The sequence below is a fragment of the Musa acuminata genome, chromosome BXJ1-5, assembly GCF_036884655.1.
Source record: "Musa acuminata AAA Group cultivar baxijiao chromosome BXJ1-5, Cavendish_Baxijiao_AAA, whole genome shotgun sequence".
In the NCBI taxonomy this organism is placed as follows: Eukaryota; Viridiplantae; Streptophyta; class Magnoliopsida; order Zingiberales; family Musaceae; genus Musa; species Musa acuminata.
Genome location: NC_088331.1, coordinates 41,371,631 through 41,436,919, shown reverse-complemented (window position 1 = coordinate 41,436,919; position 65,289 = coordinate 41,371,631). Strand labels below are relative to the sequence as shown.

Sequence of the window (65,289 nt, the reverse complement as noted above, 5' to 3'; positions counted from 1 at the left end):
TTTGTTTATTCATAATTATCGAAAGATGTTGACGATGACTATCCTACTTATCTCTGTTGAGACAATCGGTTGAGACAATAGTGTATTATTACAAAAAGTAATATATCTTAGATTCGAATTCATATATGAGCGTTGTGTATGTATTTAATACAATAAAAAATATATTTTAATTTTTTAATAAAAAATAATGGTCATCCTTAAGATCACCTCCGTGCCTTTCTTACTAATGTTGTCCTTCCGATCATGTAATCATATTATCAATTTTCAAAGTTATAAATTCTAGATAAAAATAATATTTGATTATCTCCCATAACAAAGTATCATATTAATGTATAACTTTGATGATGTAATCTTAATATGTTCCACAACTATTTTTATAAAAATATTTTAATGTTAGAATGCACACTTGATTGTCATAGCACCTTCTAATTTAACTAAGTATCATTGTTACGAAAAATCTCCCTCTCTCAGCAAGTGGTATGCATTTTTTACTGAGATCATACCACTTGGAGTGAGAGACTCTATCCAGCGAGTATCGTTAGGACTATTAGAGATACAAATACTGAGAATGATATCCACTAAGAGAGGATAAAAATAATTATATAGTAGACCAAGGTTACAACAATCATTTATGATAAAATCTGACATCGTTCAAAAAATTGGGAATAATATCTATGTCTACAAAAGTAGGCCACTAGTGACGTAATCAACTCCCCTAATTATGCCCTGATTTTTTTTTTTTATTTTTCTTTCTTACTAATAAACTTTAGGAAGAGAATATTTGATATTCCAAATTTGGTGATGTCATTTTTGTTAATAAATTTAAAATATTAAAAAATATATAAATAATATAAATAAATATTACCTTTTGGTAGGTCTCATGTTCTCCTATTTAAGGAGATGGATTCCTTTCATTTATTCATCATCAACCTTATTTTGAGAGGAATGAAAAATTAAAAGGATAGGTTTCCTTATATTTCTTAAAAATAAAAGTTTTTGTTCTTTTAATTATTTGAAGTTTTTCATATTTAGATTTAGATGTAAAACATGTAGATATTTCATATTATTCATGTTATTTTTTAGTTTTCTAAAAAATTTATATATCATGAAGTTGTTAAAATATTACTTAATTTCTCTTAGGTTTTATATAAAAGTTAATTAGTAAAAAAAATATTTTCTTCATTAAAAGGAAATTTTATTTGGCTAATTTAATACTATTAGTTTGGTTACAATGATTTGATCCGCATAAATTTGATTAATTATTTAATTTTAAATTAGTGTAGGGTTGGTTGGATTTGGGGTTGATTCAATATGCGTTTGACTCATAGGCTTAGTCCAACTATTAGGTTAGACCTGGCTTGTAGATTAGGCCTTCAGTCTATCCTAGTGCCTTTTATATATTTGTTTTGATAGATATCTGTGATGCACATGACTAATATATGACTTATGTAGGTTGGTTTAACTTATGCAGCTTAGCTCAACACTCTTTTCTTTTCTTGATTTTAGCTTAAATATTGATTGAATCAGCTTAGGTTAACCAGTTTAGATTGATTCAGAATAAATTTGAATCGATTTAACTGGTTCATGCCTGTTTAACCTAAACTAAATCTAATCAAATTTAAATTATTCAAGTCGTGCTAAATAGGTTAAATAAGGATTATAAGTCAATTTCATTATATTCTAACTAAATCAAGTCTAGTTTAAATCAATTGAACCGATTGAGCTAGGTTTTATATTTTATATTGAATGAGCTAGAGTTTAAGTGAATTGAGACATTAACTTATGTTCTTTGACATCAGTAATGTTTGAAAAGTAATTTGAGATATTTTAATATGATTATTTCATCATGAATTAGACATGACGTAGATGATTATGTTTCCTTATATAAGATCATTAGTGGGTCATCAAATGTAATGACTAGATGGTTCCTTCAATTACTATTCAGAGAAATATATTATTACTTTAGTGGGTGAGCGACACTATCTCATCTATGGGAAAATATATACCTATCATATAGGATAAAGTTTCTCCGACCGAAAGTGTTATATTGGGTATTTAACATATATTAGTGGATTATTATTGTTGACTTTATGGATGTGCATTTATTTATATATATTTGAGGTTTGATTTATAAGCATGTTGCTAAAATTACTTTATTTTATTTTATTTTCAAAGTAACATCCTAGTAGCACTACATTATATTCTAGTAAAGAGTAGATCTTTCTCTACCAGTAGCTAGATTTGACATCACTTATGCAAAATAATAAAACTTATGACTATTTGTTTGACTTTTATTTTGATAAATAAATAAATTATAATAGATATTTATAATTTATATTTCTCAATAAAATGATATTGATATTTGGCTGTTGATGTAACATGTGAAAAGATATTATAATCTTGTTTAAAGAAATTTATGATGTGATTTTTTTATGATATTAAAATATAATTTAGGACTTGAAAGTGTTAGGGTCCTAGGATTGATTTGATTGATGATTGTTTTTTGACCTATTATATGAGTAATGGAGCCAAGAGAACAATAGTCTTATTTTTTAGGGTGCTTATGGGTATAATTATACTATCCTACAAACTTGGAGAGATATTTGAACAAGCCCTAACTTAAAAATATTATGTATTTTAAAGCAAACTTAGTTTTCATAAACATTTGTGACTAGTTGTGTCAGCTTTCCCAATACCATAATGCACTTCATGCTTTAGTTCCATAAACGATGTATATGGAGTCATTAATGCTATTAAGGGCTACTTTGAGCATAAGAAGAAGTCGAATGAACCTTTTCGGGGTGAGAATAATATTTTGGATCACTTTAAGTAAGAGTTTAAGACCTCTTATTTTTTATAACAAGCTGGATTTAGTCTATATTGAACATTTGATCCATCAAATTAATAAGACATTTGAAGCTATTGAATGTTGAGAAAATTAAAAGGTACCTTTTACCTCTTTCATTTTTGTAGAGAATACAAACACTTGATAGACTCTAAAAAGAGAATGTTGGAGGCTAGTGGTAATGTGATAATTTAGGAATAATTTAAAAATACATTATATGAGTAGATCTTTCTAGATTTATTTTGCTTCAAAAAATAATAAGAGTTCCTTAGTATTCATTGTGCTATCCAAGTACTCTCCTCATTTTGCCTTTAATAAATAATAAAAAGCTTATCACTTTGAAAGGAGACTTCTTCTATCTTTTTGAAAGTATGTTGCTATCTTGGTTTTGCTGACATATGCTGAAGTACTCAATCGAACTTCAGTGGTAAAAATATTAGATAATAATTTAGATGTTAAGACAGAGTCAATACCAAGATCATGTTGGGGGTTCGAGAGTTCGTCGGAACTCTAGACGGTCATCAGAGGTTCTACGAGAACAATCCGAGAAGTCCAAGAGCTTGCCAAAGAAGCTCGTCGGAACTTGCTAAGAGGATCATCGCAAGCCCAGGAGTTTGCCGGGAGTCCCCTAGAGCATCGCCGAGGGTTTGTCACATGTTCGCTGGAAGTTCGCCGGAAGAAGCGATTGACGTACCGGAACACGATCTACAGTATTGATGTTTTAATTATCGTAGTTAGCATGTAAATTAAGTTAGGATTAAGAGGTAATCCCATTAACTTAATTTGGGGCCAATTGGGCCTTTGGCAGACCCAAATTAAGCTGAATGGATCAACCCATTCGGACCCAGAATTCCTGGCTGACGGTGGCACCGCCTAGGAGACTCGATCTCCCAGGAGTTCTGGGTGGTAGTACTGCCCCTGTCAGGCGGTGGTGCGACTGACAGTTATTACTGCCAGTGGTGGTACTGCCCCTGTTAAGTGGTAGTACCGCCTAAGCTCGGTCTCCAAGCAATGTCAAGCGGTAGTATCGCCTAGACTAAGCGGTAGTACCGCTTAGTGACAGATGACAGGCGATAGTACCGCCTAGTTATGGCGATGGTATCGCCAAGACCCCGAAAATCCGGGAATTGATACTTTTGAGCTCCGAATTCAAACTGATTGGAGCCTATATAAACCCCACCCTTTCCTACATGAAAGAAAACCGAAAGCTTGCTTTTATTCTGAGTATTTGAGAGCTTAAAAGTGTTGTAAAAGGCTAGAGTTCCTCTCCCTCCTTTCTTTCTAAGTCTTGATCATTCAAGAGAGGAGTGAAAACTTATAAGGGTTGTCTCCTAAGCCTGTCAAAAGGAAAAAAGCTGTAAAAGGGTGGTTGGCCTTCGCCTATTGAAGGAAGGCCTCTAGTGGATGTCGGTGACCTCGTCGGAGGAAGAAGCCAAAAGTGGATATAGGTCAAGATTGACCGAACCACTCTAAATCTCGGTTTGCATTTACATTATGCTCTTTATTTTAACTGCAAATTGCCTCCATTGCTTTATATTAACTATAATTTTGTTTGCTCTCAAGTTAAAAGATCTTTCTATAATGGTTTTCGTACGAAGTCTTTTTGAATTGACGAAAGTTTTTCGCTACACTAATTCACCCCACCCCCCCCTCTTAGTGCTCTTGATCCTAACACCTTGTTCTACTAGAGTTTTGTGACTTTGATACTCTCTTGGGTATGGACTGACTTTCAACATACTATGCAATTATTGATTGTTTTTTATAGACTATTACTCTCTCACCCTTAGATCAATCACCCTTTCAATTTATTGGGATTCAAGAAGAGATCCCTTATATTATTTTAATCTTGAGTGGTACTAAACTATTAATTAATAAAAGGATGTTAGGAGTTTTTGGTCTTCATTTCTAGAGAAAAATCTAAGAAGTTAGATTTTTTATAAGATTTTTGAATATTTTCCTAAAGACTGATTTGGATTGTCACTTGATAAACACATTAAATTTAAAATTGATCCTTTATCTGATTTGCATTTGTTTTGAAACCTTCTTATAAAATGATACCAATTGAGTTGGATAAGTTAAAGAAACAGATTCAGGAGATTTTGGATAAGGATTTCATTCAACCCAATATATTATCCCCCTATCTAGTTTATAGAACAAAAATATGGATCCATCTGGGTATGCATTAATTAGAGGTAACTAAATCAATTGACCATAAATAAAAAAAATTTCTCTTCCCTGAATAAATGATTTGTTTGATCGACTTCGAGGTACTAAAGTATACGTGAAGATTGATTTAAGATTTAAGTAATACTCAATTAAAGATAAGGGAAAAAGAATATATACAAAACTATCTTAAAAATAAGACATGGATTATGATTTCTTAATAATACATTTGGACTCATAAATATACTAATTGTCTTTACGAATCTTATAAATAAAGTGTTTTACCTTTATCTTAAAAAATTTATAATTATGCTCATTGATAATATTCTAATATACTCTTATATTGATAAAAGGTTGAAGTTGTGATAAACTATAAGTGACATTATATATTTTAGAGATCAAAAGTTTTTTGGATTTAGTTAGATATTATAGAAGATTTATAAAAGACTTTTCAAAAATAACAGCACCCTCGACGAAATTGATACAAAAGAAAGTGAATTTCATTTGGAATGATAAGTGCTAATAAAATTTTTAAAAACTAAAGAAAAATTAATTAGTACTCCTATTTTGATGACTCTTTCTGAAGGATAATATTTTGTGATATATAATGATGTCTCGGACTTGATTGTATAGTAATATAAAATGAGAGGGTAGTTATTTATGCATATAGAGAGTTGAAGCCTTATGAGAAAAACTATCCTACTTATGATTTAAAAATAGTAGCTATTATTTATACATTAAAAATTTGGAGGTATTATATTTATAGACAAATTTTTAAAATGTTTACTATCATAAGATTCTCAAGTGTATTTTTATGAAGGAGTTAAATATGAAACAAAAAAGATGATTGAATTTTATAAAAGATTATAATTTTAATATTAATTACCATCCTAGGAAGGCTAATGTAGATGTTAATATCATAAGCAAAATATCTTGAAGTCTTATAGTCTATATAAATGTTCAATAAAACTTAATTTATTATTTGAGACAAATAAAGATATTCTAACTTGTCTAATGGTATAATCATTTTTATTGAAAAGAATTAAAGAAAGCTAGAAGAAAGTTGTGTATATTTATATGGTAGCTGAGGAGATAGCTTAAGGATCAAGACCATAATTTTTTCAAGTCGAGAATAGTTATATTAGATTTTATAATCGACTTTATGTTCTTGAAAGTCATATAGTAAAGATAGGAGACTCATTAGTTAAGATTACTTCATCCCAAGACTATAAATATGTATTAAGATTTATATCAAAACTATTGATAGTGTGGTATGAAGAGAGACATAGTAGAGTTTATCTCTAGATATCTGGTTTGCTAACAAGTGAAAACGGAATATTAAGTGCCTTTGGGGAGATCGTAGAAGATCTCAATTCTTGAATGAAAGTGGGAGCAGGTCATCATATACTTTATGACATGACTACCTAGGACTACAAAAGTATTTAATGAAATTTGGATAATAATAGATAAACTCACTAAATCTATCAACTTTTTTCTTGTTTACAAGTAGTATTTATTGGATAAATTGATAAGTTTATATATTAAAAAAATCATTCGGTATCCTAGGGTGTCATTTAATATTATTTATGATAGAGGCCCAATGTTCATCTCTATATCTCAGGAAAGCTCGCAAATATGAGAAGACAATACAAACTCTTGAAGATCTCTTCAAGAGCTTGTGTACTAAATTTTGGTAGTAGTTATGATATATATTTACACCTTATTGAATTTACTTTGAATAATAGCTACCACTTTAATACATAGTGGGCCTACCTGTGTATCGAAATGATGTGAGAGAATAAAATCTTTTAGGACCTTAATTAATTTAAATCATCGAAAAAAATCATTGATTTTGTAACGATGATTTTTCGTTACAACGAAAAGTTATCGATTTTGTAAATTTTTTAAAACCAATCTCAGAAAGTGCTTGACTTTAGAGTAAATAAACTGGCAATTAACTTAGAAAGTAATGAAAGTAATGAAAAGCAGAATGGAAATAAGCATATTGAAATTTATAGTGGTTCGGTCGTTTTGACCTACATCCACTTCTAATTCCTTCTCTATCGAGGTCACTAGCGTCCACTAACGATCTTTCTTCAATAGGCAAAGATCAAGCACCTCTTTACAGCGTTTTTTTCTTTTTACGGGTTTATGAGATGACCCTTACATGTCACTCTTTTATAAGTATTCCCTCATACACCTCTCTTAGGACTAACTTTAAGCACTAGAAGGAGGAGAATTCAAAGTTTTGGTAGAGTTTACTCAGTTTTTTTCTCAAGAATTCTTGCTCCTTTCTTGCCCAAGTGGGGTATTTATAGGCCCTAAATTGTTTAAAAAATGAAACCAAATTTTTAAAATTTTAAATCTTCCAAGTACGGGCGGTACCATCGCTTGTAGCCTGACACTGAGTGGTACCACTTCCCAATATAGGTAGTACCATAACTCAATCTGGTAGTACCACTACTTGACAACCTTAGAGACCAAGATTTTTAAGTTTTCCAACTCATAAGCGGTGCCACCACCTGACCCAACATTTGGGTCACTGAATGAGCCTCCCAATAAACCTAAATTTCTCTCAATTTAGGGCCAATTGGCCCCTAATTGAGTTAGCATTATTTCACCCCAATACTAACTCAACTAGATCAAAACTTACTCGATCTAGGTAAATTATTACAAAATACTTAATCATATGTTCTCCGACATTTCATTAGTTCTTCCGACGCTTCGTTCGATCATTCGACGCATCGTCCTCTCCTTTGGTTTATTGCTCAATCAGTATGTTGACTCCCATAACTTCCGATCTTCTTGGCATAATATCTGATTCTTCGACTTGATGCCCGAATTCATGACACGAAGCCTTCTATCGATACATCGACTGATCCTCCGGCCCAACGTCCAATCTTCTAACATGTTCCACTCTAGCCCAATATGATTCTTTCTGCTTTAATCAATTTGCCTCTCCTTGATTGAAGCTAGTTCTATATCACTCAAAATATAGATTAGATCACAAACTCATCAATTAATTTCATCATTAAAATATGAGATTCAATATAACACACTAGATATTATTAACAATCAAGAACCAATTAAAAATTTATGCAAATCATAAGTGAAAGGATTTGAAGTTTGGGGTTTGGGATCACATTTTTATGAAAGTGTCACAAATTAGTGGAATCATGAAGTTTGGACAAAGGGGAAGTTAGTTTCTAGATTTATTGGCTCATTTGAGATCTTATAGAAGGTTGGACTTGTGATATATAAATTAACATTGTCCCAACTTTTGTTGGCATTCATGATGTATTTTATATCTTTATGCTCAGGATGTACATCAAAGATTTAAAATATATTATATCTTATCAATCTTTATAGTTTAGAAATAATACTACATTTATAGAGTAATCAATCTAGATCTTAGAAAGGAAGGAATATGTTTTGAGGAACAAGATTATAACCTTAGTAAAGATCCATTAGTAGCACTATTCGGTTCAAGAAGCAATATAAGATAGACTAAATTTAGGGACCAAACTTCCTTTAGAAGAGGAGAAATATATTCAGCTCCCCTAATTGTATCTTGATTTTCTAATTTCCTTTCTTACTAATAAATTTTAGGATGGGAATAGTTGATATTTATAGTTTGATGATATATTTTGGGGAAGGCTCACATTTTCCTATTTTAAGAGAAGGATTCCTCTTTTTCATTGATCTGAAACAAGAGAAACAAGAGGAATCAAGAGTTATTCTATCGAGAAGAGAGATTCTCTTACTTTTTCTAAAAATAAAAGTTTTATTTTTTTAATTATTTAAAGTTTTAATATCTAGATTTAGATTTAAAATATATTATAGTTATTTCATATCATTTATGTTGTGTTTAGTTTTTCTAGAAAATTTACGTGTCTTGTACGATGCTAGTTGTTGAAGTATTACTTTATTTCTTTTAGGTTTTATATAAAAATTGATTAATTAAAATAATTTTTCCTTTAAAATATAATTTTATCTTTTAGTCTAATACTATTAGTTTAATTACAATGATTTGATCTACATAAATCTAATTAATTATTTGATATTGAATTAATGGAGGGTTAGTTGGATTTAGGCTTGATTCATCTTATAGACTTGGTCTAGTTCGAAAGCCAGACCTCTAGCCTATAGGGCCTCTAGCCTATAGGGCCTAACAAGCAAGCTTGGTCTAATCTATCGTCTATACCCAGTTCTCATAGTAGGCTTTCAATCCAATCCACTATCCTTTACCTATTTGTTTCGATTTGTTTCGACATGCTTGTATGGTGTATGTGACTAGTCCATGGCCCAACCTAATCCAATGCTATATAGTCTAATATAACACTTTTTTCTTTACTTAATTTGGACCCAAATGTTGATTAAATTAGATCAGACTAGTTTAAATTAATTGATTATGAATTGATTTAATTAGTTTGAACATGTTTAACCTAAATTAAACCCAATCAAAATCAAATTATACTCGTGTAGGATGATTCCAAACTGTTTAAATGAGACTTAGAAGCTAGTCCAATTAGGTCCTTGTTAAATCGAGTCTAATTTAAGTTAATTTGATCGGTTGAATTAGGATTCATGTTAATTGAGGACTAATTAATATTTTTAAATATTAATGAAGAAATGGATAATTTAGGATGTTATAATATGATTATTTTATCTCAAAATAGATATATAAAATGATTATGTTTTCTTACAAACGATAAGCAAAGTGATTCCCTTCGATGATTAGCAGGCCGTTAGACATAACTGTTGGACGATTCCTTCAATCATTATTTGGGGGAATATATCCCCAATTTGATGGATGAGTAATATTACTCCATCTACTATTAGGAGAGTATAGACTCATTCCGTAGGATAAAGCCTTTATATCTATTGTTGGGCAAGTACTTCATCAAGTATTTAATATATGTCAATGAGATGAGTATTGTTGACTTTATAAATATATGTTTATTGGTTAAGGTTTATTTTCACTCCATGGACATCTTAAGCCTTTCTGATTTGCTCGTGTATAAAATAACTCATACATTTTAAAAAACGTAGCATATAAGCCCATTACGTCAAGTTTTAGTTAATAAACGTTAAAGTCTACTTATATTATATACTAACTTATAATAAATTATTAATATAATAACACATGTAATTTAATATTAAGGTTTATTTTAACCCATATGATTTTGGTCATAGACCTCTTAAGCCCTTATGGTTTACTTGTGTCTAAAATATCTCTTATATTATAAAAAATATAGCATATAAGCCTCTCCCGTCAAGTCTAAGTTAACATACGTTATTAAAGTATACTTACATAGTATACTAGCTCGTAATAAACTATTAATATAATAATATATGTAATTGAAGTTTAAGAAAAAGTAAGACCTCCATCAATGGTGAGAGGAGGCGTCATTATGAAAGTGACTACTGGCAGCAGCATCGAGCCGCTATTGCCTAGTAGGGTGTCATACACACATAGCCTCTTTAGCATTGACAATGAGCTCAGGAGCTTTCGGTCCTGAATTAAGTGGATGTGCATCGACCAGTCTAAAACTAGGTACGTAGTGATCTCCCAGTCCCTCTTCCTCCTCTTGGGCATCTTCGTCCCCATCGCCTTCTAGTTTGTCCTCTCCCATGCCCTCACCCATCGCACCTATGATGGGGTGGTCTAACTCTCCCCACCGCCTCTAGCCTCTCATACCTCTGCCTCTATGCCTTCGTCCGTCGCTTCCTTTTCCTTGACAAGTTGGTCGGGGAGAGTGAGTGGGTGCGAAGGGCTATATGGACTAACTTAACTGCTTTTTTTGCCAATTCTCTTTCTTTGTGATGTCATACTTCACGGGGGAGGTGGCTTACAAGGTATAGTGGTATCGTCGAGATTTGAGTGGGTGTTGTTCGTGGTGTTATGTACCATAGAGCTAGTGAGTGACATCCGATAGATTCAGCTCGCTAACTCCAAGGCGCATGCCACTATGGCACTTACTGCCACCACGAATGACACCTACTCCGATCCTGATGAATACCACCATACCTTGTAAGCCATCTCCCCCACAAAACATGACATCATAAAGATGGAGAGTAGGTGGAAGGAGCGGTTGAATTGGTCCATGTAGCCCTCTCGCACCTGCTCGCTCTCCCCGACCAACTTGTTGAGGAAGAGGAAGCGACGGAGGTCATAATAGTGGATGAAGGCAGAGAGGCAGAGGTAGGAGTGGCTAGAGGTGGAGGTGAGAGAGAGCTGGACTACTATGTCGTATGCTCGATAAGTGGGGGCATATGAGAAGATAAAGTGAGAGGTGATGGGGACAAATATGCATAAGAGGAGGAAGAGAGACCATGAGACCATTACATGCCTAGTATTGGACTGGTCAATGCACGTCCACTTGAGGCAAAACCGAAAGCTCCTAAGCTTATCGTCAACGTGGGAGAGACTACGTACATACAATGGCCTACTAAGTAATAGTGGCTCGGTGTTGCTATTTGTGGTCACTTCCATGATGATGCCTCCTCTCGTCATTGATGGGGGTTTTTATTTTTTTTATCTTAAATTACATGTGTCATTATATTAATGGTTTATTATGAGTTAGCATGCTACTTATAGACTCTAACGTTTGTTAACTCAAATTTAATGACAGGAGCTTATATGTTATATTTTTAAAAATATAAGAGATTTATTTTAGACATAAGTAAACCATAAGAGCTTAAGAAGTCTATGAGCAAAACCACATGAGCTAAAATGAACCTTAACCTTAAATTATACATGTCATTATATTAATGATTTATTGTGAGTTAGTAAGCCACGCAAGCAGACTCTATTTTAACTCATACTTGATAGAAGAGGCTTATATGTTACGTTTTTTAAAATATAGAAGTTATTTTAGACATAAATAAATCATATGAGCTTAAGAGGTTCATGACCAAAATCATAGGGGTTAAAATAGACCTTAACCCTATATTTATTTATTTATATTTTGATGTTGATTTATAGGGGTTCTTACTTAATATGTTACCAAAATTATTTTATATTATATTATTTTTAATTTTTGGAGCAACCTTCTAATAACACTAGATCATATTCAAGTAGAGAGTAAACCTTTATCTATCTCTAGTTCGAACTAGGTAGATTTAACATCATTTATGCTAGATAATAAAGTCTATAGGTACTTATTTGACTTTTATTTTTATGAATAAATTTTTTTTAATAAATAATTATAATTTATATTTCTTAATAAAGTGATGTTGATATTTTGTTGTTGATGTTACTTGTGGAAAGATATTGTAACTCTTTTTGTTTTTTAATCTAGGATATAACAAGTTTAAAGAAACATTATCAATCCAATGATAATTAACATTATTTGTGGAAACACTTCAACCTCCAATGTTAGAGGATAGCCTAATAGAAGTAATTAGATTATATATGTTCCATAAATTCTAAGAAAAAAACCTTTTAGTTTGAGGGTATTAGGGGTGAACAATGTCCCTTAAGATTTTCACCCAAAGGATATTACCATTATTAAGGAAAGGGAGAATACATTTAATACTATATTTAACACACAAGGTTCTCTTTATATGTGTCATCTAATTAAGTTATGTTTTTTAAATACCTATTATTATTCTAAAAGAATTCACATAAAGTTTTTTCATTCGATGTATCATTTTAGAAATTTTGATATTTATAAGGATATGATTAAAGAGTTTAGGATTGAGTTAATAAAGATCATATTTATGGAGATTGTTCCTTTTAAATTGACCCTTAATCTTATAGGTTTATCCATAAGAAAATTCTAGAATACGAGCGGCAGATGACCATAGGTAATGTAATAAAGAAGCCAAAGTATTTCATTGGTTAAGAGTCTTTCTTATGACCTAAAGAATTACTCATTGTGTTTATCTTGGAAGGACAATTTTAATAGAAAAAGAGTTTAGATTTATCCTTATTGATTGGCAATCTAGTTAAATTGGTATAAGACCTAAGAGTCTAGTTGAGAGCCCTACAAGTTTTTTGGCTAGCTTTGAATGTCACAAAAACATCATCAACAATTATAAGATGATAAATCCTAATTTCATAAATATTAAAAGAGGAGAATCTATCTATGCTTATTTAGGTTTTAGATAAATTTTATAAATTATGTTAAATAAGAATAATAAGATAGGGCGACAACAATCCCTTACCTGATACCTCAATTGAGTTTTAAATAAAATTTTTATTTTGTTGAAAAAATGGGTGCCCTTATGTTGAACAAGAATAAACAAGAAATATGTATAAACGCTCATTTGAGTTTTAAATAATTTTTTTAAAATATAGAAAGAGTTTCGTGTGAGTATTTAGGAACTCAAAACCTGCATAGGTGATTCTATTTTCAGCATTCATATCATGATTAGGTTAAACAAAGAAAAAAAAATAATGCACCGTGGATGGACCACAATTAGAGTAGTGAGTGATGGAGGTATGATCGAGGAAGCGAACATGGTTTGAGCAATCGATACGGAAAACAAGAGGAAAGGTGAATCGACTCATCATCTTTATCCAAAAAATATTCTTCTAAAGAAGGAAAAAAATTCATGATAAAAATTAAGGCAGAAACTAAAAAAGTTTCTTTTAATTCCCGCTGCTATTAATTCACTGAAAATTTTCTTCTTCAACATCAACGACATTTATTACCCTAAAAAAGATAACAAAGAAAAAGAGAAATTAAGGTGATATTTCCTACATAGAAGCTTCTCATGTGAATTGGCAGTCAAGTCGCCATGTTCTGCTCCATTGTCATCGATGAAAGCAACCATGAGTCTCACTGTTGAAAAGTCTCTCATTGATTTGATCAATGAAATCACCATTTGGTGAACCACTTATGTTCATCGAGAAGCACTGTGAATCTGCAAAACAGGTCAAAACTATGAGAATTAGTAGGTTGTTTATAGAAATTAGTCACTCACACCCCTCTAAATCCATTTTCAACGTGGAGGGCCTACGTTTGAACGGTAGTTTCATGAGCGATTCTGAGAGTTATGTTCTTTCATCAATCTTCCATAATGCTTCAGTGTGATGGACTTAATTATGTTCTTTGCTACTATCACACTGGAGTTTCATATATAGAATGAAATGTATTTAACTTCCTCATTGGATAATACAGTTTTTATGACACATGATTCACATTAAATCAGTGAGATCTAACATCATTTCTGGTCCCTATATCTAGTTATTAATGTCAACTATAGTGCAAAAACATATACTGGTCTGCTGTAATTAGCTCTCTCATTAATATAAATGACTAACTAGATCATATTGATTGATGTGTTTCATTAAAGAAGTAAAGAAACTGATGGACATACGGATATAGGCAGGAGATGCCTACATTGAGGTACTTCAATTTCCCTAATCAAATTAATCTTGGCCAAAAGAGTGCCTCTTAAGCTGCCTGTTCCTTGGACTCTTTTCTACATAAATATTCTATCTTTGGAGAAGAAATAAATCTATGGATGTTGAAGTTAAAGTTGAAGAAACACTTGGCTGATCTATTATACAAAACTAATCATCCTCCACCAAAGACTGGTTTATGCCACTAATCATGGATATTAATTTTCATATTTATTTCAAGAGAAAAGTAACACGATTTGAAAGATATCATCATAACCAAGAAACATGATACATGTTATATAGTCCAGTAATGGTTTTCTTGTCGCCTGCTCAAAAGAACAAGGTACACAATTGAGCGCATACTAAGCCTACACACCACTATTTTGCCAGTGAACCTGATCTGACAATCCAACGCAATCTATGGAGCGTGGATTCTCTTGTCCACAGGTTGAATCCAAGTCAATAAATCTTGATTTTTTGGGGAGTTCTCAAGTTCTGGCCAACAATATTTTCCTATTGTTGCATGTATCAGATTTAGATTGGAAGGTTGGATCTTCCAAAGGTGTATGATGCTGAGAATCTGTGCAGATTCTCATGATACATAAGCGATTCCTTTGACTGGAGCATGATTTGAGCTGGGTTAGGCCAAACTTGCGATTGGATCAAATAATTTGGGTTCGACATGATAGATTTGGTTGGTTTGATGTCGGATGGCCCTCCATATCTGTTCAGGAACACGGGCGACATGGATGTGAACGACTCTCGTTGTTACACACCAGCACTCAAGCCGCTCTCTTTCCTATTTCACGAGGCTTTTCTGTGTCTCTCCGCTGCTTGCCTTCTCTCTCGTAGTTTGACTCCCCTCTCCGCCGTCGTCGACTCCTGAGGATGTCTGCGGTTCACTTTGTTGCTGTTTCTTCTTCGGCCATCTCGAAATGCCCCAAGAACCATCACTCCCTCCCAGGTCTCTCTCTCTCTCTCTCTCTCTCTCTCTCTCTCTCTCTCTCTCTCTCTCTCTGTGAAATATCAGCATTCGTTTTCTGGGCAATTGGTTCCTTTTTGAGCGTCGACAAGGTAGAAAGAAATTTGTTTTCCTTGTTCTTCCTGAATCTGTTCTGTTAGTTCTATGAATGTGTGCTTTAGGATAAATGCTCAGGGAGTGGTGGGTTGTGGTAAATTTTGATGCTACAGATGGAGGTAAGAGAACGATGTGTGTGTACAAACTTTTTTCTTTCATTGTGATTCGATATTGCTACAGTGGGAGTAAGAAAGGAGAAATTTTATGTTGCTTATAAGCTAAATAAACAATTTAGTGGGTGCAGTTTATAGATTTAACAATTTACAGGCTGAAGAAATCATACCAAAGATGTTGTTCCACCCTCCCACTCTTCCTTTTCAATTAGTTCCTTCTACATTTCCTTAATCTGAACTTGTGATGCTCTGAAAGAGAGCTTTTCGAGTTATTATACCAAAAGTTATGAAGCAATTGTTTTTCATACAAGGTGTCAGAAATTTTCAAGTAATTATAACAATAAATATAATGAGATGCCTTGTTTTACAGGTTCTTTTTTTCTTCTAGTTTGTAGGGATAAAAGAAAGAATGATTGCCAAAGTGATATCCTCAAATACCCAGCCCTTCCTCTTGTATTAACTTCAGTATATCAAAGTGTTTGAATGAAAACACAAGCACCTGCAGTTCGATGTATTTTGCAGTAAAGGTACTACTTGGTTTTGCTTAGTGTTAAAATCTCAGGCTTCTTGCTCCGAGTGCCAGATATTACACTCGAATGTCAAACTTTCAAGTGCTTATGAAGAGTACCATAATCTGCACATACATTCATTAGTATAAATGTAACTGAAGTTGCATAGCTATGCATAGTTTTGACTAAGAAATGGATAAATTTAATTTTTTTGCAGTTTTTAAGTTGATAAATCTTAATCTTCATCTGGTGGCGCAGGATTTTCAGATGTCTTTCCTTTTCCCACTTCCCTTATATGATCTTAGATGAATATGATAGCATCATTGCTTTAACCTGAGCATCATCGCCTATACCTTAGATGAATATGAAATACCCTTCTTACTGTACTAAAATCTGGTAGAGTTAAATCCAAATTCTTATGTCCTGTTATTACCAGTAGTCGCACCACAAAATATTGGTCCATAAATTCCAATTTTTGTTGATCAGATTAAAATTGTACAGAATCTCTATAAGTTTTAATCCTTTTCTTGGTATACATTACTAGGAACAAACTTTCTTGGTTAGAAGCAAAATGGCCTTTCTATTTCTTCATGCCTTGCCGATCCAATTTGGCTACCAGTCTTCAAATCCCCAGCTTGTTAAATTTCTTTCTGAGCATGACCTTAGAGTACCAAGAAATTTTGGAAGAATCTTCTCAATAACTCTGGAAAGTAGCCATGGAGGTTCATGTATAGGAGGTCTTTATAATGGAAGCAGGTTGACAGTTACACCTGTATATTAACCGGCTTTTCCGTACTTGTGATGGTTGTTTATTATTCTATTAGTTGTACTGTTTAGTTGATTTTTGAATATAGATAGAATTCTTGGATAGCTTGGATAGATAGTGTGAAATATCTTATTCAAGTTTCCATTTAATCCTCTTTAGTTAATGAACTTTGTGATGTTTTACAGGCATAGCACCTCTCTCTACTGTTGCTCGTCCAATTTCTCATTCTGCTTTCTGTGGCATATCTTTAAGGATTCCTCCTCCAAAGGTGATTCCAAGAGGAGGGAATTCTTATAATTCAAGGGTGACTATGATGATGGTCAAGCCAGTGATTCAGTTCATCCAAGGAACTGATGAGCAGACTGTACCAGATGTGAGACTAACAAAATCGAGAGATGGTACAAACGGTGTCGCAATATTTAGTTTTGACCAACCTTCTGTTTTTGACTCATCAAGTGAACTCGGAGACATCACTGGATTCTTCATGATTGATGAGGAAGGTGTGCTCCAGTCAGTTGATGTGAGTGCCAAGTTTGTGAATGGAAAGCCTTCAAGAATCGAAGCCAAATATGTGATGCGGAGTCCCCGAGAATGGGATAGATTTATGAGGTTCATGGAGAGGTACTCTCAGGCCAATGGCTTGCAATTTGTCAAGAAGTGAGGCTGCATACATCCTCCATTTTTCATAAATCTGACAAGCAGCTATATTTGAATTATACTATCTAATATTTCAAAGTTTTGTTCAATGATTTTTTTAATGTTTTCTCCTCAAAATTAATGTTACTAACATCAATTGCAAGATGTTGCTCAACATATCAGAGTGATTCCATCTCAATTTGAGTTTGTCTAAGAAAGCTAAGTTCTATTGTAGAATAATATAAACAGGTACATAAAATATGGTATGCTCTTTTTGTTGGTCAGAAACTTAATCTTTTCATGTATTGTCTCTCCATCAAAGGTGATCTGTAAATGATAATTGTGGGTACTCTTACTGCTATGCTCTCTCATCAGTCGATAAAAGACTCTATCATCATAATGTTGGGCTACTTATGGACATGAAGCAAAATTGAGTCTACACCTGAGATAAAACATTCAATTTTGTCAAAGGCCATCTGGTCTTTAGGTCTTTTAGAAACCTAATGTTACTTTTCATTGTATCAGAATCACAGTATGTATGGCAATCAACAATCCTACTCTATTTTCTTGCAGTTCAGATATCTATTAATCTACATGATATTTTTGGACTCTCTAGAGCAGAAAATTTACTACAGATGAAGTGTGAATGTTCATCAGAAGATTACTACATCAAATGAATTCAGAGAACCAAATGTGCTGGAGTAGGATCTGGAATTCCTCATATTACGTGTTAAGTCTTAGAATCGATGTCATAGATTTTGTACAGAGGAAAAGACCCTCATCAGCTTCAAAAGAAGAAAGAAAAAACAAACATGAACACAAGCCCTCATATTCCTTCATCTCCTATCTGCAAAATCCAGAGATAAGCCTTCAAACTTTCAACTAGTTTCTCAATTTGAACTTGATGAAATACAATTAAAGAATTGTTATACTTTTTGCATTCATGTTACATCTATGTACTTACCATCTCTATCCCAAATTGAAGTTAAGCGCTGTTCCTGTTGGAATTGTTCTACAGAATTGTTATACACTTATCAGTTTTGTTTTTTCAAAAGAGAAATATATTAATTAAGTAGTAGAAACACAAAAGGAGCTCTGTAGATTAGAATGCAAAAAATGATACGGCCACTCCCCAATCCAAAAAAAATACCGATATAGTTATAGCTTAGTATATCTAGCTAGCCAATTAACAGTCTTATTCTTCAATTACATTTTGTACAACTTAAAAGAGTAGAGACTGTCTTATCTAACATCTTAATCAGTACCTTCGGATTTCACATGGATCATGTTGAACCTATCTTGTGCAGTCACCTGAAGATCATCTCTCATGACAGCAGTCTCACAAAACAATATATTCCAACTTTCGACCCACCCACATCCAGAAAAAAAAAAAAAAAAAAAAAAAAAACCAGCATTATTTCTTCAAAAAATCCAACACCATCAGACTTATTTGTCACGGTAAAACTATGACAGTTCAACTTTATACATCCAGTTTGAGGTATATACCACAGAACAAGTCGTTGGACTAAACCTTGCCTACAACTATCAAACCTTACCTACAGCTATCAAATTGACTTGTCAGTCAAGATAAGATAAGAATGGCAGATGGCAACTGTAGTCAGTTCATGATGCAAAAGACACTCAAATTTTAGGTTTTAGATATCTCAATCAGCATGCAGCCCTCACTTCACACATTCGCCTAACTTGAATTCTAAATGAATAAAGACAAATTGGTTTGTAGATGGAAAGCATTAATGTCTATCTTCTTATCCCAACGAGGACACTTTTAGTTAAGCCTGATGATGATGATTCTAAAATCGATGTTCATCAACAAATCCGACAATTTTTTTTTTCCGGAGTTGCCTTTCTATTAGTCTCCACATCAGGCAAGCAAGTTTCCATCCTGAAGAACTGTACAATAGGTGATGACTGTGGATCAGAGACTCGAAAATTAAAGCATGAGAATTATAAGAAATCAGTCACAAATAATAAATAATTAATTATGTAAAACATTTTCAACTTTTAGCAGGAATTTTTTATAGCGGGAATTGCTCAAAGGTTTCCCAACCAAATTAACAGAAAAAAAGAATAACGGATACCAACAATTAATTTACACAATGAAAAAAGAGGAGGATTTGAAAATAAATCTGTTGGATACTAGAAAGAGCATACTCCATATTATAAGCAATTGGCACACTTAATGACAACCCCAAGGGTAAAGATTATACATCTCTTCAAAAAATACATGGAAAGGGAAGAAAAGTACCTCTCATTTCTCTTCCTCGGAATCAGACTTTGCAAAAACAGGCTCTGGTTGAGTTTCTGCATATGCAGGGGCAATGAATTTAGGATCCTTTGCAGCAGCATCAGCATATTTAAGTATTGCCTCTCTTGGATCTTCATCCATCCAGGTTTCTTTGATTAAACCACCTTGCTGCAATGATAATTATTAAAACTTGATACATGCAACAAGAACAAGGATAACAAGTAAAAGAAATAAAATAACAGAAATGGTGTTTAACCAAATAACGCATGCCTTCAAAAGGTACTGAGTCAACAAACTGCCTTTGGTCACTCCAACTCTTCCACCAAATCCTGGACCAGTGACAGGAAGTTCAGGCTTGTGTGACTTCATGGGATCTTTTAATGCTTTTTCTCTTAGCCGTTTGCGGCTGGGAGCATCTCTAAATAATGGTAACGCATGTGGGTTGTGAATAACTGGCTGCACCTCGAAATCATCAACAGACTTTTTCCTTGGAGCTCGTCCAACACATACAAGTGCTCCTCTCTGACTTACAGATGAATCATACAGAATATGCGTTCCACCCTCTTTCTTGTCCCCCACTGTTGCAAAAACCTTCAGAAACCACAGCCAACAGCATCATACAATAGTATATTCACAAAACCCTCTCTAAAACAATTAATTTAAGAAATATACAGTCAGATATAGATAATTGCATTTAACAACCACAAAGATTAGAACCAAAAACAAACCTGGTTAATCTTCGGATGCCAAGTACAACGTATAACACTGTATGTTGGAGATATCCCCACCTGTGATACAAGCTCTAGTTTCCTTCGGTCAAAAAAGAACAGTAAACCGCCAGATGTGCCTTCTTTTTCAACAGATGTTCCAGTGAAAATTAATTGCTCATCAGGACTAAATGCAGCATTTGTCTGAGCATAATGGTTTGGAAGATCTGCAAATACTTTAATAGGTGTTCGCATTTGGCGCAGATCCCATATCTATTCAAACATCCAATTATTTAGCTAAACTTTTGCAAAATATAAATGAAAAGTAAAAAAAAATCATCAACTATGGATTGATCTGAATAATAATGTAACATCACCTTCAGTGTACTATCCATGCTTCTCGACAGAAGTACCTGCCCGTCCGTGGAAAACTTAAGCCCAGTAATATCATCACTATGCGCATCGCCAACATGAATATCTGGTCTGCTTCCCCATCCTGGCTTTATGCTCCATAGCTGCAAGAGAAAGCAACTCCATTAGAAACACTAACAGTTTAAAAGAGATGCAATTGAGGCCCCACAAAGTTTGAAGGATAAAAAGATGAAGTTCTATAAAAAATGTTGGCTGACCCCAATTGAACTGCCTTTCTACCTGTATTGATCCATCGCCAATGCCACCAACAATACGTTTGCCATCATGATCCCAAGCACATGCAGTAACTGGAATTCTTAATGGTCTGGCAAGTTTGGGTTTTATCACCTGCAAATAAAAGAGCTTCTTAGATTGGTCATAAAACATCTTACAAACCAAACTATACTGTCATGATCAAGCACATGCTCAAGATATAATTATAATATTTCAAACTTCTAAGAATTGATAACAACAATAAAGACAATTCCTGAATTTGAAACTATGACTTGTTTACAAAAAAGCATTTCATCAAAGTATGAGGTACTAATCGTGGAAATTGTTCCATATTACAGTTGTAGCAAACTCTTTGGATGTCTGAGAAAAACACACTGAATATTGTTCTTTGAGATCATAAGGCAAGAACAAAGATCAATTGAATTCTTGTTTTTTGCCTGCTACAAATGTAAATGTAAAAAGAGGAACATAGACCTGCTTTTGACTTTTGAAGTCGGCAACATCCCAAATACGCAAGGATCCATCTTCTGAAGAAGTCAAAATAGTCTCCTTTGATTTTGGGTTCCATTCTCCACCAGTCAATCCTGATATATGCCCCTTGGTGTTCTTCAAGTCACGTATATACATGTCTCCCTTTATAAACTCACCCAAGGTAAGCCCATCTCGGTCATAGATCTGACATACAGGTTATATTTCTTGTCAAAGAAGGGCTGTATATTTTAAATATCCCCAAAAGTGGTCTGATTGCTTTGTAGATTAAGGACAGAATCTACCTTAGCCTGTGCAGAACCTGTTACACACAAAAAACGATCTGAGGTTGGACTCCAACTTAAACTTCGGACTTGATGTCCCTCAAATGGCTCCAGTTGTCTGAAAGATTGCAACTTGGAATTCATTCCTTGGAAGTCATACATGCGGACGGTATAATCATAGCTACCAGTGAGGACTCTTGATCCTGAATGATCAACAGCAAGAGCTGAGACAACCTACAGAAAAAAGAAATAATTAGTCAGGCACTAAAACATGTATGGATTGAAGCCATAACAAAAGCTTAGCTTCACAGGAATAATCTTGCAATTTATTTTGAAATCTAATTGCTAAAAAGACTCTAGCATACAGACACTAACGAAGCCGTCATTTAGAATATTCATATTCTACTAGCACAATATTCTTATTCTTTTAAAAAAGCTTGACTAAGAAAACATGATATATGACTCATTGACTCATCAGTGTTGAACTTATGAAAGGTTTAAATGAGAATCAACATGGGAACTAATTTAGCAATAAAAAAACAATGATTATACAGAGCGGACGATTTGAATGTGTTCTTTAATGAATATTGTCAAACAATGACTTTATTTGACCTTTCTACTCCATGGTAGGCATAAACAAAAGATAACGGGGAAAATCATCAGATTTTTTTTGAATAAGCAACAGATAGCACAGGAAAAGCCAAACAAAGCATATTATATCACAAACACAAGGAGTTGTTTCTTATAAGGACTGCATATTGGTACTCCAAGTGATGCTAATAAAAATCCTTTAAAGTGTGTGTACCGCTTTCTCGTTATTGCAATTTTCTTCCCAGAAGCTGAGAAAATATGTGCATAATGTTCTATTAATTTTCGATTATAACCCAATTCTCTGGTTAAGCTAAAAAACAGTGTATAATTTGCTGTCAATAGGCAGGCAAAGATGTTGAGACTCTTGGCACAGCCAGAAAATATTATTTGATTTGTAGCTAAGACTTTCTTTTGGTTTATGCTTTAGGATCTTCTTGCAAGATATTTCTCAAAAGAAGAAATGCGAACGAAGAAGAAGCTACAAAGAGTAAAACCATACCTTAGTATGCCCTTTGAGGACGATCTCGTTACTGAGGGGAATCCGAGGCAAATCCTCCATATCGCCATCCAATTCGGACGACTCCGACTCATCATCCGAATCATTTTGCTCCGAGGACGACGGTGGGGGCCGCGGTGGCCCGATTATCAACCCGTCATCCCCCTCCTCCGACCCCGCTGCCATCGGCGGCGGCGGCGGCGGAGGCCCGATCATGGTGCCGTCATCCTCGTCCTCCGCCGAAACCCTGGACTCATCCGCGGCGCGGCTTGAACCAGCCCTTCCAGGCTCGAAAACCTCTCTGCGGGGGCCGTGGTCGGGCCGGGAGTCAGGGTTAGGGTTCGGGAAGGAGGCGGCAGGGTTAGCGGAAGAGGTGCTCCGGCGCGTGGCGGAGTGGGCGCCAGAGGTATGGGGTTGGGGCTTGGAGGGCTTCCCGAAGGAGAGCGGGAACTGAGCACGCATCGCCTCGTCCAAGTCCTCCATTTCCTGCTTCTCCCTCGTGTCGCACTCTTTCTGGAGGAGTCGGGGGAACGATGGTCCAATTTAGTTGCCCAGTTAGGATCCGGATCCGATAGCTTATTGCTTTGACGGTATCAATTTTAATTTAATCGTTATTTGAGAGTAATTGGCCACACAGTAGTTAAAAATATAAAAAAAAGAAAAAATAAATGTTTTATCGATGACATCTTACTTCCCTCTCTTTTAATGCCTCGAACGAACAAATGTGGCCTGGACTTTGTCTGTATTATAATCATACCTACCATATTCAGATTGCGCAGAATACATACATTTGATATTTTGTTTTTGATGAAACAAACAGCCTCTCAAAATAATCATACAAGTGGAGAACTCAAAGCTTAAGCGTGTCTTCCGTCTCCATGACTCCGGCGGCAGGCATGGGTTCTTCTCTACTCGCCGGACGTTACGGAACACAAAGATAATCATACAAGTGGAGAACTCAAAGCTCAAACGTGTCTTCCGTCTCCATGACTCCGGCGGTAGGCAGGGGTTCTTCTCTACTCGCCGGAGGTTACGGAACACAAAGATAAACATACAAGTGGAGAACTCAAAGCTTAAACGTGTCTTCCGTGTCCATGACTCCGGCGGCAGGCAGGGGTTCTTCTCTACTCGCCGGAGGTTACGGAACACAAAGATAATCATACAAGTGGAGAACTCAAAGCTCAAACATGTCTTCCGTCTCCATGACTCCGGCGGCAGGCAGGGGTTCTTCTCTACTCGCCCGAGGTTACGGAACACAAAAATAATCATACAAGTGGAGAACTCAAAGCTAAAACGTGTCTTCCGTCTCCATGACTCCGGCGGCAGGCAGGGGTTCTTCTCTACTCGCCGGAGGTTACGGAACACAAAGATGTGGAAGGCCATGCTTGCGCCCGTCATCGCACCACCGACGTCTGCAATCGAGGAGCTTCTCAAATGCAGGAGTACGGTAAGTTTTAGAACACATTTGAAATATAAAAATTAATATTTATGAAATTATTTTAAAATCATTTTTGATCGGAATGTTATATTAAAAACATTTAAATACCAATGATATCTTATAATAACATTACTATTTTTATATTTATGGGATATTAATATTATTTTTAAATTTTTAATGTACCCTATAATATTATCTAAAATTATAAGATTATCAATATATAATAGAGTTTCTAATTCTCATCTCCTAATCCTCTCTCTCTCTCTCTCTCTCTCTCTCTCTCTCTATTTTCTGTGTCGTACATTTTCTCATAAATTTAAAATTTTATTTACTTATTTTTAAAGATTATTTTACATTCATTTATATGATTAATTTTCAATTTATTCTATATCTAGACCATATATTTTTAAAATATTACATATATTCATGTCTTTTATTTTGTTTATTTATATATTAATTTAAATAAAATAATATTTACTTTTAAAGAAATGTTAAAAAAATATTATTAGAATAAAATATTTAATAGACTTTTGAAATATAATTTTATCAAACAACACTTATAGCACATTTAAAACACACTTTTCGTCAATTATGCACTCGATACTCACAATATTTCATAACAATATATTTACTAAACTCTTTTTTGAACTACATATTAAAAATACGTTGCCAAACACAACTTATAATCCTCATGCAATATAGTTAAGTTAGTTCATTACCACGAGACAATTATAACAAATTAAACTTTGACAAATTCTTTCCTGCGTTCTTGATCTTTGAACTGAGTATTACTGATGAGTCAACTAACTAATAACACTCATAAGGTCTAAGACAATTATACTCATTATTCATTTTCGATGTGGGACTAATAAGATCGGGATCATCCTTTCATACTCGAGCCCTCTCACCCTGCCCAAATGCTACGTCGGTTCTGATACCAAATGTCAGAACCCGAGTCTGATGAATCAACCGGCCAATAACTCAATTTTGGTCCTTCAACAACGAACCAAAATGCTAACTAGGAGTTAACATAGTGGGACTAATATAAGTCAATCATACTCATTGTCCACTTCTATGGGACTAATAGGATGTTACAGTAGCAATATGAAATTATATTATTAATCATCTTTCAATTACTTATTTATAATAGTAATATAATTTTCTGTTTCACTCCAATGCAATAAAAAACTAGCTTAAACCAATCGATAAAACATAAGCTACTAATTTAATATGGAGATAATTATTTATAAATCTTTTTCGGTTATTTATAACCCCAAGTTAAGAAGTAGAGGAGAGAATGATCGCATAAAAACTAAGTGTAAAATTGAAAGAAAATAACCTCTTTTACTTATTAAGGTAAAGCCATAACAATGAGATATGAAATAATGAAAATAGAAACATAAAAGAAAGCTTATGTGTATGTAAAAACATAAGTTATTTTTGGACAGTATATCGATGCTCTTGATAGGCTGCGATCACTGTCGGTCTTCAGTCTTCTCCTTCTCTCTTTGTTGCGAGAACATCTTCCTAAGGTTTGGATAGTAGATAGTAGGTGTTGAAGACTTCTCACAATAGCTATACAAACCTTCGGGTAGAGCTTTGGGCCGTTGGAATGTGAAAATAAAGGTTGTGATCGAAAAAAGTTTGCTGTAGTGATGCAGAATTCTTCTTTCTCTTCTCCTTGCTACAAAACTATGATTGGTTGGCTCTTTACTAAAGGCTTTCTTAATTCTCCTTAGATGTGAGCACACCTCTTATTTTATTGGGAGAGAGGTGCTCTAAGTCTTTAAGGTGTAAAGACTTTTTCTCGTGGGGCATAGCGATTGGGATTTCCCTCGTAAAACTTTCCTTGTAGGGTTTACTTGGTGGCTACCCCTATTTGGATGAAGATTGTCCTAATTATATTGCTATAACAACAACTTAGATTGAGATAAGAGGATTATTGTTTCTTAGGCTTGGGCTTTATTTGATCAAATAAGGATGAATAGTATTGAGATTATCCTTGATCATGGCTCCACCAATTGAGTAATTCACATCCTATTGAATCTTATTTTGAAGTTAGGGATACTATGACTTATTGGACTTAGTTAGTGCTAGTGGACTTCTTCTCGATGATAGTGTCCTTCTCAAGGGGCTTCTTTTGGACAGTCCCCAAGTCTTCGACATATAGCAACATCTTAATTGACTCATCATCTGCATGGAAGGCTCAAATGGCTTTAAGTTCTTAATGTTCACAACTGAATATATCTCTATGTAGGGTGATAAATCGAGTTGACATACATTATCTTTAATTTACTTCGAGATTTTGATCGGTCTACATCAGATAGGCTTTAGCTTCTTTCCTTTTCATTTAAGTCATTTTTTCCTAAGGTATTGTCATACAAGGTCTCTTTTATAGAATCATCTTTCAACATGATATTAATCATGTCATTCTTTATATTTTTATTGGCTTGGTTGAAGTTGCTTCTCAACCTCCTAATTCACCTTGATAATGTTCGTCAAAAATTTTTGAGCTTGTTGTGTTGCATTGTTTTTGTTATTAATCGATCATGAAATACAAATCAAAAGAACTTTTAGGTAAATAACCTAAGCATACCTCAACCAGTGATTTATTGATAGAACTATACACTACCTAATTGAAAGCAAATTGAAGGTACGGTAAGCTTTCATCCCATGTCTTTCGGTGTCGAGGGTTGTATTCTCGAAAGAGATAAATTATGGTATGATTTATTATTTTGGTTTGGCCATCAGTTTGCTGATGGAAGGCTATGCTTTTTTTTAGTTTAGTATCTATCATGGTCCAAAATGAACTCTGAAAGCTACTCAAGAAATGCTTATCACGGTCAGACACGACAAAACTCGAAAGGCCAAAGTGTGTCCATATGTGTTTGAAGAATAATTAGGTTGTTCCTTCTCGAGTGATTATCTTCTTACGGGGCATGAGTACCACCATCTTTGAGAATCTATTGACAATATAAATAGATAGTCGTATCCTAATCTTTTCATAGGTAGACCTCTAAAAAAATCCATAGATATGCTCTCCAATGGTTACGATGGAATGAGTAACGGAGTATACAATCCCAATTTTTGATTGACTGACTTTAAAGTATCATAAATGATATATCCTCACACGAATTAAGCTATGTCTTACTGTATCTAGGGCTAGTAATGTAACATCCCCCATTTTTTAAAAATTTAGTAAATGCTTGTTTGTAAATATGAGGATTATTTAATAATTTTTTTATATTAAATAATATTATATTAAAAGTTCATGGCTAGGGACCTAAGAGTAAATATTAGAAATTTGATATGATTTATGAAAGATTCAGATTTAAGTTAAAGAAAAAGAAATGATGGATATGTGTCACTAGCTAACTTAAGGTTGGTGCCACCTCTGTTTATTCTAAGGATGATACATAGGCCTCTTTCATGCATGCTTGCCACCTTGCAAGCTTTGTATTAGCTAAACCTAATGCAATTAGAGAAGAAACTAAAGGAAAGCTTAACTAAAGAAGCTTTGCTTGAGGTTTTGCATCAACTCCCTACATTTGGGACCCAAAATTTTCTAAGGTAAATGTTCTAACCCCATCCTATAGAAATCTTAATCTTTATTTTCATTTTAATCCTTCATAAATCGAAAGATTTTAGCTTAGCACCAAACCTTTCTTTCGTTTTAATACAAAGCCATAAATCTGTAATTTTTCGATAATCTGACATCTATACATTGTTTTGGATCTAACTTTTAGCATTAAACTCTTATTTAGGCAAAGCCTAATCCATTTGAAAGTAGACTTAAAGATATTTATTTTGATATTGAGATTAAATGATTTGGAGTTTAAATGCATAGAATATTTCTATTTTAATTAACCCTACAGATTTTACAAAGGACTGTAATTTTTGACATCTTATTGCTTAACTGCTTATAACTTTCTGCTTAGAACTCAGATTCATACAAAGTATAATTTATTCGAAATTAAATCAAAATCTGTACTTACCTGATTTGAAAATTTTAAAGTACAATTACAAACTGAAACATCTGTTTTCATCAACCTTGTGGACTCAGTAAAACAGAGTTGATGTTTTCAAACCTTTAGCTACGAAATTATTTGTAACTCCCTACAATAAACTCCAATTTATGCAAACTTGATTTCCTAAAATATAGATTAATATATCTTCCGAATAACGCCTATTTTGTATAAATTTGAGTATAATTGGTTATCCAAATAATTCATACAATGCCTCTCAAATTCTACCAGAATCGAGCTTTGGTCCATTTTGGTTCTTTTTGTTTCTCAGGATAGCCTATCACTCACTAAAATGTTCAAATTTGGCTAAGGTAGTGGAAAGCTAGAAGGTTTTGGGGCAAATCTTTCGTACTTGATAAGTTGATGTCGTATAAGTTTCTTTTGTGTATATCAACGACAAATCTAGGTTAATGTATCTTATAAATATTTGAAAAGTACCCCTCATATCGGGATTTTGGAAATGTTAAGTTTAAATTATGTAATTATATGAATATATGGTACATGTTGGTTTTGTGATTGTATAGATTCCCATGCTTATGTATTTATGATATGGTTAGGGTTTAGTTGAGTTGGCTTTGAATTTTGTGAATCATTAAGTGATATGGTATATGATTTTAAATTACACAAGTCTCATGGATTATGGAATATATGGAAATGACTTAAATGTTTTCTCAGTATCCTCAAATGTGTGATCGGATCCTGAAATAGATTGTTGTTGAATTATAATATAATAAATTCGGGGGGTGTGATAAATAAACATATCATTGTAGGTTCATCAACAACTTATTCATATCGAAGTATCTCGTGACTTTTGACGAGTATGCTTCTTGCATTTAATTCATGCGATCTGCTTTCTTTGGTACATAAAACTGTATACCTCCGTAGAGCGGTCCTCATTAGAGTATAAATTTTATATTGGTTCTTGCTTAACTTTCTCTATATTGTCTTTGAATTCTAGGTCTTTCATGTATATGTCTGTATAATCCTTGTGAAAACTAAGTATGACCTACATGTGCATAGATAAGCAAAGACTTACGATCGAGGGTCATGATAACATGTCGGCTAGCTTGTTTTGTACTCCCTTTTTATACTTAATCACTATGTTGAATTAGTACATATATGAGATCCACTTCATGTGTCATGTTTGTTGCAATTTGGTTTGCGTCTAAAGGTATTGATCACTTGATATAGCGTAAGTAATTCTTTGTCATAAGTTGTTTAATTCTTTTGAGATCCTTAGGACATATAAGAGTGATTTTTCATGAGTCGGCCATCTTGTATCAAAATAGCCCCCATCGTGTATCTCGACTCATCTGTCTCTAACCCAAAAGGTTACTACAAATTCAATACGGCTAGTATTAGTATCTTATTGATTTTCCTCTTTAGTAAGTGGAACATATCTTCATGTTTTTTGGTTCAGTCAAATATTTAACCTATTTTGGTGAGGGAATATAAAGGGACAACGAGTATAAAGAAGTTTTAAATGAACTTACGTAAGCATTGGCATGGACCTAGAGAGCTATGAACTTTTGTGACCATCTTAGTTTTGGCCACTTTCGGATCACTTTGACCTTGTAGATTGATTTGGATTCTTCCTCCACCAATGATGAAGCCTAGGTAGATGAGGTTTCTTTTGCTAAATTTACACTTATTTGGGTTGAGCCTCAGTTGGTACTTCACCAAAAGCTTGAACACTTTTTTGGACATACTCAATATGCTCTTTTTGTGCTAAAGATGAAGATGTTATTAAGGTAGACGATAATGAAATCTTCAATATAAGGCATAGCACATTATTCATGGGTCACATGAAGGTTGCTGGTCCATTGTAAAGGCATCACCAACCACTTCAATAATTCTTGCCTTGTCTTGAACACTATTTCTTTAGGTATATTTTCTCATATTCGAATTTGATGATATCCTAATTTAAGATCTTGCTTTAAGAAAACCATGATAAGTAGTAGTTGGTCTAACAAGTCATCAATCTATAGTAGCGAGTATCGGTTCTTTACCATGATCTTGTTTAAGGCATGATAGTCGATACACAAGCACTAACCTTCATCTTTCTTTGGTACCATCACCATTGGTGAGTCATAAGGGAAACTACTCGGCTAAATGATGTCACTCTTGATAAGCTTAGCAACTTATCTCTAGATTTCTTTACTTTCATCATCGAACTCCTGTACATGCTAAGATTCAACAAAGGGGCATGGGAGATAAGCTAGATTTCATGCTTCATTACACGTTGTGGGGGAAGTTTATTGTGTTCTTCAAAGAGCTTTAAGTACTTATTGATAAGCTATTGTAGGCCTTCATCTTCTATGATTTCATGGGCCAATGCTAAGGCTAATGTTTGTGTTGTTGCGGTAATCAATTGGATGATCAAGAGCTCAATCTTTCGGCATGCATTCACCATCCTCTTTACTTGAGCAATCATCACTTGGTCAATTAGCAGTCCAATTCAATCCTTTTTATTGATGAACTTATTTTTATCCTTCAAGAACATATATTGTTGGGGGCAACAATGATAGATGACTTCTTAGCCCCACAAATATAGACTCGAGAAAAAAACTTAAACATATATTGAGGGGCATTACCTCACATGTCACCTCATCAATGTACTTATTAGTGATCATAAATTTGAATGTGCACTAATGATCTATCCTCATCTTGATGTCTTTGTGGATCCACTCTAGCAAATATGGTTTTGGATGAGAAGTGGTCTCTGGTCCAAATCTTTGCACTAAGCTTATCGAGATGAAATTCTTTTAGCTTTTGGTGTCGACAATTGTATTGATGGCCTCTTATTTCACTTGGATCTTGAGAGTAAATAATTTTTCTCAAACTTTTGGAATAGGGGTTGGATTTGAGTCTGTAGCTTTTAGTCTAGCCTTCAATGATAGATTCAGATCTAAGTGTAAAACTAATGCTAGTTTGATTTGATCATCTCCTATAGTAGCAATCACCATACATCGATTTTGATTATTCTTCTTCCACTTCTTCGAAATGAGTTCAAGGTGAACCTTCCAACACGTCTTCGATGTATGATATACAATTTTATAGTAATTGCATAACAAATCATTTTCTTTTAGAAGAATATATAGTTTTACTACTCTTGGTCTTATATTTTAAGTGCTTCCCTTTTGCTTTCTTCATATTCTTCTCGGTGTGGGTTCGATTCTTTTTCTCAATCATCACTATCATCATGCTTACTATTGCGATGTTGTGAGTTTTGAAGAGCCCCAATTCTATGTTTATCTAGGCATGGAGGCTAGTGATGTATTTCATCATTATCGAGTGATTGTTGAGGAAAATATGGAGTGTTATAGCTTTTTGTTAAAACTCGATGGTGTATTCTTACGTAGGTTGATCCCTTAGCATATGTAGTGCCACTTCCTCCATCTTCCTTCAATGTACTCCATAGGATAGAATTCATCTTGTATGAGCTTTTTGAATTACGTCCATGATATGTCTTCATCATTGTTGGTTCAAAGATAATTTTTTTGTCAGATAAGAATATGTCTGATAAACTTAAGTTGCAAGCATCACCCTATCCTCGATGTTATAGTCATATAGATAGAAATAAGGATTAAGTTGATCTATCCATGAGTCTAATATCTCAGTATTAATCTAGTTATCATAGGATAGTATGTCAATGCGAGCCTCGGTGCGAAAGAGTCGAGTTCTTGCTGTGATGTTATATGCAACGTCTTTTTCATAGTTGCGCATCTCGGATGGAGACAACTCTCTCTCTCCTTTGTCGCGACATTCTTTACTCAGCTATTCGTTGTTATAGAATTATTTTAGGCTTGCATCTAACAAATGACGATCTCCATCTGTTGGGCTAGTACTATCATTTGGACAGTAAAGTTAGCCATAGCTGTTGGGTTATCGATCGTCATCCCATTAGTGTTTCCTCTTTTGGGTGATCATGGCATGAACTCCAACTCTTGTAGATCTTCACTTGACTTTTTGTATCCATGTCTCATGATCACCATTCATAAGAACATTGCTATGATATTATCTAATCTGTATAAGGTTCGAGTTTGACAATCCGTTGACTCGATACTATCTTTCGAATAAAAGTTTTGACGAATAAGACTTGAAAAACCAAGCATAAAATCGAAAGAAAATAACCTCTATTATTTGTTAAGTTAAAATCATAACTATGAGAATTGAAATAATGAAGATAGAAGCATGAAAGAAAGCTTATAGGTGCATGAAAACGTAGGTTGTTTTTAGACAATATGTTAGTGCTCTCGGCAAGATGCGATCACTACTAGTCTTTGGTCTCTTCGTATATGTACTATTAGAACCTCCTCCTAAGGTTTAGATGGATAGTAGACGTTGAGGACTTTTCACAATAGTTAGACGAAGCTTTGGGGTAGAGCTTTTAGATATTGGAATGTGAGGAATAAGGCTACAGTTAGAATAAGTTGGCTGCAGTAGTGCAGAATTCTTTCCTCTTCTCTTTGCTGCTCTAAGGCTATAAAACTAGGGCCAATTGACTCTTTACTAAAGGCTTTCATAATTTCTTTTAAATGTGGACACACCCCTTGTTTTATAAGGAGAGAGGTATCCTAAATTCTTATGATTTAAGAACTTTCCTTATAAGACATGACAATTAGGGTTTTCCTTATATGACTTTTTCTTGTGGGTGCATGCATCCCTCTTGCTTAGTAGCTATCCTTGTTTGGATGATGAATAGTCTTATCCAAATCCTATTATGACTTGATTGAGGTGAGAAGATTGTTGTTTCTTGGACTAGGGTTTTGTTTGATTAAACAGGGTTGAATAGTATTGAGATCATTCCTTATGCATAAAATAATTAAAAAAAAGATGATAGAATGAGATGACTTAAAGATCAAATAGTAGAAGGTTAGAAATAGTTTTTGATATTTGTTATAATGATTTAATATTTTTAGTATTATTAACATCTTGTAATAACACTAAAGTCAATTGTATTAACCCAAGAGAGCTGATGGTAGGAGTGTACAAGCAAGGGTTGTGGGGAAGGAATATATATATATATATATATATATATAGGGATTATGAATAGTAAATATTATTTTATTATTTTTTTTAAAAAAAATATGAATAGTAAACTTCATTTAAGATTTTTTATAGGTAGTAGGTAGTTCAACCTAACATATAGAATATTATAGGACCCTTTGTCGTACATTTGTTCCGAGTAAGTAAATTATATCAGTTTACTATTATTAATTATTAACGAAGGATTTTATCTAGTAATGCTTGTGCCGATCTCCAATTACGTTGGTCAAACAACGAATTTGTTTACACATTTTGTTCGTTACTAATTTGTTTTCTTTCTGTGCAGATCCTTCATGTTATGAACATGAGAAGACTGATCTTTGTAAGTAGGGAATATCATGCAACTTAAGTCACTAAAATCAGCTAAGTCTATGATATTAAAGTCATTAAAATCAGTTAAGTCTATGATATTACCATAGATGTTGTAGTCCTTCAGAGATGTTCCTGATCAATAGTCGACGAGGTACTATTGATGGAGACGCCCATGTAGCACTGCACAGATGTTCCTGATCTCGAAGAAAGGCCATAGAGGAAGGAGAGAAAAGAGGAGGAGAATGGCCAATAAAGAGCAATTAGAAAGAGTGACGTGAGATATACAAAACGGACAAAGTAATACGGAGAAACATTGAGGTTTGTATGTATTGCATTCACTGGTTCGAGGGAGGATGGCGAAGTGAAACAAACGGGCTACAAGCCATGGAACTTCCAAGTTAGTATGTATTGCAACAACTCTTTGGAAACTTCTATGTAACGAATTCTTTGAAGACTGAAGAAAGAATGAAATAACACAGGAATACCAGAAAGAACATAGATGATGTGCGCAATGTGCTTCCTGCTTATAGCATTTAGAGCAGAAGAGAAAATGTTAGGCAAAGTTCACAAGCTTTAAGGTAACATTAGAAAAACATTCACCTCTTTTTGCTCGTTTGATCAAGAGATTCATGTTTTAGAAAAGAATATAGGTTAACACAATCATGTTTGCATTTGGCATCTTCTTCTGTTTGATGAATGTGGCAGTGAACAAGGCCATACTTTGGTTCTTGTTCTGACCGTTGACCAATCTGAAAGATTTATCTCTACTACACATCTAGAACTCATGCAATTCAAGAATGACAATTACTCCGCAGCATGGAGTTCTTCAAATATGCTGAATCTTTGGAGCCTGCATATATAGGAAGGTCAAGGGCTTTCTTGGCTATCCTACCATCCTCATGAATCCTTGCAATCAGACTCTCGAGCGACGGAAAATTTGCCTGTGAGTTCAAACAGAATACTGTCAAACAAGCAGTTGATGTAAATTCCTCTATTTTTCTTTGTTCTTTCTTTACTTTCCAATACCTCTGGTCTTATGTAGCCTACAATAGCGAGGCGCAACTCCTCCCCGTAAAAGTCCTCACCAAAGTCATGGAGTAGCCATGGCTCCTGGAACCGATAACACTCTGTTAGAAAGAACAAACTCCAGACAACTATAGACAAGAGCACACTTACAATAGTCTTCTCGGTGTTGTCAAAGTATGGGTTCCAACCAATGCTCATGACCATCTTGTAGATGCCCCTTGTTGAGAGTCCTGCCCAGCCAAAGTAGACTCCTGATGTGTGCTCAGAGAGTATTGTAGAAAAATTTTCTGCAGGTAAATTAGCTGCACATATTGCAACATGGATGATCAGTGTTGACAACCAACTAAACAAAGTGAAAAATAACTGTATGAGCAGCAAATATTACTAATATTGATTCATTACACTGTTTTGGAAATTTAAAGAGAATGATGTAGTGCATCTCTCTCTAGAACAAAAAAGTATCAATAATAAATTGAGTCATTAAGTTATTTATAGAAAGGGAAAGGAATGTAGCATGACAAATGTTAAGTGGTACAAATCAGGATGGAAAAATATTTTAGTTCATAGTATGAGTAAATGTTTTTTTCAAATAAAGAGATTGTAACAATGGAGGATAGACTAATACAAGCAATGAGGGCTACCAAAATAATATTCATAGTATGTCTTCTTTGCAACAGAACCCGAAATGACCTTAGTTATTAACACAATCCATTGGTCTCCCAACAACACCTCTCTATCAACCTCAAGCAACAAACACTGCAAATAAAAGCAGTGCTGCAAATTAAGTACACATCATTTTCATCTCGCTCCAACAGAAGAAAAACTTTGGACCATAACTGTGACGTGGTTAGCGTTCTAACCACTTGATGTTTCTCCATGTATAACTTACAGTTGCACCTTAACCTTTATAAACAGTTGCTAAACCAAAGTATTATCATTGTTCACTCTTTAACTTGTGACTTCAGGCAGCCAAGCGCAAGAGGCAAACAGTCAGAACTGGATCCAACAAAGGTCAGATATAGAAAGTTGTAAATCCTCATCCAGAGTTTATTTTCACAGTTTCAAACCTCCAATTACAAGGGAGCAATTCTACCATTGTACCAAGGCGGCAGGGCCCACCATCGAAGGAGTCAAAATATTATAATGTAAATTTTGCAGAACATTTTACGAATGTTCACTGTTTCTCCCGGACCGGTACAGGAAACCCTAGTTTTCCACTTCTCATGCAAGCGCTGCCTCCATAGCGCTCACAAGCATCACCTCCACCTAAGCAACGCTCGCGAGAATTGCCTCTGCTTCCGCCTCTCCAGGGCTCATGAACATCGCCCTCCAAAGCAGCAATCGATGGCGACCTCCGGTTGCCACGACCTCACTGCACCGCCATGTCTTAGGTAAGGTCTCTTCTTCTCTTCCTCCTCCATCACTTCCTCTTCTTCCCTCTTTCTTCCTCCTTCCTCTGCCATCCCTTCCTCTTCTCTCTGTTTTCTTCCTCTCTGAAACACCAGTACTTACCAGTGTACCATGTGTTGGTACATCAGTGCAACTGGTACATACCATTTCGGGCCAATAGGGCAAACATTGCATTTTATAAGACAAGAACTGAATGTATCAAAATGAATTCCTACTATCAGAAAATAATAGTATTTCTTTAAACATATAAGGTGGAGTTTGATGTAGTATGACTTTCTATAGTAGTGCAACTATCCTAAGACCATTTTCAACAATGTCTATACCAAGGTTCGCCGAACCGTACCGTACCGGCGTTTCGTCGGTGGCTCGGTACGGTACGGCGTACCGAGCGGTATACCGAGGTGTACCGCTCGGTACACCTGATTTCACCGATTTATCCCTCCGAAAATACCTGAAAATTAAAAAAAAAGTTAGGGTAGAGTTTTCAAGTTACAAATAAATATAGTAATAGTATAAGTTTAGCAAAATCAATGTAAATTAGGTAAAAATAGCATCACATATCTTTTTCGGGCTTTGAGGTAGTCTTGTTCGAGGTTCGTATTTCAGCTCGTTATAGATTGAAATATCTATAAAAAAATCAGTTGAATTGTTAGACTATTTTGTTACAATATAAACTCTAAAATTCAAATGAATTAAATAATCATATATCTAGATATACCTGATTGTTAATTCTACCACCAAAACGAACGACGGGCCTCCACGGGTGGTGGATCGGGGTCCTCGATCCGATACATATCAATATGATACGTTTGTTGGACCCAATCATGAAATTGATCCCATGACATAGTGTATTGATACACCGTATGCCATTGATGCATCAATGTGGTACTGATCGTAGATTGATCGTCATAAATCATATTTGTCCGAGGCAGCTCTTGAGGCATATATTAGTGTTGTTCTGTATCATGCTGTTGCTCAGATAAGGATGACCAACTATCACCATACTGTTGTTGCCCATATGATTCTTCATAATACGATGGCTGTGAATACGATGAGTCTCTTTCTGTGTCTATATCATGTATGCTCTGTTGCATTTGTTCATATTCATCCACTGCCTTCCCCTTCCCCTTCTCCTTTCCCTTCCGCGCATAAACTTGACCAGTACCTTGTCGAGTTCCATGATCTGAATCTTGAGTGGCATGTGTAAAATATTGCTCCTCAGTCCATTCACCACCCTCAAGTTGTGCAGACGAGACCAACGACTGCCCGGTATCACCGCCATCATCTGTTGAGGCACTGCTGTCCGTGTTGCTGTCATGTCTCTGGACCGAACGAGAAAGAGAATGTGATTGTGAAGGTGTCTCGTCGCCCGACTCGATTCTTTCCAACGATGCAACTGATGCTACTGCCTTCCCCTTTGCCTTTGCACGTTGGGCGGACGAGTGTGACCGTTGGAGCACTGTAGCACTGCTACAGTGTGGTAACGGTCGATTTCGACCGTTACCGAGTGGTACCGGTCGATTTCGACCGTTACCGAGTGGTATCGGGCGGTAACGGTCGAAATCGACCGTTACCGAATGGTACCGGGCGGTAACGGTCGAAATTTCGACCGTTATCGCCCGATACATGCTTTTTTTGGTGTACCGCCCGGTAGAGGGCGGTCCGCGTACCGGTCGCCTCTCGGACCGGTACGTACCGCCCGTACCGGGCGGTACACATCGGTATGGCGAACCTTGGTCTATACCTTGATTCCTTAAACAGATCAATTGAATAAGAAGTAACTAGAGAAATTATTTCACAACTAAACAAGAAGAGATAAACCAACAGACCAAGTTTCACAGATTACATTCATCTTCTTATATGATCTTTAGAAAATTCCTTATAATATTCCAAATCCAAAGTCCAGCTTGTAGAGAGAAAATAAAATTGAAAACTGTTGCACAAGGCTTCAGACACCTTTGCGAAACATCAAACAGAGGCAAATTCGCAGTCTTTGATATCCTGACTCAAATATGCAGTTATAAACTTCTTAAATCCTGACATACCTGTTGGTATCCCAAGTACCTTGGAGCCCCTACCAAATCCCTTAATAACAGGTCCTCCAATATACCATGGTTCAATTGGTAAAGTGCCTTCAATCCCTGCAATTTGTAGGCAGGAAATCTTCAGAAGCAAAGGAAAAACTTACACAAAGTGATAAATTTTTAAACAGAGCTTTAAGAGCATACAATCTTCAAAAGGAGGTAAGCCCCACTTTTCAGGATGCAGATCAAGCAAAGAATTGATTACCACATCCGCTGAACTGTAAAGACCAGCTTGTTTCGGAAGAGATGGCACTGCTACCACTGCCATTCCTGCTGCTTTGCCAGCAACAACGCCAGGCCTGGCAAGTACGAGACATCCTTGAAAGCACAGCCATATACAGATGACATAGAGAAGGCTACATCTTCAAGACCAAGTTCTTGCAAGCAAACTATAAAAACAGAGTATAGAATAGAAATATATATAGTAAAATTGGAATGATGAGGATGTGCCATGTATCCATTTTCATATATCCTTAGCTATCCTGGTGGGACCAGGTCTCATCTAACATGCCAACAATCACCTACGTGTCAAGCCCCTCATATTACTAAGCATTAATACCTATGTAATATTCTATATTTTACCTCTTTGGAACTTGATTATGCTTAATGTTCTATATAGCTTATCCTTATTATAACTCTGATTGTTCTTCTATACCATCTTATAATATCTTAACAATAAATTAAATAAATCATACCCTGGACATAGGATGGGCTGCATTATGGTGTAAAATAGAAAAAGGATCAACAATCAAATTTATCTTTTGACACTCGGAGCGTCGCCTTTGCAATTCTTAACATAACTATAGGACTTGGTACACAAAAGACTCCATTACCTTCACTAAGATAGTCTAGGACAAACAAACCAACTACTTTTCACTTTAAAAATTTTAAAGTATTTTTCTTCTGAAAATTCTATAATATTCTTGTTTATTAAATTAAATGTAAATCATCAACATGAGCAGCACATTAGATATTCAATGGTCCTTGCATCACTGGACAAACAGCTGCCCTTTGAGTTTGTATGATCCTATAAAATTCATTCATGTTCAGAACAATCATAACTCAGTGACCATTTTAACTATCTTTATTGGCACTGCATCCTCTTTTTATAATAAGAACCAAATCTTTGTATGGAAGATTCAACAAGAAAGCAGGATTGAATCTATCATGTAAAATGTAAATCATTAGGAAAATACAAAACCAAAGAAACTCACAATTAACAAATTGAATTATATTTAATTTTGTTTATTTGGTTTATTATGTTAGCATTGAAGGTCATACACGTCAAACAGAGATAAATTCAACTTAAACAGTCAAAGATCAACCAACAAAATTTGCATTTATATCAGATATAGGCATAATTATAAATCTGCTCTATAATTCTTCCCATTATTGCAGAAGCAAAATAATCATAAAACAAAAGAACAATACAGTAAAAATACATAAGATATTCATTACTGTGTAAAATCAAAATTTGTTATTTCATTGTAATTTCAGTATTCAGAGAAGAAAGAAGGACTAATACTAAAACTCATGAAGATATATGATGGTGGAAGGAAAGAAAATTGAGGAGAATTAAGATTTGAAAACTTACAATGAGTCCTCGATCACCAAGCAATTTGAAATATCAACATTCATTCTTTTGGCAGCTTCAAGGAATCTTGTCCAAAAAAATTCAAAATTTCCAAAGTAAACATTAATATAATGAACAATGTGCCAAGCATAAAAAAATCAACAAATCATGCTACTCGTTTTGGTGTCTCACATTTCTGGGGATGGCTTTCCCGTAGTAACTTCATCACCACCAATGATAACAGAAAATGATTCTTTCCAGCCTAAGTATCAGAAATAACATTATGAGAACAAATAAGAGAAAGTGAGAAACAATAATCAAAATGCCAGCAGTAGGAGAAAACTTAAATAAATATATCAATATGTTAAAACCAAGGAATGTTGTATCACGTATTAGACCCCATATCAGTCCCTGGCAAGACCAGTATGTAACGGTGTACTGACACATGGTATTGGTCAGTGAATCGATACACACCAATGTTTCGAAGATGAAAGAGAAGATGAATGCTCAGTGGAGGAAGAGGAGGAGGAAGGAGGAGGAAGACAAAGGAGGACGAAGGAAGAGAAAGGAAGACGAGGAAGGAGTTAGAAGAAGGAAAAAGAAGAGGCGATGGAGGAAAAGGAAGAAGAAGGAACAAGATGAAAGGGTGGTGGAGGAGGAGGAAGCATACAAGGCAGGTAAGTGATGATGAATGATAGTAGAGGCAATGTCGGCGACGAATGACAGGAGTGGCAGTGTTGGATGGCAAAAGCTCGAGTGCCATTCCATGCTCCTCGTGAGAAGAGTGCTTGCAAATGGGCTCGCATACGCGAGCCCTAATTGGAGATTTAAGTTTTTTTTATTTTTCTAATGGATTGGACCTGACCAACCAAAACGGGGCTGGCCCAAGTACCAGTCTACACTCGGACCGGTAAGTACTAACTGTTTTGTACCAGTCTGGGTGAAACAGAGAACCTTGGTTTTGAAAGATAATGCTTTTTAAGCTGGCATTATACCTTGGTGGAAAGAAATCTTTGCTTCCATGCAGGATTTTGAAGAGTTTGAAGCTAAGGCAGGGCCAGCCCATGTACCAGTCTACACTCAGACCGGTAAGTACAAACTGTTTTGTACCAGTCTGGGTGAAACAGAGAACCTTGGTTTTGAAACATAATGCTTTTTAAGCTGCCATTATACCTTGGTGGAAAGAAATCTTTGCTTCTATGCAGGATTTTGAAGAGTTTGAAGCTAAAGCCAAAGTCACCCCATTACTCCTCAGATGTTTAATCAACCGATTAGCACCTGGCAGAGCTTTGATATTGCACCACCTTCAGTAAAAAAATGCAGTAATTCAAGTCAAAGTTAAAAAAAGAACCTTCAACAAAATACTGTTCCTTAGTTAAAAAGAAGCATAACAAATATGGCCTGTCCATGCATGGGTCATGACCATGTGTGGCCAAGAACACTGGCTGTGACTGCTAGGAATTGGAATAAGTCCTCATAATCAACTCTATAATGTATTGTATACTAGCATTGCTCTATATGTTTATGATTTTTATTACTAATAACTGATTGTTAAACTAAAATTCCAGCAACATATTGTTACTCTTCTTACATCAATTTATTGTTTATCTGTAATTCAAGCTCTAACTAACTGCCAGCATACTTTTGTGAATTTCTAAACCATGGTTCATAACAGCCCAAACAGCTTTCTTAAGCCTAATTATTTAACCTAAGAATCCAAGACATCTTAAACTTCCAGCAAGTCCTACATTATTCTAAATTAATTATCAAGCTCAATCCATTTGGATATCATCCATGCATGTTCAGTATATCAAATTGGATTCAGCAGATGATTACAATCCTGGTCTAAAGTAGCTCTAGCTACCTGGATGTGGATTGAGATTTTGGCATGTTGACACGTAACTGGGTGGTGGAAGAAAAGACAGGAAGGAAAAGAGAAGGAAGAAAACCAAATATCTCAAAATATCAGGAAACCTCTAAAGGTTCACCCCAAGGTCTCTTAGACAACCTAGATTCCAGTGGAAAACAATTTTTTCCCTTTCCTTCTTTGGCATCAATTGAACAGAAGAGAAATGAAAAAGGAAGATTATCTGCTTGAATTTCTCTTTTCTGAACATGACCAAGGTTTTCAGTTCAAACTGTTTGACATGCAAATACATATTAAATGTTGAAACTCAACATGATTTGCTTTCAAAAATAATCAAAATCAATAACCAATAGGCCTCAAGATACTTGCTACATTTGTGATAACTGTTGAATTCAAATTTTTGTATGCTGTAATTTTAGAAGAAATTTCCCTATAATTTCATCGAGAAGTCTTCAAACACCTGAGCTTGTGTGTCCTTCGGTTCAGAGAAAACTGGAAACTGACTACCCCGAAAGGAAAAATTTTATTCTCGTAGATATTTTCCTATTAATATTATAAAATAACCATGGGACCAGTAATTTTAGGCCAATTTTAGGGACCCAAAAGGGACATATCAAAAGCCTATCAAGTTCAAAATTAGTGCACAACTACAATAGTCACCAGGGGTTTGTCTTCAGCTCTCTTTGCTTAAAACTAAGAACAGGCAGTAATAATAGCAAAACCAACTTCAGAAAAAAAGGCCAAGAACTGGCCCCTGGAAAGGTGATTTAGTTTTTCGGAAAAAAAACCAGCAAAGATGGAACTGCAATGGTGTTGAATCCCTTTTAGTCCCTCCTTTCTAGTAGTTTCTTCTCTCACAATATTACTATCTCCTTTTAATCAATTTTCTTAATTTGTCAGCCACATACTGTCTTAGCTGCAGTTTCGGATAGAACAGAGGAAAACATTATCTATAAAAGGTGTGGGTACATTCACTGTCAACAAGGCCCTTAAACAGTCCTTTCTCTACCTCAGACTGCACTGAGGAAAAATGTTAATATCATCGCTAAAGATAGGCGAAGACATAAAAAAGAAACATGAGCATTAAGTGACACTACATTCCCTCTAATCATATATTGCAGCTGTGTTCAATAATGAATGATATAGATAGCACAAAGATGATAATCACAGGAAGAATGTCATGATGCTTACTGGTCAGAGAACATTGGAGAAATTGCAGACATGAGATCCTCAGTTGTCAGAGAAAGTGAAAAATCTTTCACAACTGCAGTTGCAACTTCCAAAGGTGTCCTCCCTATTATTTTCTGAGATATTTTATTGTCCCACCTTTTGCCATATTTAACAAGGAATACTTTGAGAACTTCATTCATGACACCATCTGTCACCGGTTAAAGATTAGGAGATGAACTCTAAGCATGAAACTTAAAGAAGAAAGCTAGGTACATAGACATATTTGTAAATGTATCTCTATGTGTGTTGCAACAGCATATAAGTCAAAGGTCCATCTCACTGTGTGTGTGATTTTACGACAGTAATGAAATTGGAAAAACTTGCGAAATATATATTGTACTTAATATGAAAAAAATGATCAAGAAAAATGTGGGTAAGTACACACCTGTATTTAAAAGTGTACCATCTAAATCAAGAATCACATGTGAGACCATCCGAGGAAAATGCTTGGTTGCGGCCATTTTCCAAACCTCAACAAAGCTATGAAGTTGGTTCTGAGAACCAATAGAAAGTCAGTACGAGTAACTGCACAAAGCTTCATGAAACAACAATAATTTCATTTTTATTTTAGCTCTAGACACAGAAATTGCACTGTTCTGGTAACTATAAGCAATGGCAAATTTCTATACGTTCAAATTCCAGTAAGTAATATATAAAAAGTCTACTATATTCTTTCTAATTTCTAAAATGATGTTATAAAAACAAAGTATACTTGTTCTTCATTTAAAAGTTGCATACCATAAGACCTCCAAATTTTGTGAAGTGAAGAAATTGGTGAACTTTTGTTTTTGGGGGGCAAATGATAAGTGGTGAAGGCAGGATTCAAACTTAGGACCTTGTGATAAACTGTTAAAGTCTTTACCCTAGCTCACACCTTCATTGATTAACTTATTGGTTATGTATTCTATCACAATTAGAAGAGAATTCTTCTTCTAGTATGTAGTAACATTACGTTAATATTCAAATATTATATCAAGAGTTCAAGACAATATTATGTACAAAGAATGGCACTATTCATCGACACCAATGTTGTTGAAGGTGTTGGGCTATTGCGCTAAAAGATGCCAATGTTCTAAAATGCCGCAGGTACTAGGCACTCACCGATATAAAGATGATAAAAGAATAAAAAAAAGAAGAAATTCAATCATTAAAATAAAAAATAGACAAAATATAAGTTTCATATGATTTCAGATTCAAATTATCACCGCAAAATATCAAATTATATTCACTTAACCATCTACAAAACATTAAAGTACTAAATTCTCCAAATCTAATAACAAAATAACCCATGAAAAAGAAGATTAACATCAAAATTAGCACGATTCAAAAGAGCAAAAATTAACAATTCGAAATTCTAGTAGTCACAAATACAGTAATTGACACAAATCATAAACTCTTATTTACAATAATTAACTATTATAAACAAAAAATTAACATAATTTTGCAGGGGAGGAAGCGCTAGGGCTAACAGCGACAGGAGGCCGAGCGGAGGAGGGCGGACTCCTGGAAGAAAGAGAGAGAGGCGGACAGGGCCGTCGAAAGAAATGGAGAGGTAGAGAGGATGCCATGGAAAAGGAAGAGGGAGAGAGGGCTACCGCCTCCAGCGCGTGGGTACGAGCGAGGCCTACCCGACGCACTGGAGAGAGAGAGACCGAGTACAGCAGAGGGTGGGAGCGTTGCCCTGCCAGAGAGAGGGAGAGAGAGAGAGAGAGGGGTGTCGAGGGGAGAGAGCGCGCTAAGAGAGAGGGAGGTACTACGGGAAGGTGTCGCGCTGTACCGCCGCCACCGCTGGGAGAACACTGGTGGTCGGTCGTCGGTCGACTTGCGTCTGGCAGGGATGAGGGTCGGGTCAAATCAGGGATGAGAGACGGGGATGAGACTTGCACCGAACCACTGAATGACACTGCATCAGCGATACGAAGCAAGCAAAGCATGGAAACCTCATCCAACTAACATAGTGATTAAACAGATCAGGTGTCTTACAAAGCGTATAGATCCTCAAAAACGAACATTTTGGACAAAAGCAATATTATTCCTGACGGCTTAAAACCTAAAACATCTGTGACGATGAGAAAGCCCAAAAGCCATATATATCAAACCTACTTTTGAAAATGTCAAGAAGAGATCATCAAACCACTCGTACTAATAAGCACAAGAAACTGCTGAAAGATTCGTGTACGATAAGTCCATCTAGAAAAGACCAACCGATCAAACGTTCGGCGTTCAAGTAAAAATTATGAATTAGCATCTGCAATGATACGAAGCATCGACTAAATGGATCGTTACAAGAATTCTCTGAAACAACAACTCTTGCTAAACACCCAACGCTGCAATCCTTTTTTAGAATTGCAAGGCAAAAACCTGCACAAATAATTCACCTCGACAAGTTATTTATTTATTTTTAACTCATAAATAATTCAATCATACGACATTCATATCATGTTTAATTATACTTTAACAACTCACCTACCAATAGGAATCCAACATAAATTGCATGATCAAAACGTGAACAAGCAACAAAATCTTTATTTATCATCATATAATCATCAAAATTTTATATTATATCACAGTGAACACCCGTGTATCTATATAACTACAAGATCACCATAGCATATCCAAAATAATATTGCATATTAATATCATATAACTCCAAAATAAAAAGAGTTTCAAACAATAATATTTTTCCTCAAACATGTTCACTTGTATACCAACCAAAACTTATTACAAATGCATACAAATATATATTTATTAGTACTTTTTACAATCAATTTGACACAACATATCAAATGTCAAATCATTCTTATTATTTCTATCAAATATTATAAGCTTTACATTTAGTTCAAAGTAAACAAAACCATAACTACAAAACTATATGGTATATTAGAATAAATATCATATTCATATAAATGATGATGAGTTAACCATAATCTCAATAAATATAGCTAAAGATGTATGTATAAATTTATAATAAATATAACTATAGCTAAAAGTAAATGTCAAAACTATAGTCATAATAATACTAACAGTTGCTGTTATGTTATATCCATGTGATAAGACGCAGAATCATGTTTAACCCCAATGATATAGATAACACATATCTTCCTTGTCCAGAAAAAACTAGCTTCGGAATAAATACCAATGTAATCCCTATTGATAGGATCCACATCATAGCCATACTAATCATGCAAATGCAGGTATCAAATAATTGGCCTCCATAGGTTATTTATTATTTTTTAACTCAAACAATTCAATCATACGACATTCATAACATGTTTAATTATATTTCAACAACTTATATCTAACAAAATAATCCAACATAAATTGCACGATCAAAACCTGAACAAGCAACATAATCTTTACATGGTCCACCAAGTTATTTATCATCGTATAATCATAAAAAAATTTATATTATTTCACAGTCGACACTATACATTTACATAACTATAAGATCACCAGAGCATATCCAAAATAACATTGCACATTAATATCATACAAGTCCAAAATAAAAAGAGTTTCAAACAATAATATTTTTCCTCAAACATGTCCACACTAGACTATTTCTCGGGATTTAAAAATTCAAAGAATAAACATATGAGCAAACAACAGCCCAATAAACACCATAACTCATATGCCAATCAAAATTTATTACAAATACATAATTATAAGTACTTTTCATAATCAATTTAACACAACATTAAAAATGTCAAATTATTCTTATTATTTATATCAAATACTATAAGCTTTATATTTATTTCAAAATAAACAAAACCATAACTATAGCTAAATGGTATATCAGAATAAATATCATATTCATATAAATGATCATGATTAGTTATCTGTAATCTAAATAAATATAGCTAAAAATATATGTCTAAATTTATAATAAATATAACTATAACCAAAAGTACATGTCAAAAATATAGTCATAGTAATGCTAACGACTACGATCATGTTATATTTCCATGATAAAACCTAGAACCATGTTTAACCCCTATGGTATAGATAACATATATCTTCTTGTGTCATAACAAGAAAACACTAGTTTCTAAATAAAACCAATATATAACCACCATTCGTAGGTCCAGACTCGAATTGTGTATCCTTGATTCACTTAATAATCAAAACACTCCTTCTCCTAATTATACACACAATATTATTCACAAATCTCTCATAAAATATAAATAAATATCATATATATATTAATTTGATTTTATTCTTCATTTTTCATTGTTACCATTTCTAATTATTCTAAAATTTTATCAATTCCTTATACACTGTAAGTACGTTTATAACTTGCTAAACATGCTTTATCTCTCTGTTAATTCCCACATAATATTGCGACTATAATTTTATCTTCTTTTTAAAAAAAAAACCTAAAGTACAGCATAAAGTAATTAATTTTACAGGTTACATTTACCACTTAAAGCACTATTACAGATTAGCTTTGTCCTTTTTTTCACCATCAGATTAGCTTAAAACATAATTCTTTGAGAATAAACTAATGATAATTAAAAATGAATATTATTAAGGATCCTATTAACTTAGGAAGCTAAAATTAGCTAATTGATAACCCTATTTGGTAATCTAATTAGCAGGAAAGTTACAGAATTCAAAACCATACCTAATTTAGTTTTCTGATCTCTAATGCCAAAAACGAAGGCTGGTAATTTTCTTTCTCCCTCTCTCTTCCCTTTCTTCTTCCTCTGTTTCCTCTTTCTCTTCTGCTTCGTTTCTTCTGTTTTTTTCTTTTATTTTCTTTTCCTATTATTTTTTATGGGTTACGGTGGTGGCTGGCTTAAGGCGGCTGTAAGACGCGGTGGTGAAGAGGATTCCTTAGTCGTGGAATTCCGCAATAAAGACCCAATTTTTGGCTGCCGTTTACTGCTATTTCTTGAATCCCCCCAACAGATTAGCTCGATTAGTTAGTAAACAAACTGGTATTATGCTTGCAATACTTGTAAAATTAAAAGAATTGACAGAGGAACAAAAAGATGAGATCATGGTGGGAGTTACCAGAAACAATAGGCAAAACCTAGCGGCGCTCGCAGACGACCATCGTCTTCCTGGAAACTTGATCGGATTAGAGGTGAAGGAACCGCAGAAGCGACGGCGAAGACAATCTCCGACTCTCGAAGAATTCGTTCGCACCCACCTCCAGACCTCTCCCTCCACCTTGAGATGCTCTGCCTTATAGGTGGTCGCACGAACGGCGAAGATGGTTCCAAGGAACGTTTTGGTCGTGTATAGTGTTTCAAATAATACTGTTTTACCATGGACAAACACATTGGGCATAAAAGTAAATGTCATGGGTGTGTCGGGTCTTTTAGATATTTTGCTTCGTCTTGAGTGGCTACACATTACATACAGAGAGAGATGCATTGAATGCTTTATTTTTCTCCTCCAATGGATGCATCACATATGAAAGGAGATGCCTTCAGTACATTAGGTATTTTGAATATTCTTTTTATTCTGTATAGATGTGTCATGTATAAAGAAGACATCTTGAGTCAATCAAATGCTTTAGATGTTTTTTTATCATAAGTAAATGCATTGAGGATAAAAGGAGATACTATGGGTGCATTAGATATTTTAGGTATTTTCTTATTCTTAGATAATTTAAAATTTCTAGGCATGCTACGACAAATTATATGTTTAGATTTTTTTTTGTCTTGATTAGATATATTACATACAAAGGAAATACTTTAGGTATCTATCAAATGTTTTTGTTTTCTTTTTTATCCCCAAAGAAAGCGTGTAAACAAGGTGCTTTAGTATAACACTTCTGTTATTAATATTAGTATAAGTAGAAATTAGCATGGTGGCAAAAGGAGTTTTTCTTCCAAAAAGGAGCTCCTTTATTTTATTTTTAAGAGGTACGTTAGGTTGGGTGTGCGGGTTGATAGATCAAGCTAGCTACATGGTGTACTAAGAGGGGATCGATTATTGTAGATTCAAATACTATTGACTTGACCATGTTTGATTAGGCATAGGAATCGATTATCGTAGGTTCAAATACTATTGACTTGATTAGGCTTGGCTCGAATAGTAAATTTATCGCTTGTCAGATATTATAGATCTATCATGGGCCAAGTGTGTGATTAGTCATTGTAATTATTTTTATTTTTTGTGCTTGACTTAGGCTAGATTTGGCTTTCTTTTTTTTTGTTGCATGTTGATTAAGGTTAATCATTCTTGCTCCATCTATTGAAGTCCAGCACTTCTTCTTGATCTTCCCCTAAGGGGTGGTGATCTTTGATGTCAGGAGACCTATTGAGAATAAGAACTTTTGTGTGCGAGAAAATCCTCAAAGAGATTTTTTTGCCAATCTTTTTAGATGAAAAGAGGTGTGCAGAAGGACCTTTAACGAGATCAATATTCTGATGAGGTTGGGTTATTTTTCTTGATCTGGTGAGCTCAAGTGTTTTGTTCAATTTTCTAAGGTTAGGCATAATTACCTAATTTAGTGAGGACGAGTGTTTTTAACTCGAGTTGCCCTAGGAAATATAATCGGTTGGATGTTTTTGCTACTTGTAGAAATAGAGAGATCACAAGGTATTGCTTTGATAGAGTTTTTGTTAAAACTCCATGTATAGGCAAGGTATTTGTCGAAATATGTATAGGCAACAGCTTGGTAAAACACATCGATGAGCTTGTGATTATTATGGTGCTTTTACCTCAATGTTTGTTCCATGTATTCCTGTTAGAGTTTTTCAAGGTTTATCATGAACCATACTACATACAACACACCACAAGATACAGCCAGAGATGATTACAGTGTTGTTATCCTTTGCAATTCCATGACCCAGTCTTGCATTTCTAGTATTACCCATGTAACCAAGTACCAGTAAAGACCTGGCAAAGGAGCATTCAAGCAACCAAGTGAGGAATAGAGTCAGTGTATGTCGATGAGAAGTCCATATCACGGGCAAACCATCCACAAGGACATCCAAAAGTGGCAAGAGAAAAATGAAGAAGAAATAGTCTGACAATAGTAGATAGATGAATCCAAGAGAAGAATGCACCCCCCAAATATTTGCAGAGATTACAACCTTAGGACATCGTCCTCTTCAGGGAAAACCTTCTCCTATGTACATCACCAACAACAAAGTTCAAAGAGGAAAATAAAAAATAAAAACCAATAAAGCTATTACCTACACCTTCTCCCTCTTAACATTATACCATTTCACCCACATTACCACTTTATCCCACCTCCAGAGTTATTCATTTACACCATACATGTATCCCTCCACCTTGTATGCCTTAAAACCGCTTCAGCTTTACTTTCACCAGTATACCACCATATCCACCACCACCACCTCAAATAAGAAGAGAAGAGACAGGTATTAAACAAGACATGGTTCCTTTTTTTATATATTTAATTTAACCCTCCGTTGAATCAGAGACTTCAACTAGTTTGACTGTGGCTGAGAAGGGAAAGACCTTGTATGCTGGATGGGTGGAGCAGGATGCCGAGGTGAGGGGCACATAGTCTGTGAACGATTTAGCATGTAAACCATCGTCGGCGTCTGATAAGCATGGACAAGACTAGCACTATCGGTCGAGTCGCCACGTGTGGTTGCTCTCTGCCATGAGTGCGAGCTCAGTCCCGACAGCACATAAGCACGCCCCGAGGCCTCGTATCTCTGTCGACTTGCCATCCTGTCTTGCATCTCCCTCAGTTCCGCATCCAGAGCCAAACATAGTTGGTCGTTTGACTGTGCAGCCAAGGACTCAGACAGTATCATTCGACGCTGCTCGAGTATTGAAACTGCATCAGATAGATCACCTCGCTCGGCGGCAGCCCTCGCATCAGACATTGCCTCAGCAGACTCAATACGGTTCCTCTCACGGTCGACCTCAATCGAGGGGGTTTGGGATAAGATGATTTCTGGCCTCTGAATTCTTACTTCTTTAACCTCCAAATGAACAGTATCTTTTGAAATTGGGTCCTTATAGACACAGGCCACCTTAAGGAGTATTATCTCTTCTTTGGCACATGGAACATTTACCGAAACCAGAAAGTCCCTCTCTTCATCAGCATAAAGGTCACCTACCTCGATCAATCCAGTGCGAGCATCATTCAACAACTGATTCCTGTAGCTACCTGATTTTATAGAAGCTAGCTGCACACCAGGATGCACACACTCCACATCCAACTGCATCTCCTGCACGACCACACTAAGAAGCCCACCAATGCATTGTGCAAAGGCATCCTGAATGACGACCTCTGATTCAATAAAAGAGAAAGTCCCACCAGAGACTTCTGAAATAGAATGCATGGCAGCAGAGTCATGGTCAGCACCAAAACCAAAAGTGTGGACTGGTATTGCTGTGCCACTAATAATTGAGGGCGGCACGAGTGATTTGTAATCCAGTTGTGAATGTTGAGCTCCAGTTGCACTCGAGGGAAAAGTATAAGTGTCCTGGCCATCAGAGAGAAGGATGATGCTGCACACTGGATTCTTCTCCTTCCGTTCTTCAATTACCTTGACCCCCTTCCTAAGGCCTTCGGCAATGTTTGTCCCTCCACTGGACACCAAAGAATTGACAGCTTGCAAAGCCTGCTGTCGACCAGAGTCGGACATTCGCCGCAGGTGGAAAAGACGTCGTGCAGCTGATGAGAAGGCAATGACCGAAAGGCGATCAGATGGCCCAAGGTTTTGGATCACAAAACTCATGGCACGCTTAAGAAGTGCCAACTTTGTGCCAGCCATGCTGCCGCTGACGTCAAGTACGGTAACCAGGTCTATTGGAGCACGAGAGTTTTGTGACGCTGTGGAGCTTGCGTTGTGGTTTCTGCTAGGATTCTGTTTCATGCTAGCATGAGGAGCCTTCAGATGGACCAGGACAGCAAAATTCTCCACCAAAGCTGATTGTGAAATAGCTGAGAATTCGGGATATGTCTTGACCTCTACTATCTTAGGACAATTTTGTTGGGAACTTCTGACTGTTTCAGATAGCAAATCCAAAGGCTCATCATCATTAAAATTTTCCGGTTCTAATTCACGAAAGTGAGAAGGAAACTGTTCACGCCGCCTGTTTGTGGAGTCTGCATGAGGAAGTCGACGGACAACAGTCATATGACCTTCCTGCAGCCAACTGACTGGGTTTACTCTCGCTCTTCCATGAGGATGCTCAGAAGGTAGAGAGCCTTTGAAAGGGATCTCCTTCCAAGTGGCTTTGCAAAGTGGGCAGACATAGTTGCCATGCTTAACATTTGAAGTGATGCAATGGAAGTGAAATGTGTGGGAACACTCGGCAGTGAAGAGTGCATGACCATGTCCCGCTTTCATGGATCCAAGACATATGGCGCATATTTTCTGAAAAATTAATTATTGCAATGTCAAGAAATCGAGTGTCAACTACAATACTTAGAAGCCTAAGTAAAATCTAAATACAGTGAAATGTTCAAGAAGCAAAGTTGAACAAGAATTAATTTGAAAATGATTGCAAAGGGAGCTCATATGCCACGCCATCATCCAAAAAGCAGTGCAAATCAAGTGAATAAACAGCATTGGTTATTCTTTAGAACGCTCATGATATATATCATCACATTAAACTAATCAACAGCTTTAGTCGGAACCACAGATATTAACCGGCAACCTTTCACTTAGTAATATGAAACACAGGTTTGGACTGTGCATATAGAACACATATCATGTCAGTAGAATTATATATGAAACATGCAAGATTTTGACAGCAAGGTAGATCCTGCTAATCAAAATAGTATTCAGGATAACATGCGAAAATAGGAAATTTTGGTGAATCTTAGCTCGCAAATTTGCAATATTCCAATTTTTATTTCCTGCAGTTTATTGAATCTGAGTTAAGGCTGCATCACACAAGGAGAACCTGAATCAATAGGAGAATGTATAAGCAAACAATTAATCACAAAACCAAATTGGCAATGGCACCCCAAACATGAGCAAATTAACAAGACCTTTAGTTCAGATTGTTCTGTCTCCTAGGAAACATTCTAGTGGTTAAGGCGCAGCTCAAGCAGTGCACACAGTCAAGATGTCAGGGGAGTTCGGGTGCCACCATAAGCGTTTAGGACCCATCTTATGTAATACTTAAAAAAGTTCAGTAAATTGTGTGTCAACAAGAAAACAAAACTGTATTACAATTTGAGACTATTGGCTTGACAACCTCAGGAAACAGTGTTAGACATTGGAAAGAATGCATATTGTGGTTTATCTTCTTCTGGCTGTCGCTTAGCTTTTATGATAAATCAAGACATGAAACTCAGCAAATCAACTGACAAAACGCTACATTGCCCCAAATCACAGCATTTAAAGCACAGCGGTTCAAGGAAAAGGACGACATATGCTACAATTTCCACAGTAAATGGCTTCTTATTTGAGCAGCTCAAGCACCAATTCCAGACAGGCAGTTTGATAAGCAAGTAAATCTTATTTCTTTCAAATAATATGTCTCATTTAATTTGGTTTTCTAGGATATAAAAGGCAAGCACTATATTCTATATACCGCTCAAAAATATAAATTTGGGCCAACGAACAAGACAATGAGCAAATCAAGAAAAGTTTTGACCAGTCCACTAAAATCGATGCAAAATCATCATTTTTCCCTCATAAAATTGCTTCGAAGTTTATCGTCAGAACCACCACCAGAAATGGTCAACAAAGACTTGTTTTAATAAAGCAAACCAGAACAAAACAATTCTTCACATGAAGCGGTCGACCCCCTTTCGAGGATGTCTGAAGGCATTGATGCATTAAAATAGAAAAGAGAACAGGCGGTTCACCCTTTCTTTTGGAGCGAGTCAGATGTCATTGGTCCTCGAAGGGCAAAACACCAACAAAAGCAACATCAAAAGAGAAACAAGAAAGCAAAAAAGGAAGATCTATAAACATCATCGTCTGAATCCATGTTCTGAAAGTACATCGCGCAAGAGTAAAAAAACGAAAAGAAAACCAGAGAAAATTCCTTGGGAAGAGAGCAAGCACAAGCATTCTATCGCTGATTGTATGCATAACTCTTACATGAATCCACCAAAACGCCAAAACAATCCTTACAGAACGATGGATCTCATCGAGAAGCGAAAAGGAACGAAAAAAAGGCCGAACCTTTGACGATCTGCTGCCGGATTTGGACACCCGGAGGCTGCCTGAAGACAGCGTGGGAGTCGACGGCATCAGCGCCTGGAACTCCGAGGCCCCCACCGACCCCGCCGGCGAGGACGTCGCGGTCGCAGCAGCGTCTGAGGCCCTCCAGCCGGCGGCGGGCCCACCGGAGGGGAACCCGTCGTCGCCCATTGCACTCGGGACGTGGACGCAGAGATTCAACCCCATCGCCTTCTTCGCTTTCCTCCACAGACTCCCCATTCTCTCCCTCCCTCTTCGTCAGCCCTCTCCTCTAGAATCGCGTGCCGAGCAATATCAAGATCCCGCCTTGCCTCTCCGACCGCACTCCCCGGTCCAAAAAGATCAGATCTTGGAATCAGGATTCGGAAACCTCTTCTCCTTTACTAGGATCAGAAGAGGGACATGGTGTATATAGTCAAAAAACAAGGGTTGGTGGGAGAGAGGAGGGAAACAATGGCGGTGAAGGTGGAGGCGGTAGCGGCGGCGCGGTGGGGCCGGGTCAGCGGATGGAACGAGCACGGGAACGGGAAGGGGAAGAGGAGGTGCCGGGTTCTCGCGCGGAGGGAGCCGCCATTGGAGACAGAGATGGTTTTGACCTTTCGAGCAGACTTTTGGGAAACGAGGCGAGGAGGGAGAGGAGGGGAAGAAGGAAGAGGGAGAGGGGAGTAAGAATTCTTTTACTTAAAGAGAGATGATGAGCGAGAGACGGATATGAAAGATTTTGTCGGGTGGTTTGACTTCTCGGGGTAGGCTGGTCTGCTTTGGTGGATTGGGGGAAACGAGTTTCCCATGGCATGCTAGAAACGTGACGGGATCTCTTTGTCGGGCGAGTAAGAAATACTAGTGATGTTTGGTCAACTCATCATATCCTTGCGTATATGGATTCCTTTTAATTAATTTTGACTTAAAAAGCTGTCAAACTGATATTATAATTAGTGTTATTTTTCTCTCCACTCTTTAAAATTGGATTTAGAGGAAGGATCAGAAACAAAGAAAGGAAGACTTATCCAAACTGAAGCTCTTTTTTCGTATATTTTGCTAACTTTGAGAGATACTTTGATTGAGAATCTCACTCATGAAAGTTAATTGAAAACATAGAGTCAATCATATATTAAAAAATTACAAATCCTTCTCAAACTCAAGATTCAATCGAGTTTTGCTTGTATCAGTCTTGCGCTTGGTCCATTCTTAAGAACAGCAAAGAGAGAAGCCAAGTCTAAATAATATTTGTCGCACAAATCTATCTTCAAAGCTCAAGTTGAAGACTCTAAATTGGCGTAAAGAAATCATGCAGTAGATAAGGATGCATTGAAACCTGACACCCACAAAGCAGGTAAGTGTCAATGGCAGGTTTGAATGGTACAAGCTTCGTTTCCCTTTCACGCATCGGTTCTGCGGATTCAATGAGGGGGCAGTTTAGGAATATAAGGCGGAAAAGACGGCCAACCACAAGTCCTCGAGAACAGAAAGCAAAGTAGAGAGAGAAGGAAAAAAAAAAAAAGCGTTGAAAGGAGATCACGATATCTCCCGACCTAAATAAAGCGAGGAGAGAGAGAGAGAGAGAGGGGGAATGGAATGAAATGAAGTGAGGCTGAACAAAAGGAGAGAGAAAGAGGCGGAGGAAGAAAACAAAGAGCAGAAAAATCCAAGGCAGCATTTAAGGAGGGGTTTGCTCTGAAGCGGCGCTGCCTTTAACGCAAGGCCTGTGGCCCATCTCTAGTTAATATATTTCTCCCATCTCCGTGAACAGTGTCGCCTTACCCTTCCACTTCTACTCACGGCGCAGGAGGAAGGCGAGATGCTTTTGTATCAGTCGAGTCCTGTATAGAGCACTGTCGTTGCCATCAATGGGAGGGGATGAGGAGAAGTGAGGAAAGAAGGTGGCATCGTACCCCATCTGGACTTTATGACCTGGTTGTATGTTACTGTCAGATACAGCTAATGGCAAGCTGTTGTGGTGCATCAGACAATGGCATGTCCACTGCAGGGAAAGAGAGAGAGAGAGTGGGGGCGAGCAATGAGTCGAAGCAATCCTGGTGTCGTGTTCGTGCGGTGAGTCGTATCATTGGTCTCTGTCACGAAACGATTGGAGTGGGCTTCTGACCTGGGCATGCGAGTCGTGGCCACCACGTCCCCTCGTGTTTCGCCTCCGCCTGTGCACGTGGGTTAGTGACCCCATCCCACCTGGCTCTCGGACAAGGCGGGCCCACTCCCTGGTCGTCGACGTGGTCCCGGACGGTGCGGTTCGCGCGTCCAATACCAAAGCGCTCAGTTGCTTGCCTCCAAATTGTTATAAAATATTCTTTTTTTATAATTTATATATTAATTTAATATATTTTATATTTAAAATATTTCGATAATGATTTATCAAACTCATTTATTAAAAATTGAGGATTCAAAACCTCCAAAAAGAAAATATTCATATATAGGACTAGATTAAAAAAAACATAGGTGTAAGTTCATTTATAGTTTGGAATACTCAAGTCAAACTTGTAGGTTTGGTCGTAAAAAAAAGAAAAATAGATTTTTTTTTTCCTGACAAATTAAATTTTTTGAACTAGTGGCGATCCAATTTGAAATTTTTATTATGGTATGTCAGAGATTATGACCAATCTCTATTTTCGTCTAGTGCCAATTTAATATTGATATAATATGGTGGTGTATTTAACTTATTTAACTGATTCAACTGTTTGAGTGTTAATATTGATATTAAGTGATTGAATTCCGTCTTTTATCATATTCCTTATCGGCATACAAAAATAAAAATACAAGACTCCAAACTCACCGCTTCACCGTCCGGTTTGGACCATTCCCACTCTACACAACTTTGTGGGCCCCAGTCTCAGATACCCCACTAATATTACACCGTGCCTGGCTCGGTAAGTTCCAACACGAGAACAAGACGTGACCAAACAACTTGCCATTGGAGTGGTCAGACTTGTCATCCCCCAAACAATTCAACCGTCCTCCATTGTCGATGGTGGAGTGTTTGCTGGTACAAAGAACTAATAACACATATCATTCATTGCTATCAGATATAGTATAGTTGGTCTGAATTATGAACAATAATGAATCATCCCATGGTGTCTTATAGTTTTATCAGAAATACTTTTTTTAATGTTAAGAAAAAGATATATATATATAAATATGTGAAAATAATTATATACGTCCACTGCTTGGCTTTACATATCAAAAATTTTGATATTGATTAGCTGTGGAGGTATAAATTGTCTCCTGGCATGAATGTTGTTCCGTGCTGTGAAAAGTAAGATTATGAATGTATTAAACACTTGAAGTAACATAATTTTTTTCTTTTATAGAAAACTATAATATTTTTTAGAAAAAGAAAACTATAATAGAAAGGTAAGAAAATCTATGTTTGTTAGGATTGATAAATATTTTTAGATTTAAATATCCTAATAGCATAAAGATTTCTAGTATAGAAAAACTCTTTACAAGGGAACTCTATAAATTAGGATTTTATTTTTTTATAAATATCTTATATATTTTTAGGTTTTGATGAAAAAAAATGTATGGGAAAATAGTTTAGTGTTCCTATGTGTCTCTCTAGGACTTGTACAAAGATTCAAAGAAAATTTATTTATTTTTTAGGCTTATGTGAAAAGATATAAAAAAATTATGTCCGGTGATAACTCAAGGATTTTATAATTGATTTCATATATGAAATTTTTAATTTTTTATATAGATATAAATAATTAAGTGTCATATCGACTTTCTAGCATATTCTTTAGTATATCTTATGCTGGTTTTTCAACTTTCTCTCCCTCCCTAATAAATTTGTTCAAAAAAATTTATTAGGGTTGTAGATTAATTAGTATTCCTAAACCCAAATTTACCATGATGGTGATGTTATCCTCTTTCTTTACAAACCCAAATTTTCTATTATTGTTATTATATCTAGATAAAAGATTTTAGAAATTTTAAATAATTAATATTTATTAACTTTAGGAAACTCTATTCGTGTAGTTTATTTTATTATGATTTATTTTATTAGCTTTTATTCGTGTAGTTTTTTATTGTTTGAGTTGGAATAGTATCATAGTCAATGAAAATTCTTCAATGTTAATATCCATGTTCTTGTCCACCCAAAAGTCTTAAAATTATTAAATTAAGTCGAGGACATTCTCGATTAATACTCCTTCAATAATTAATTTAGTATTGAGTTCAAATAAGCTCTTAAAAAAAATTAGTTAATAAGAAACGCATATGGGGAACCCTTTTTATAATGGGCTATAAGAGTTATTGCTTTCGAGATTATTAGCGATTACATAAAGTAGTTACGCATCATTCTTGAGTCGTGGCATCACGACATGTTGGATATGAGACATGATTAGATTTGAGTGCTTTGAACTCGAGACGTGCTTTGACTAACTTAACTATGTCAACCACATGCTACGTGAGTGAGTGGGCTCGAGCCATCAATGTGTCAGTCACATGGTGTTGTATCAATTATGTCAATCATGTGTTATTCGAGTTGTCGTCTATTAGGTCATTAGTCACCTATTATCAACTCTTTCACTTCCCCACTTCTTAGCTCACCCAAGCGCAACAAGATCAAGCCGAGAAGTAACTTGGTTGATATTGTTGACATTGTAAAAGAAAGACGGGTAGTTAGTTATGGCATCATTGATACATACATTCGACCATTTCAACTATACATTGTTGATATGTGCCTTTGGTCATTTTGGTTGTGCATCGTCCATATGCACTATTGATTATTTCGATTACATATTATTGATATGCTTACTTTTTCAACTATATATTATCAATATATATTTTCTGTCATTTCAATTGTCATTAATTTGTGCTTTAAGCCATACTGACTATATGTCATTGATAAGTGCTTGCAACCATTTAGGTTATGTATCGTCATGTGCTTTTGACCATGTTGATTGTGCCTTTTATTACATTTGAATGTATGTGGTATTTTCATCTCAGTCCTTGATGGGTGCATCATTTCAATCACTTGTCAAATCTAGTGATATTTGATCTCCATGATCTTTGTAATAAAAGTCTAACACTATGCCCATGAGGTTGACTTTTATTCATCCATTTGGAGATTTTATGAACTATCAGGATTCATAAGATCATCATGATTGAATCATTTTGGCCTTGTGTAATAGTGGGCTGCCACATAGCCTATTAATCAAATAATCGAATAAAGAGGCAATTAGTGCAAGGGTCACTCATACCCCACAAATAGCTATCCATCTCCCTTTATTCTTCTCGTACCTTCAAAGCAAGTATGAGCATTTAGACCTTCCAAAGAATTTGAATCTTTTCAACTTTTAAAAAACTTTTAAGGTTTCGATGTTTTTCTCTTCCAACCCTACTTCATCCACCTTTGCAAGGGATTTTAGTGACTCATTTATCTTATCTTATCGATTAGTGATAGCAGATGAAACTTTCTCCTTCAATGAAGGGGTTAAAGTGGCCATAGTGAGAGAGGGTACCTCTTCGAAGACGAGTCCCTTGCATAGTGAGGTTTCACATATTGTGCTAAAATCCAATGACTCACAAGTCTCATATCTCCTTCATTAACCTAGTTAGGGAAGCTTATAATATTCTAATCGAGTTCAAGCTAGTTTGACCAAGTGATTAACACTATATATCACATTACTATTTTTTACACTTCCCTTGATACTCTAGAGGAGGGACTCAGATTCATTCTATCCTTAATTCTTAGAAATTTACTCCAGAAGTGATATCGAATTATTGGTATTACCTTGTTACTTTTGTCGAGAGTGTCAAAGATTCAATACTACCCTATCATCGACCTTATTGCACTTGTTCTTTAACATGTGCTATAGGGCCCCTTCATCTATCAAAGAGTGAAAAAAGTAATATTTCTTTATTTCTTTATAAATAGGGTAGTTGGTCAACGTGACATGGTCCATCCAGAAGTTTTAGAACCTCATACCAAGGCTAACCAGATAAAAAAGAGAGTGACATTATCAATTGGCTAATATTTTATTAGAAACCACCACCATCCTATATATGAGTAAAAGTAAGGCTTAATCTTGCTCCTCAAGGTTGGTATCTGAAGTTAGCCTCCACCCTCTCATGGTCTAAACAAGCCTTACACTTCCTAATGCTTTGAATAGGAAATGCCCGACCATTAGTAAAGTATCTTTATCAGGTCTAATGAAATAAATAATTGTAGTAAGTCAACCACTCCTACAAAAGAAGGTCAAGTTGAATCTAATGAAAAAAATAGAAGATGAGCTGGTCGAGGAGATCGAGATGTTGATAATCGAGGCCAAAGGGATCATTGTGGCACTTACTGAAGCTGATGTGCTAAGGATGTTGAGAAATCTAGGACGACATTACATGTATAGCGAAAGAACAAAAAATAAAATTCTAGAATTCTCATAAAAAAATAAGGTTTCATCATCGTGCAAATATTGGTGCGTAAAAACCTGCAAAACCAAAAAAACTACACATATAAGAAAGATGTGTTACCTAAGAAAATCGTATATCCCTAAAAACCTACAAATCTGTGAGAGAGAATGAAATAGGTCAATTGTTCTCATATCTAACAGTGATCCATATGACAAGGGTTACAAAGATGCTCATCAAATCGCTGCCCAAATCTCTTCCTCGTGCTCACCACACAATCAAGAATGGGCTGCCCCTTCTTAATGTCTACATGTCCCAAATAGGAGTTGCAATATAAGAAGAAGAGGGAGAGAGGATAATAGGATGAGGCAACCAAAAAGAACCTAACTCATGGCCCTTTGGTTTCCTCCTATTTATAAAGGTCCTCTATCAACTTAACCCTAATGGATTCTACTATATTTGGTACTAGATCTCCATCCAACTATCCAAGCCTCTTAGATTAGTGGGTCTCTACCCAATAATCTCTTATTGGCTCTTATTAAATATCATCCATATGATCCAATAATTTAAAGGCTTATTGGATATCCAATAAGATAGGGGTTTCAATGAATATCTTATATTTGAACCTTTACACATCGCAACACCTGCCATATGTGTATGACCCTCTAGGCCAATATCGAGTTGGCCATGAGTCATACCTATCAAAACTTATTCTAGCTCAGTGAATTATTATCTTCGTAATAATTCACTTAACTCATCGACTACGGACGTACTAGGCCCACTACGTCGTAATCTCCAAAACGATATAAGGGAATCCAATCCATTGGATATATTTATCCTCAACTACGGTGTATCTATAGTCCATCATTCATCTAATACCTCAAATACCATATGATAGGCATGATGCTATCAGGCCTATACGGTTTCTACTCGAGTCTCGTTCGAATCGGATTCTCCCGAAGAATTCTTTCTCTTTAAATCTGAATGACTCTAGGTAGGGATTTATCTGAGCAACAACACATGAGATATTTTTCTCATGACACCGAGAGCGGATGATTTTTTATTGACACTCAATAGCCCTCGTAAGGTTAGCTACCACTCTCGATAACCGGCTATTCTAGATTTAGAACTTTCAAGCCTATAAGTCTAGTATCAAAGAGTAGAGTACTCATACAAAATATCCTTGGTATCTCAAGTTTAAGGACCAAATACACCACTAGGATTATAGAATCATTATTTGATTATAAGGCATTATCAACCATCCAACATTCCGTGAGCGGATAAATCAGTGAACTCATTCTCCAATGAGCACATGCATTGTATTCTTAGTGTCCCTAGTTTGTCCAACTATCTAGATGTGCTTCTTGATTAACATATGATCAGGATTATTTAGGGTTTGTGTTTAAAGGTAAATCGGTCTCATTATCGTGATCACATCATGATTTGATTCTCATTGCATAGACTCATAAACATCATAATATATATTCATACAACAAGTAATATAAAGTGATAAAATATTAAATAATATAATAAATATAAAAAGTAAGTGTTATGTCATACGTGTCATCACTCGTGTGATTGACTTATAGGATACCTATGACTAGCAAAGGAGACTACCTTCGTCAAGCCTGAGCTTAAAGTTCTTGAGTCCTCCCCCACATCCAAACCTCTTCTAATTCAACCACTCATCATAGTGTTTCCTCCACCTAAGGCCATCATGATGAGGTGGTTAAGGTTCTTTATGTGTCATAATTGATACTTCGACTTTTTACTCTTTTTTTAATCTTTTTTTTATGTTAAAGTGTTTATCTAGCATGTACAAACTCTTCACCATAATATAAAAAAAAATTATTAATAAAGATTTTTACATAACCTTTTCGAGTACATAGACATATATCGAATTTAGGATTTCGGGACATATACATGGGATAGTAATTCTGAAGGTGTTAAATATTCCAAGTTTATAATATGTCCAAATCTTCTAAAGTCTAAAGTCACTAAGTCTTATATCAGACATTCTTAGCTATGAAGTAGAGTCCTTCCTAATTTGAGTCAACTTTTCGTTTATTATATATTAGGTTACAGACTTCTACCTTGCGTAGAACTAAATCTCTAATGCCAAGGTGCTGAAATTAAACCCTCCGGTTGTGAGACTTTCTCATCAAACTTTTGTAAGCTAGGTTATGTAGTGCACCTTTGCCCTGACTTCGTTGACCAAGTCTAGATTTGTGTGAAGCCCCACATCTAATGCTTCTTTAAGATACTCTTAGGTTCGGACTATAGAGAGGTTTATCTTAATTGGTACTAAAGCTTCAGTTCCATATGCGATGCAAAAGAGCAACTCTCTAGTTGGGCCCTTTAGGGTGGTTTGATAGCTCCACAAGATGCTCGGCATCTTGTCCACTCATGTTTTTTTTTGCCTCGGTCACCTTTTTCTTCATTCTTTTATAATGGCTCGGTTGATGATTTCAACTTAGTTATTTATCTAAGAATAGACCACTAAACTGAAGTGAAGCTGGATAACAAAGGTTTTATATAACTCTTTTAACTTAGAGTTATTGAACTATGTTCCATTATTGATGATTATGATTCTAAGAATGTTGAATCAGGTGATAAAGCTTTTCCAAATGAAACCTCTTGACCTGCTTCTTTAGGATTATAGCAAAGGGTTCGGCTTCAATCCACTTGGTGAAATAGTCGATCCCTATGATCAAGAATTTTTTTTTGCTTGTAGCTAGGGAAAAGGACATAGAATGTCGAACACCTACTAGGTGAAAAGGCTAAGCTAAATCCAAAGAGCTTAGTTCGATTGCGGGGAGCCTTTAGATTCAGGCATTGCATTGGCATTGATCATGACATTATACATACTCAACTGCATTATCTCAAAGAATTGCCCAATACTAGCCTTGCTTGAGAATTTCGAATGATAATGAGCAAGCTCTAATGTGCTCCTCACATGTTCCATTATGGACCTCATAAAACACTTGAGCAACTTCTTCCGAATGGAGGTAGCGGAGGAGTGACTAAGTCAAGAATCATCGATAGAGTACTCCATTGATTATGCAAAACCATGTTTGTTACATTCAGACTTCCTAGCATGGTTGGAATTGGTTGGCAGAACCCCTATTTTATGGTAACATAGGATGTCTCTCATCCAAGTATACTTAAAAGAGGTGGATGCAATCTTATCTTTACTTGCACTTCTTTGTTCGAATGTTTCCACCACTACTTTTTTGTGGTCAATTGCCTTCTTGAGACCAACTTTCGTAATGAATGGACACATATATTTTCATACTAGGGAAACTATTCAATGCTAAAGAAGGGGATATCAATGATCATCCACTCGGCCTCTAGAAAATGCTTGGCCATAGTAAATGACCATAAACTAGGAGTCACTATATACTTATTTATTTGCTGATGCGAAGTTCCAACAAAAGAGCTTGATACTTACATTTATTGTTCGTGACTTTAATCCGAATATGAGTGAGTGTTCAAATACTTCTTTATCAACATGTAGGACCTAAGGTTGGGCATCGACATATGATTCATCTACCAGTATCATTTCAATGATAAATCAACCAAAGCTTGAGCCATCATGGTAGTCCATGGTTAATAGGATATGCCAAACTTACTAAGCTCCATTAAGCATTTTAAGAGTCGATCAATTGCATCAGGTTTTGAGATGATTTATTATATTGGCTGATTTATCATTATAATAATGTGATGAGATTATAGTTAGTATAAAGGCAGAAGCGAGCTTCTCAAAACGCATATATCATATCTTTTGATTAAAATATTATCTACATAAACTTCTATATTTCTTTTTTTCTGAAACTATTCTTGATAACTTGCTCTAATATTATTGAGCTTGAAATGCATAACTTTATAGTAATATAGCCCTGGATCAGTAATTAACGAGATATTTTCTTCATCCTTTAGAGCTATTCTTATATGATTCAACTGAAAGCTATCTTTTGGACAAGCCTTATTAAAATCGGTATAATCAACATATGCATTATTTTTATTATTTTTTTTAGAAGAACTATATTGAAGAACCAATTTAAGTAATGGACCTTGTAGATAAAATCAGTATATAATAGTTTGTTAACTTCTTCAATTATCATTCACTAATTTCGGGTGAACCTTTTGGGCTTCTATCTGATAGGCTAATAGTCAAAGACAATGCTGAGGTGGTGTCCATGCAAAATTAGGAGACAAGCGATTGTAGGTTAGTTCTTGAGTTTTGGAACAATCGATGAAATAGTAAGGGATTAGGCATTTGAAAATCAAGAGAAGCAGGCTCGATTATTGATCCCGGTTGACCTTGCTTCCAAAGTACTTAAACAAGTAGGTTTGGAATCGGGGCATTCGAAATAATAAAACTCAACCTATTCAGATACTTATGGTTTAGTTGGGAAGGTCATGTGAAATTTTTTTAAGACATCTCGTGTCCTCTTTCTAGTACAAAACTATCAATGCAATTTTTTATTGTTCGAACAAGAATCAATTTCGGAGCTAATCGAGGATTCTCCTATGTCAGTTTTAGTGTGAATTATAATTTTTACTGATCCAAAGGTTCTTAGCATGTATAACTAAGTTGGGGGCATTTCCGACTAATGTCCCTTCAATTATCGAGTCATTATTGACTTTAGACAGTTTGGATAAGTTCTTAAGGAAATTTTTAGTATGTAGGGAATACACCTTAGAAGTCTTTTATATGAACTCTGAAAACTATTACTTTCAAGATCATAGTGGTTATTGAGAGCGATTATATATCATTCTTGAGCCAAATCAGAATAGTATTATCGTGGTGCATTAGATCCGAGATAAGTCGTAATTGGGGTGCATTGAACATGAGACATTCCTTGATTGACTTGATTTTATCAAC

The 65,289-nt window shown here is 35.6% G+C and overlaps 4 protein-coding genes across 13 annotated transcripts; 1 reads left to right on the top strand and 3 right to left on the bottom strand.

Moving 5' to 3' along the window:
- The first annotated feature begins 15,136 nt into the window (after window positions 1–15,136).
- On the top strand, window positions 15,137–17,575 carry LOC135674333 (photosystem II reaction center PSB28 protein, chloroplastic-like). The gene is made up of 2 exons (XM_065184095.1): window positions 15,137–15,327; window positions 17,015–17,575. Exons 1-2 carry the CDS (start codon window positions 15,252–15,254, stop codon window positions 17,488–17,490), a joined length of 552 nt encoding a protein of 183 aa, XP_065040167.1. The 5' UTR covers window positions 15,137–15,251; the 3' UTR covers window positions 17,491–17,575.
- A 584-nt stretch (window positions 17,576–18,159) lies between these two features.
- On the bottom strand, window positions 18,160–23,458 carry LOC135674332 (uncharacterized). 2 transcript variants are annotated; one of them, XR_010513588.1, is made up of 10 exons: window positions 22,926–23,458; window positions 21,857–22,069; window positions 21,558–21,758; window positions 21,090–21,197; window positions 20,816–20,953; window positions 20,460–20,711; window positions 20,002–20,322; window positions 19,732–19,899; window positions 18,430–18,477; window positions 18,160–18,312 (listed from the first exon to the last, which is right to left on the bottom strand). XR_010513588.1 is itself a non-coding variant. In XM_065184094.1 (9 exons), the coding sequence occupies exons 1-8, from the start codon at window positions 23,403–23,405 to the stop codon at window positions 19,735–19,737; spliced, it is 1,878 nt and encodes a 625-aa protein (XP_065040166.1). In that variant the 5' UTR covers window positions 23,406–23,458; the 3' UTR covers window positions 18,912–19,376; window positions 19,732–19,734. The 2 variants fall into 2 exon arrangements, 1 of the variants encoding a protein (XP_065040166.1); XM_065184094.1 differs by lacking the exons at window positions 18,160–18,312; window positions 18,430–18,477 and adding an exon at window positions 18,912–19,376.
- Window positions 23,459–34,249: 10,791 nt separating this feature from the next.
- LOC135584527 (bifunctional riboflavin kinase/FMN phosphatase-like) lies at window positions 34,250–48,244 on the bottom strand. Of its 9 annotated transcripts, XM_065184090.1 has the most exons (12): window positions 47,950–48,088; window positions 45,223–45,297; window positions 43,322–43,430; window positions 42,898–43,084; window positions 41,013–41,143; window positions 40,032–40,101; window positions 39,861–39,926; window positions 38,411–38,565; window positions 38,228–38,323; window positions 34,923–35,074; window positions 34,773–34,856; window positions 34,250–34,687 (listed from the first exon to the last, which is right to left on the bottom strand). In XM_065184090.1, the coding sequence occupies exons 3-12, from the start codon at window positions 43,395–43,397 to the stop codon at window positions 34,538–34,540; spliced, it is 1,167 nt and encodes a 388-aa protein (XP_065040162.1). In that variant the 5' UTR covers window positions 43,398–43,430; window positions 45,223–45,297; window positions 47,950–48,088; the 3' UTR covers window positions 34,250–34,537. The 9 variants fall into 9 exon arrangements, with proteins under 9 accessions (XP_065040162.1, XP_065040157.1, XP_065040163.1 ...); XM_065184085.1 differs by lacking the exon at window positions 45,223–45,297 and having other exon boundaries at window positions 47,950–48,244; XM_065184091.1 differs by lacking the exons at window positions 45,223–45,297; window positions 47,950–48,088 and adding an exon at window positions 45,142–45,160.
- A 1,659-nt stretch (window positions 48,245–49,903) lies between these two features.
- Window positions 49,904–54,730, bottom strand: LOC135674331 (E3 ubiquitin-protein ligase WAV3-like). Its single transcript, XM_065184083.1, has 2 exons — window positions 54,024–54,730; window positions 49,904–52,256 (listed from the first exon to the last, which is right to left on the bottom strand). The coding sequence occupies exons 1-2, from the start codon at window positions 54,279–54,281 to the stop codon at window positions 50,346–50,348; spliced, it is 2,169 nt and encodes a 722-aa protein (XP_065040155.1). The 5' UTR covers window positions 54,282–54,730; the 3' UTR covers window positions 49,904–50,345.
- Between the last annotated feature and the right edge of the window lie 10,559 nt (window positions 54,731–65,289).

What these genes read in the sequence shown, in the direction of transcription:
- LOC135674332 (XM_065184094.1), bottom strand. Translation starts at nt 23,405, where the DNA reads ATGGAGGACTTGGACGAGGCGATGCGTGCTCAGTTCCCGCTCTCCTTC. An exon ending in CAGGTTCTGCACAGGCTAAG is followed by an intron (nt 21,759 to 21,856) that starts GTAGATTCTGTC and finishes CCTGTATGTCAG; the next exon opens with ATCTATGACCGAGATGGGCT. An exon ending in GCATGGATAGTACACTGAAG is followed by an intron (nt 20,712 to 20,815) that starts GTGATGTTACAT and finishes ATGTTTGAATAG; the next exon opens with ATATGGGATCTGCGCCAAAT.
- LOC135674333 (XM_065184095.1), top strand. Translation starts at nt 15,252, where the DNA reads ATGTCTGCGGTTCACTTTGTTGCTGTTTCTTCTTCGGCCATCTCGAAA. An exon ending in GAACCATCACTCCCTCCCAG is followed by an intron (nt 15,328 to 17,014) that starts GTCTCTCTCTCT and finishes GATGTTTTACAG; the next exon opens with GCATAGCACCTCTCTCTACT.
- LOC135584527 (XM_065184084.1), bottom strand. Translation starts at nt 44,870, where the DNA reads ATGCTTTGCTTGCTTCGTATCGCTGATGCAGTGTCATTCAGTGGTTCG. An exon ending in CTTACCTCCTTTTGAAGATT is followed by an intron (nt 38,324 to 38,410) that starts GTATGCTCTTAA and finishes TACAAATTGCAG; the next exon opens with GGATTGAAGGCACTTTACCA. An exon ending in ACAACACCGAGAAGACTATT is followed by an intron (nt 34,857 to 34,922) that starts GTAAGTGTGCTC and finishes TATCGGTTCCAG; the next exon opens with GAGCCATGGCTACTCCATGA.
- LOC135674331 (XM_065184083.1), bottom strand. Translation starts at nt 54,281, where the DNA reads ATGGGGAGTCTGTGGAGGAAAGCGAAGAAGGCGATGGGGTTGAATCTC. An exon ending in CCGGCAGCAGATCGTCAAAG is followed by an intron (nt 52,257 to 54,023) that starts GTTCGGCCTTTT and finishes TTAATTTTTCAG; the next exon opens with AAAATATGCGCCATATGTCT.